Source organism: Nicotiana sylvestris, chromosome 8 (assembly GCF_000393655.2).
Source record: "Nicotiana sylvestris chromosome 8, ASM39365v2, whole genome shotgun sequence".
Classification (NCBI taxonomy): domain Eukaryota; kingdom Viridiplantae; phylum Streptophyta; class Magnoliopsida; order Solanales; family Solanaceae; genus Nicotiana; species Nicotiana sylvestris.
Genome location: NC_091064.1, coordinates 206,687,220 through 206,759,308, shown reverse-complemented (window position 1 = coordinate 206,759,308; position 72,089 = coordinate 206,687,220). Strand labels below are relative to the sequence as shown.

General features: G+C 38.3%; 2 protein-coding genes and 1 pseudogene across 2 annotated transcripts; 2 read left to right on the top strand and 1 right to left on the bottom strand.

Moving 5' to 3' along the window:
* The first annotated feature begins 25,349 nt into the window (after positions 1-25,349).
* Positions 25,350-31,270, top strand: LOC104218783 (spindle assembly checkpoint component MAD1). The gene is made up of 8 exons (XM_009769366.2): positions 25,350-25,574; positions 25,666-25,812; positions 27,072-27,169; positions 28,313-28,385; positions 28,460-28,520; positions 29,109-29,194; positions 29,297-29,386; positions 30,958-31,270. The coding sequence occupies exons 1-8, from the start codon at positions 25,452-25,454 to the stop codon at positions 31,018-31,020; spliced, it is 741 nt and encodes a 246-aa protein (XP_009767668.1). The 5' UTR covers positions 25,350-25,451; the 3' UTR covers positions 31,021-31,270.
* A 5,198-nt stretch (positions 31,271-36,468) lies between these two features.
* Positions 36,469-37,509, top strand: LOC104218784 (pectinesterase inhibitor 9). The gene has a single exon (XM_009769367.2). The coding sequence runs from the start codon at positions 36,533-36,535 to the stop codon at positions 37,163-37,165; it is 633 nt and encodes a 210-aa protein (XP_009767669.1). The 5' UTR covers positions 36,469-36,532; the 3' UTR covers positions 37,166-37,509.
* A 32,391-nt stretch (positions 37,510-69,900) lies between these two features.
* On the bottom strand, positions 69,901-70,628 carry LOC104244743 (14 kDa proline-rich protein DC2.15-like; annotated as a pseudogene).
* Between the last annotated feature and the right edge of the window lie 1,461 nt (positions 70,629-72,089).

Sequence of the window (72,089 nt, the reverse complement as noted above, 5' to 3'; positions counted from 1 at the left end):
AGTGAGAATATCAAAAACAACAACTGAATGAAGAAGTCAGTTAAAAGTCCTTTAAGCCAGTATTCATTTCATTTACTCCTCACGATAACCGAATTCATATTTGTACTGTTGCGGCGTGCAACCCGATCCATATAGTATATTGCTGTGGCGCGCATCCCGATCCATATATATATATATATATATATATATATATATATATACTGTTGCGGCGTGCAGCCCGATCCATATATATATATACATATATACTGCAGACCGATCCAAGAATAGTCGACTGCGCTCACTAGGAGTGTGCAGACTCCGGATGAGCTCCTTCAGCCCAAGCGCTATACTACTGCGGCGTGCAGTCCGACCCATATAATATACTACTGTGGCGTGCAGTCCGACCCATATAATATACTATTGCGGCGTGCAGTCCGATCCGTATAAATATATATACTGATGCGGCGTGCAGCCCGATCCATAGCATATCAAATACCCTCACCATGGGGTTCTCGACCCCTCTCAGTCAATATTGACTTGGCCTCTCGGGCACACTAAGATAAGACGGGGTTCTCAACCCACACGTTACTCTCATTAGAATTTAACAATTTCTAAAGCTAGTTCATATTATGTTTATCAGTTAAGAACATGACTGAGGGTATGATTTCGACAAGGAAAGTGAGGTCAACCAATACAAATGCCCCCTAAGGGTTCTACAGATCGGCACAAAGCCCCAAACATGGCAACTAGCCCATAATATAATGATATTGATTAAGTCTCAGTCAAAAGTACAGTAGAGTCATCAAACGAGATGGACCGAGTCCAAATCCCCAGTAGTATTAGACCCCACGCTCATCATACAGCGTGTGTCTCATCTCAACATAGCACCACGTTGTGCAAATCCGGGGTTTCAAACCTTCAGAACACCATTTATAACCATTACTCACCTCAAACAGGCCAAAATCCTAGCTCGCTACTCCCTTGACTCGCAAATCAACCTCGTCGAGCGTCGAACCTGATCAAAACCACAAGTAATACGATACAATAGGCTAAGGGAATACAACCCAATCGAAAAGACTCAAAAAATATCGAAAATCACGAAGTTGGCAAAACCCGAGCCCCGGGCCCACTTCTCGAAAAATCAGAAAATTGACATCACCGGATTCCTTATCTCGCCACGAGTTTATATCAAATTTACCGAAATCCGAGGTCAAATGCTCCCTCAAACCCCCAAATTTTTATTTCAAAAGTCAAGCCCTAATCCTTCCCTTTTTAATCAAATTTCCATGAATTTAGATGTTGAATCTACAATTAAATGACGTTTCTAGGCCATAGGACTCACCTCCAATCAATTCCCAGTCAAAACCCTCTTTAATACTCGTCAAAAGCTCCCAAGGTTACTCAACAATGGAGGAAATGGGACTTGGTTCGCGGGTGAAATGTTTATTAAAACCCTTCTGTCAGCCGAGATTTTACTCTATGCGATCGCATCCAAGCCTCTGCGATCGCATAGCTCAACTTTCCCAGGCCTCCAAAATGTCCTATGCGAACGCGACCCCTTAACTGCGATCGCATTGTTTCACCAATCAAACCTATGTGATCGCATACACTACTCCGCGATCGCATTGAACGAAGTACCCCTCAGAACCTCAGGTCCATTTAACACTACGCGATCGCGTTACTCCTCATGCAATCGCAATGAACAACCTCCTCAACATATGCGATCGCATACCCTATTCTACGATTGCATTGAGCAATTAGAACGGCCTTCCCCAAACCTTCTATGCAATCGCAATTGCACTTCTGCGATCGCAGAGAACAAAAATGTTCTGCAACACTCAGCTGAAATCTGCAACTTCAAAAACAAAGATTGGTCCGATTGACTATCCGAAATCACCCCGAGGCCCCCCGGACCTCAACCAAAAGTGTCAACCCATCCTAAAACATCATTCATACTTGTTACAATCATCAAAACACCACAAACAACACCAAAACCATCAAATTACATCGGATTCGAGCCTAAATTTCTTAAAATCTTCCGAAATACGCATTTGATCAAAAACCCGACCAAAACACCTACGAATGATCTGAAATTTTTCACACACATCCAAAATCACCTAACGAAGCTACTGCAACTCTCGAAATTCCATTCCAACCCCCGTATCAAAATCTCACCTACCAATCGGAATTCGCCAAAATACTAACTTCGCCAATTCAAGTCTAATTCTACTCCGGACCTCCAAAATCAATTCTGATCATACTTCTAAGCCACATATCAACCCCTGAAGCTAACCAAATCACCGGAAATTACATCCGAGCCCTCTAACTCAATAGTCAACATCCGGTTGACTTTTCCAAAACAAGCCTTCCTTAAAGAGACTAAGTGTCTCATTTCCTATCAAAACCAATCCGATTTAACTCTAACACACCGAATACCGATAAAGAAACATGAAGAATCATAAAATGGGGGAAACAGGGCAGTAACTCGCGTGACGACTGGCCGGGTCGTCACATCCTTCCCAACTAAAACAAACGCTGGTTCTCGAGCTGGTCAAGAAACATACCTGGAGCCTCAAACAGGTGAGGATATCTGCTCCGCATCTCCCGCTCGGTCTCCCAAGTAGCCTCCTCCACGGGCCGAACTCTCCACTGCACCTTCACCGAAGCGATATCCTTTGATCTCAATCTCCGAACCTGACGACCCAAAATAGCCACTAGCTCCACATCGTAGGTCAAATCATCATCCAACTGGACCATGCTGAAGTCTAAAACATGAGATGGGTCCCCAACATACTTTTGGAGCATAGAAACATGGAATACCGGATGCACACTCGACAGACTGGGTGGCAAAGCAAGCTCATAAGCCACCTCCCCAATCCCCCGAAGCACCTCAAAGGGCCCAATGAACCGCGCACTCAACTTGCCTTTCTTCCCAAACCTCATAATACCCTTCATGGGCGAAACCTTCAGCAAGACCTTCTCGCCAACCATATAGGACACATCTCGAACCTTCCGGTCCGCATAACTCTTCTAACGTGACTCAGTTGTACGAAGTCTTTCCTGAATTACCTTCACTTTCTCTAAGGCATCCTGAACCAAGTCTGTTCCCAACATCCTAGCCTTGCCAGGCTCGAACCAACCAACTGGAGATCTACACCGTCTCCCATACAAGGCCTCATATGGTGCTATCTGGATGTTGGACTGATAGCTATTGTTGTAGGCAAACTCTGCAAGCGGCAGAAACTCATCCCAAGAACCTCTGAAATCAATAACACAGGCACGCAACATGTCCTCCAGTATCTGAATGATGCGCTCGGATTGCCCGTCCGTCTGAGGATGAAACGCTGTGCTCAACTCTACCTGACTACCCAACTCTCTCTGCACGACTCTCCAAAACTACGAAGTAAGCTGAGTACCCCTATCTGAGATAATAGACACTGGAACCCCATGCAATCGGACAATCTCCCAAATAAAAATCCCTGCCAGTCGCTCCGAAGAATAGGTAGTACATACTGGAATGAAGTGCGCGGACTTGGTCAGCCTGTCCACAATCACCCAAATCGAATCAAACTTCTTCAAAGTCCAAGGAATACCACTCACAAAATCCACAGTAACTCTCTCCCACTTCCACTCAGGAATAATCATCCGTTGAAGTACGCCACTCGGTCTCTGATGCTCGTACTTTACCTACTGACAGTTGAGACACCGAGCCACATACCCTACTATATCCTTTTTCATCCTTCTCCACCAGTAGTGTTGCCTTAAATCTTGATACATCTTCGCGGCACCTGGATGGATGGAATACCGCGAGCTGTGGGCCTCCTCCAATATCAACTCCCGAAGCCCATCCACATTGGGCACGCAAATCTGGCCCTGCATCCTCAACACGCCATTACCATCAATGGTCACATCCCTGGCATCATCATGATAAACCCTGTCCTTAAGGACAAGCAAATGTGGATCATCATACTAGCGCTCTCCTATGCGGTCAAACAAGGAAGACCGAGAATTCACACAAGCCAACACCCGACTAGGCTCTGAAATGTCTAATCTCACTATCCGATTGGCCAAAGCCTGAACATCAACTGCAAAGGGCCTCTCCCCAACTGGAATGTACACCAAAATCCCCATGCTAACTGCCTTCCGGCTCAACGCATCGGCCACCATATTAGACTTCCCGGGGTGATACAAAATGGTAATATCATAATCCTTGAGCAACTCAAGCCACCTCCGCCTCAAATTAAGATCCTTTTGTTTGAACAAATGTTGAAGATTGCGATGATCGGTGAATACCTCACAAGATACGCCATATAAATAGTGCCTCCAAATCTTCAAAACATGAACTATGGCAGCCAACTCTAAGTCATGAACAAGGTAGTTCTTCTCGTAGGGCTTCAACTGACGAGAAGCATATGCAATCACTCTACCCTCCTGCATCAACACACAGCCAATCCCAACTCTCGAAGCGTCACAATAGATGGTATAAGAACCTGAAGCTGATGGTAACACCAATACCGGAGCTGTGGTCAAAGCTGTCTTGAGCTTCTGAAAGATCTTCTCGCACTTGTCCAACCATACAAACGGAGCACCCTTCTGTGTCAACTTGGTCAATGGCGAGGCAATAGATGAAAAACCCTGAACGAACCGGCGATAATAACCCGCCAAACCGAGGAAACTACGAATCTCTATGGCTGAGGTCGGCCTAGGCCAACTCTATACCGCCTCTATCTTCTTCGGGTCGACCTTAATACCCTCGCTAGACATCACGTGACCTAAGAAAGCCACTGACCCAAGCCAAAACTCACACTTGGAGAACTTTGCATAAAGCTTCTCCTCCTTCAATCTCTGTAATACCACTCGCAAATGCTGTGCATGCTCCTCCTGGCTACGCGAGTACTCCAATATATCATCAATAAAAACAATCACGAACGAATCCAGATATGGCCTAAATACACTGTTCATCAAATGCATGAACACGGCTGGGGCATTAGTCAGCCCAAAGAACATAACAAGAAACTCGTAGTGCCCATATCTAGTCCTGAAAGCAGTCTTCATAATATCTGAATCCCTGATCTTCAACTGGTGATAGCCTGAACGAAGATCAATCTTGGAGAATACCCTTGCCCCCTGAAGCTGGTCAAATAAATCATCGATACGGGGTAGGGGATACTTGTTCTTCACTGTTACTTTGTTCAATTGCCTGTAGTCAATGCACATTCTCATTGTGCCATCCTTCTTTTTCACAAATAGAACCGGTGTACCCCATGGTGACACACTAGGCCGAATAAACCCCTTATCTAGGAGTTCCTGAAGCTGATCCTTTAGTTCTTTCAACTCTGCCAGTGCCATACGATATGGAGGAATGGAAATGGGCTGAGTGCCCGACACCAGGTCAATACCAAAATCAATGTCCATGTCCGGTGGCATGGTCGGCAGGTCTGCAGGAAACACATCAGGAAACTCCCTCACAACTGGAACCGAATCAATGCTAGGAGTCTCAGCTCCAACATCCCTCACAAGAGCCAAATATGATAGATAACCTTTACCAACTATACGCTGGCCCTTTAGAAAAGAAATCACCCTGCTAGGCATATAGTCAGTCACGCCACGCCACTCGATCCTCGGAACACCCGGTATAGCCAAAGTGACTGTCTTAGCATAACAGTCAAGAATAGCATGACACGAAGATAGCCAATCCATGCCCAGAATAACATCAAAGTCCACCATGCTCAACAACAATAAATCAACTCGGGTCTCCAGACCCCCAATAGTCAGCAAACACGACCGATATACATGGTCTACAACAATGGTATCACCCACCAGGGTAGATACATGAACAGGTAAGGCAAGACATCCTCGGGTCGTACCCAAATGATGAGCAAAATATGAAGACACATAGGAATAGGTGGAACCGAGATCGAATAATGCAAAGGCATCTCTGTGGCAGACTGAAACAATACCTGTAATGACAACATCAGAAGCAATGGCGTCGAGTCTACCTGGGAGTGCATAAAAACGGGCCTGACCGCCCCCTGATCGACCTCCCCCTCTACGGCGACCCCTGGCTGCCTGACCTCCACCCCTAGCTAGCTGGGCGGGTGGTGAAGTAACTGGAGCAGAAGTCGAGGGCAGACCCCTCTGCTGAGAGAAGCTAGCAGCACGGCGAGGACACTCTCTCCGCATATGTCCGAACTCTCCACACTCATAGCAACTCCCGGGTGCTGGGAATTGGGACTGAAGGGAACCCCTCGTGCCAGAGTGTCCAGCTGATGCACTCGACCTGGAAGAACCCTGAGCAGATGGAGCACGAGACGAACTTTGTGCGGGAAGAGCACCGAGAGAGGGCTGACTCAGCTGAGAACCTTGATAACCACGACCAGAAGATCCACCTCGGTACTCAAGTCAAGCTGACTGAGCGGGCCTGAAAGAACGACCCCGACCCTGCTGGAACTGGCCCCTCGAAAGAGCGCCACTGAAACTCTCCAGAACCTCGAGGCCTCTTGGCCTCCCTCTCCTCTCTCTCCTGACGGCGAGCCGTCTCAATATCGCGAGCAATATCAACTGCATCCTCAAAGGAAATACCCAGAACTCTCTCTCGAGTCATCAGAATACGAAGGTGATAATTAAGACCATCCATGAACCTCTTAATCCTCTCCCAATCAGTCGGAACTATCCATGAGGCATAACGAGCCAACTCAGAAAATCTTGCCTTATATTGAGACACAATCGTATCTCCCTGGCGAAGCCACTCAAATTGTCTACGCAACTCCTCCCTCTGAGACTACGGTATCCACTTTTCCAAGAAGAGAGTGGAGAACTTCTGCCAAGTCAAAGGTGTTGCACCTGCCGGCCTACGCCACTCATACGCCTCCCACCAAGTGAAGGTCGCTCCAGTAAACTGAAATGTAGTAAAAGCCACACCACTGGACTCAAGAATCCCTGCTGTCCGAAGCATACACTGACACTTGTTGAGAAAACCCTGGGCATCATCGCCCTGAGCACCACTGAAAGAAGGAGGCTGAAGTCTAATGAACCTCTCGAGACGGCGCTGCTCATAATCTGGCTTAACTAGAACCCTGTACTCCTGAACAGGTACCACTGGCTGAGCTGGAGGTGCCTCTGGAGTCTGTAATCTCTGCACTACCTGCTCAGGTGTGCGAGCAACGGGGGTCTGATTGCCTCCCCCGGCCTGTGAAGTAGCTACTGCTACTGTGGTGGCTGAAACCACCTGAGCCAAGCCCATACAAATTGTCAATATCTGGGCCAATGTCTCCTGGAGACCCGATATCACAATGGGCACAGCTGGTGCCTGCACTGGTGCTGCTGGAGCCTGGTCCTGAGTTGGGGCAACTAAAAGATCCACAGGTGCTGCCCCTGCTGCTCTGCCTCTACCACAACCACGTCCACGGCCTCTAGTAGCCTCAGTAGGTGGTACTGGTGGTCGTCCAGTAGCTCGAGTCCTCACCATCTGTGAGAGAATGAAATAAGGAGAAATTTAGTATTTGGATCAACAAGTTCGCACGACAAGAATTTCAAGAATGTGGAATTTTCCTAACAGGTTCTGCAGCCTCCCGAGGATAAGTACAGACGTCTCCGTACAGATCCGCGAGACTCTACTAAACCGGCTCAAGAATCGCGAGACCTAGTAACCTAGGTTCTGATACCAACTTGTCACGACCCCAATCCCCAGTCGTGATGGCGCCCAACACGATGCTAGGCAAGCCCGACCAATTCGTCACTCACAATCCCTTATGTAGAATTCATTACCAATTAATAGGATTTAATGCCAAATTAACATGACTATAACTCTGTAGCAATAGATAAACAATACGGAAAATCCATAAAATATCAATATAAATCCCACCGTTTTGGTGTCACGAGCCAAGAGCCTCTAATACAAGTCTGTGTAGCAACCTATACATAGGGTTGTCTAGAATGCGGAAAATAAAGGGGATAAGGGGAGAAATCGGGTCCTGCGGACGCCATGCAACTACCTCGATGACTTCGGAATAAGCTGAACAACAGTAGAAAGCTCAAACTATGCCTCCGGGATACCTGTATCTGCACACATGGTGCAGGGAGTAAAGTGAGTACTCCAACTCAGTGAGTAATAGCAATAAATAATGACTGACGGAAAGAAAACTCGTAAAACACTACGCAGTTCTATATTAAAAATGTGAGAATATCAAAAACAACAACTGAATGAATAAGTCAGTTAAAAGTCCTTTAAGCCAGTATTCGTTTCATTTACTCCTCACGATAACCGAATTCATATTTGTACTGTTGCGGCGTGCAGCCCGATCCATATAGTATACTGCTACGGCGCGCATCCCGATCCATATATATATATATTGCTGCGGCGTGCAGCCCGATCCAAGAATAGTCGATTGCGCTCACTGGGGGTGTGCAGACTCCGCAGGAGCTCCTTCAGCCCAAGCGCTATACTACTGCGGCGTGCAGTCCGACCCATATAATATACTACTACGGCGTGCAGTCCGACCCATATAATATACTACTGCGGTGTGCAGTCCGATCCGTATAAATATATATACTGATGCGGCGTGCAGCCTAATCCATAGCATATCAAATACCCTCACCATGGGGTTCTCGACCCCTCATAGTCAATATTGACTTGGCCTCTCGGGCACACTAAGATAAGACGGGGTTCTCAACCCACACGTTACTCTCATTAGAATTTAACAATTTCTAAAGCTGGTTCATATTATGTTTATCAGTTAAGAACATGACTGGGGGTATGATTTCAACAAAGAAAGTGAGGTCAACCAATACAAATGCCCCCTAAGGGTTCTACATATCGGCACAAGGCCCCAAACATGGCAACTAGCCCATAATATAATGATATTAATTAAGTCTCAGTCAAAAGTACAGTAGAGTCATCAAACGGGATGGACCGAGTCCAAATCCCCAGTAGTAACAGACCCCAGGATCATCATACAACATGTGTCTCATCTCAACATAGCACCACGTTGTGCAAATTCGGGTTTCAAACCTTCAGAACATCATTTATAACCATTACTCACCTCAAGCATGCCGAAATCCTAGCTCGCTACTCCCTTGACTCACAAATCAACCTCCTCGAGCGTCGAATCTGATCAAAACCACAAGTAATACATTACAATAGGCTAAGAGAATACAACCCAATCGAAAAGACTCGAAAAATATCGAAAATCACGAAGTTGGCAAAACCCGAGCCCCGGGCCCACTTCTCGAAAAATCAGAAAATTGACATCACCGGATTCCTTATCTCTCCACGAGTCTATACATATCAAATTTACCGAAATCCGAGGTCAAATGCTCCCTCAAACCCCCAAATTTCTATTTCAAAAGTTAAGCCCTAATCCTTCCCTTTTTAATCAAATTTCCATGAATTTAGATGTTGAATCTACAATTAAATGACGTTTCTAGGCCATAGGACTCACCTCCAATCGATTCCCAGTCAAAACCCTCTTTAATACTCGTCAAAAGCTCCCAAGTTTACTCAACAATGGAGGAAATGGGACTTGGTTCGCGGGTGAAATGTTTATTAAAACCCTTTTGTCAGCCCAGATTTTACTCTATGCTATCGCATCCAAGCCTCTGCGATCGCATAGCTCAACTTTCCCAGGCCTCCAAAATGTCCTATGCGAACGCGACCCCTTAACTGCGATCGCATTGTTTCACCAATCAAACCTATGTGATCGCATACACTACTCCGCGATCGCATTGAACGAAGTACCCCTCAGAACCTCAGGTCCATTTAACACTACGCGATCGCATTACTCCTCATGCGATCGCAATGAACAACCTCCTCAACCTATGTGATCGCATACCCTATTCTGCAATCGCATTGAGCAATCAGAACAACCTTCTCCAAACCTTCTATGTGATCGCAATTGCACTCCTGTGATCGCAGAGAACAAAAATGTTCTCCAACACTCAGCTGAAATCTGCAACTTCAAAAACCAAGATTGGTCCGATTGACCATCCAAAATCACCCTGAGGCCCCTGGGACCTCAACAAAAAGTGCCAAACCATCCTAAAACATCATTCATACTTGTTCCAATCATCAAAACACCACAAACAACACCAAATCCATCAAATTACATCGGATTCAAGCCTAAATTTCTTAAAAACTTCCGAAATACGCATTTGATCAAAAACCCGATCAAAACACCTCCGAATGATCTAAAATTTTGCACACACATCCAAAATCACCTAAAGAAGCTACTAAAACTCTAGGAATTCCATTCCGAACCCCGTATCAAAATCTCACCTACCAACCGAAATTCACCAAAATACTAACTTCGCCAATTCAAGCCTAATTCTACTTCGGACCTCTAAAATCAATTCCGATCACACTCCTAAGCCACATATCAACCCCCGAAGCTAACCGGATCACCGAAAATCACATCCGAGCCCTCTAACTCAATAGTCAACATCCGATTGACTTTTCCAAAATAAGCCTTCCTTAAAGTGACTAAGTGTCTCGTTTCCTATCTAAACCAATCCGATTTAACTCTAACACACCGAATACCGATAACGAAATATGAAGAAGCATAAAAAGGGGGAAACGGGGCAGTAACTCACGTGACGACGGGCCGGGTCGTCACAAGTTGTAAGCAAGCATATAGTGCTAGTGTTACTAGAAGCATTATCTATTGAAACCGACATAATTTTATCTCTAATGCAAAAATATCTGCAACTGTGTTAGCAATAAACTTACCTGTGTGGCATGAATTAATTATTCTATAAGCAATAATGCGCTTTTGCATTATCCACTCCTCATTTATCCAATGACTTGTAACAGTTAGATAATCACAGTCATTACCACTTCTACCAATATCAGTAGTAATAGCAATGCGACAATTTATATGAGTAAATAAATAGCGCAAATATTGTTCATATTCATGTTTATATTTATAAATATCACTCTTTACGGTTGCGCGAGGCCATCCTTTATAAATAGAATTAAAAACTCTTCTAATATAATGCACAAAATGATGGTTAGAAGGAAAACTATAGGGTAAGCACATAACAGTAACCATTTTTGCCAATTCTTCACGATCTTTATTTGGATCATAATATAAAATGCCACCAGTAACAATGTTAATTCCCGGTTGAACTAGATTTGAACCTGTACTAGGGCGTAGTATCTACACTTGTCCCCTCTTGCACAACTTTCATTTGTAAAAATCTAGCTTTATCTCTGGGGTGTTTCAATATGTGTCTAGTCAAACTACCCGTACCGCTACGGTCTCTAGTAAATTTATGAACTATGAGACCCACAAGTTTTACACTTAGCCTTATTTTGTTCTCTTAATTGAATAAAAAAGTGCCAAACAAGAGATGTTTCAGGCCGTTTAACAGGTTGTCTATTAAAAGTAGGGGTTACTACAGGAGGGTCAGGCGGGGCATCACTTGGGTTATTAACAAGACTAGTAGGTGTATTATCTAAATCCGGTTGCATTTCATCTAAATCATCATTTTCCTCATCATTTTCAAAGATAGTTTGATTAGGATATTCATAACTTCTTCATTTAATTGTTGACCTGGTGCAACATCATGGCAAAATTGACTATCAAAAAATTGAAAACAAGGGTTATCACTATCAAGAATAACAGGTGGAGGAGGACGGGTAACAGGTCTGGGTCGGGGAGCCGGGGAAAGAGTAGTAGCTTGGCTACTAGATTCACCAATTTTAGATTTTCCCTTACCTTTACCACCAAATATTTTCTTCAAAGAAAAGTCCATATTAATTATAATTATACTAAATAAAACTAACAAAACTATAATATTAAAACTTAAGAGTTGGAACGAGTTTACCGAATTGACGAACAACTTCTTGAAAATTGAATATTGTTGAAGACTTGAATACTTCAATTCACCAACTTCACAATTTTTTACGAAATTGCAATAATAAAGTAAGCAGTTATAGAAGAAAATTAGAGAGAGATTGATGAATTTGTAAGTAAAAATGAAAGAATGGGAGGGGGGGTATTTATAGTTGAGAATTGGGAAAAAGTGTAATTATAAAAAGTTTGGGGTTAAAATAAAGTTTGGGGGCCAAATGACTATTTTTTAAAGTGGCAAACGGTTGAATTTTGATGGCCAACGGCTAGATTTTAAAAATCTGACCGTTGATCATTTAAAAAAAAAATTAAAAAAAATAGTCGTTGGGGCCCGTTTGGCCCGTTGGGCCCGGTTGAACCGGCCTAGGCCCGCATGTCGGTCCCGGGCTTAATGGTCCCGGGCTCATGGGCTATTTGTGTTGGACCGGCCCGCTACGGGCTTATTCACCACTAGAGACCAGGCCCGCTTGAATCGACCCGTTTGGCTTGGAGTCCTAGGCCGAGGTCGGACCACAATACAGCCTTAGATTTACCTTTGACCAACCTGGTACCAAGTGGACTTAATGTGAAAGCAATTGTTTGCAACAAATTCTCACAGAAAAATAAAATTGCAGTCACAAACAACTATAAAGAAAAAAAGGATTTTATTGATAAGATTACGGGTTACAACTGTTTATCCCTTGATTTTTCCATTCGATTTGTTATCCGTAATTCAAGGGTCGTAGTGACATATTTCTCGAACGTAGGATAATATGCATCTCCTTGATGTATTTTATAATCAAGAACATATAGTAACACTCCATTTGGGTCTTGAATATTGCTAAAACTTTGAGGAAGACATATTTGACATGCCTTTGATCTCTTAATTAATATTTTAAGAGTTTATAGAATATCAGAGATCATATATTTGATCTCTTTGTGCATATTTCAGGAGTTTATGGAATTACTGAGATCTCTTTGAAGGATATATGCAGCCTTATTTATAGGCATAAATTAGGTTTGGGTGGAGTAGCCCCCAAGTAACCCTAATAAACTCATAATATTTCAAAAGTCATCTTGAATTCTGATTTATTTTGACCTGTTAAATTTTAGTGTCTACGGCCAGCCTTAGGAGACTTTTGATCAGCAAACAAACTGTCTCTAAAAAGAAACTTTGATTATATGAATCCACACATCTTCAATTAAATGAAAAAAGAAAGAAAGAATTTGTCTATAATATTACTAATACTAAAGGTAGAGGTTCTAATATACTAAAGGTCCTTCATTTAGAGGCTGAGAACTTGGTGATGTTGTAATGTAAACACTCTTTATACAGTCAAAATGATAAAAGAAAACTATGACTTGATCTAAAACTATTTGTGATGTGGAAATGTAGATAGTCTCCTACAGTAATTGTGGTCATCACCTGTTTTTAAAATGAATTCTGCGTTCTGAGGTCTTAAAAACCTCTTTTTGTCTTACCTTGATTTGCGTGCGCAGTCCGGGCGCGTAGCCGGAAAGCTAATATGTAAAAATCTGTGAAAAATGGTAAATTTTGATTATAAAATGAATTAAGTTGACTTCGGTCAACATTTTGGGTAAACGGACACAAACCCATGATTTGACGGCCTCGGAGGGTCCGTAGAAAAATATGGGACTTGGGCATATGCCCGGAATCGAATTCCGAGGTCTCAAGCCCGAGAAATGAATTTTTTTAAAGAAAATTATTTTCTGAAATTATTTATGAGATTTGGAAATGAATTGTGATTAGAACTCGATGGTATTGGGTTCTTATTTTGGTTCTGGCGCCCGGTACAGGTCTTATATATGATTTAAAATAAGTCTGTGAAATTTGGTAAGAAACAGACTTGAAACGACGTGAATCGGATCATTTTTGAGAAAATTGGAAATTTGAAGTTCTTAAGAAAATTTCATGATTTTGATGCTAAATTTCTAGTTGTTGATGTTATCTTAGTGATTTGAATGCACGAGCAAGTCTGTATGATATTTTTAGATTGATGTGCATGTTTGATTGGGAGCCCCGAGGGCTCGGGTGAGTTTTGGATAGGCCACAGAGTGAAATTTTAACTTAGGGAATTGCTGGTATGCTTCAGGCCTGCAACTATCTCATAAATGCGAGCTCGCAAATGCGAGCAATGTATCGCAAATGCGAGAGGTGGCCTGGGCTGCCTTCTTTGCAAACACGAAGTTTCTGTCGCAAATGCGACATCTGCCTGGAATCCCCCTTAGTCGCAAATGCGACTTCGCAAATGCGATACTGCTTTTGCAAATGTGAACATAGTAGAGGTCGGGGTTCGCAATTGCTAACCCTGTTCGCATTTTCCATATCTGCAACCTGCAATTTTTATACTTAGCCGAAAAATTTCCATTTTTCACACACTTTCAAAACCAAAATACTCTTGGGCGATTGTAGAAGTAGTTGTGACATTTGAATATTGAGGAGCGTTGGCTCAAGTTGCACAATGAAATGTAAAAGTATAAGTGGAAGTTGATCCTTTTAGAGCATTGGCTCAAGTTGTGAAGTGAGTTGTGAAATAAATGTGAAAAGGGAAAGAGAAGAGGATTTTTGATGTTGTTCCCTCGCCGGGATTCGATTGTTGTACTGTTGTTCCCTTGCCGGGATTTTATTGTGACTTCATTTATTTTCTTGCCTTTATTTCTTGTGAGTATTGTTTTGGTAAAAGAGTGTTAAAGCATGAAGGGTGATGACGTGCACTTGTCCTTGATTTTCTTGAATCTTGCAGATAATTGAGTTATGTTGTCCTTTTCGTTTATTTACTGATTTTCTGTTGTTACTTGATTCTATTATGTGGTTATTGATTCCCTTGCCGGAATTTTGTTGTTCCCTTATTGTTCCCTTGTCAAGGCTCCATTGTGATTGGTGTTAAATATTATATTTGGATCGGGTTGCACGCCGCAACAATATTATATGTGAATCGGGTTGCACGCCGCAACAATATTATATTTGGATCGGGTTGCACGCCGCAACAATATTATATGTGGATCGGGTTGCACGCCGCAACAATATTATATGTGGATCGGGTTGCACGCCGCAATACTATTATATGTGGATCGGGTTGCATGCCGCAACAGTGATAAATGATATATGTGGATCGGGTTGTACGCCGCAACAATGATATGTGGGTTGGGTTGCACGCCGCAACAGTGATTAATGATATGAATCGGGTTGCACACCGCAACAGTGTTGTTATATATTAGGATCGGGTTGTGCGCCGCAACAATTGTTGATACAAAGTGGTTATAGATTGGATACAAGTTTCTTATTATTTTGCCGTGAATCCTAAGTTGTCCTTATGTCGTTACTCTTGATTTACTGTTGATATTGATTCACCCCTGCAGCATGTACCCCCCTCCCATCTTTACTTGTTTACTCCTGTTTTATTTTCCATTGTATATTATATAACTGTACAGGTTCATTTGGTAGTCTGGTCCTATCCTTGTCACTACTTCGCCGAGGTTATGCTAGGCACTTACCAGCACATGGGGTCGGTTGTGCTGATACTACACTCTGCACTATGTGTAGATCCTGGATTAGCTTTTGGATCGTAGCATTTGGGTGGCTATCTTCAGTCCACGCGGAGATCCTAGGTAGACCTGCAGGAGTCCACAAGCCCTAGCATCTCCTTTATCCTTTATTTCCTGTTTCATTTCTTTGATTCGGAAATAGTGTATCTTTATTTTCAGACTTCGTATTTAGCACTCTTAGATCGTCTTTGGTACTGTGACACCAGTTCTGGGTGATTAAGTCTTAAACAGTTGTATTAGATTCATATTTCAGATATTTTACTACATTTCTTCCGCTTAATGAAATTTTTGCTATTTTTTTACATTATTGCTTTATTAATGCTAAAAGGGTATAAAAATGGATAAAGGTAATTTGTTCCATAATTGGCTTGCCTATCTCACATTAGTATGCGCTATCACGACTCCCGAGGGTGGAAAATCCGGATCGTGACAGGTTGGTATTAGAGCTCTAGGTTACATGGATCTCACAGTTCATAGACAAGATTAGTAGAGTCTGAGGGATCGGTACGGAGACGTCTGTATTTATACTCCATAGGCTACAGAGTTAGGAAAAACTACACATCTATTCTTTCCTGTCGTGCGATTTTGTTCTCTCAATGCTAAATTGAAACCTCTACTCTTGTCCTTTCGCGAATGGAGAGGTCACGTACCGCTTCTTTAGCCGAACCGCAGCATAGACCGGTGTTAGATCAGCTACATCTTCGGAGGCTTTGCGGAGGTTGGATAGGTTTCACCAAGCTCTTCGCTACCACTTTCAGCGGCGCATCTTCTGAGGATCCCCAGGATTATCTAGACAGTTGTCATGAGGTTCTCAGGAACATGGGGATAGTGGAGACCAATGGGGTCGACCTTGTTACTTTTCGCTCGCCTGGATCCGCCAAGCCTTGTTGGAGAGATTATTATTTGGCTAGACCAGTTAGGTCATCAGCTTTGACTTGGGATCAGTTTCTCAGCTATTTCTGGAGAAGTTTCGTCCTGTCACTCAGAGAGAGATCTACCCGAGGTAGTTTGAGCGTCTCTAGCAGAGTTCTATGACTGTTACTCAGTGTGAGACTAGGTTTAATGATTTGACCCGTCATGCTCTTCTTATACTCCCACTGAGAGAGAGAGAGAGAGTGAGGAGGTTCATTGAGGGACTCATTCAGCCGGCTCATTCAGCTAGAGGTGGAGGTAGATGTATTAGAGGTGGAGGTAGAGGTGATAGAGGTGGAGGTAGAGGTATTAGAGGTAGATGTACAAATACTGTTCTGGTTTGTAGTAGAGATGCTTTGATTTTATTTGATCCAGGATCTACATACTCTTATGTGTCATCTTATTTTGCGTTGTATCTGGTCATGCCTAGTAATTGTTTAAGTGCTCCTATTTATGTGTCTACACCGGTGGGTGATTCTATTGTGGTAGACCGAATCCATCGTTCATGTATAGTTGTGATTGGAGGTCTTGAGACTTGTGTAGATTTGCTTCTTCTGGACATGGTTGATTTCGATATCATATTGGGGATGGACTGGTTTATCACCTTATCACGCTATCTTGGACTGTCATGCCAAGACTGTGACCTTAGCCTTGCCGGGTATACCTCGTTTAGAGTGGAGAGGGACTCCTGGTCATTTTACCCATAGTGTTATCTCTTATATGAAGTCTCATCGTATGGTCGAGAGGGGGGTGTTTGGCCCATTTGGCCTATATTCGTGATTCCAGTGCTGAAATTCCTTCTATTGATTTTGTGCCTATTGTTAGTGAGTTTCCTGAGGTATTCCTTTCAGACCTGCCGAGTATGCCACCCGACAGGGATATTGACTTTTGCATTGATTTGGCTCTGGGCACTCAGCCCATTTTTATCCCTGCCATATCATATGGCCCCGCCTGAGCTGAAGGAGCAGCTGCAAGACTTGCTTGAGAAGGGTTTCATTAGACCCAGTGTTTCGCCTTGGGGTGCGCCAGTGTTGTTTGTTAAGAAGAAAGACAGATCGATGAGAATGTGTATTGATTACCGGTAGTTGAACAAGGTTACAATCAAGAATAAGTATCCATTACCGAGGATTAATGATTTGTTTGATTAGCTTTAGGGTGCCAAGGTATTTTTGAAGATTGACTTGAGATCTGGCTACCATCAGTTGAGGATTAGGGCATCCGATGTCCCTAAGACAACTTTTCGCACTCGGTACGGGCATTATGATTCTTGGTGATGTCATTCGGGTTGACAAATGCCCCCGCAGCTTTTATGGATTTGATGAACCGAGTGTTCAGGCCTTATTTGGATTCATTCATGATAGTTTTCATTGATGATATTTTGATCTATTCCCGCAGCCGGGAGGAGCACGAGCAACATCTTAGAGTGGTTCTTCAGACCTTGAGGGATAGTTAGTTATATGGTAAGTTTTCTAAGTGTGAGTTCTGATTGAGTTCAGTTGCATTCCTGGGTCATGTTGTATCAGTAGAGGGTATTCAGGTTGATCCAAAGAAGATTGAGGCAGTCAAGAACTGGCTAGACCAGCATCAACTACAGAGATCCGGAGTTCTTGGGATTGGCAGTCTACTATCGTCGGTTTGTGGAGGAGTTTTCATCTATCGCAGCCCCGATAACCAGGTTGACCCAGAAGGGTGCCCAGTAAGGCAAGCTTTCAGAAGCTCAAGACAGCTCTGACATGGCACCGGTGTTGGTTTTGCCCACAGGTTCAGGGCCTTATACAGTTTATTGTGATGCATCTCGTATTGGACTTAGTGCGGTGTTGATACAGGATGACAAGGTCATTGCATATGCTTCACGGCAGTTAAAGATTCATGAGTAGAACTATCCAGTTTATCATTTGGAGTTGGCAGCCATTGTTCACGCGTTGAAGATTTGGAGGCATTATCTGTATGGCGTGGCATGTGAGGTGTTCACGGATCACGAGAGTCTGCAGTATTTGTTCAAGCAAAAGGAGTTGAATTTGAGGCAGAGAAGGTGGTTATAGTTGTTAAAGGACTATGATATCACCATCTTATATCATCCGGGAAAGGCCAATGTGGTGGACGATGCTTTGAGTAGGAAGTCAGCCAGTATGGGCAGTCTCGCTTATATTTCGGTCAGTGAGAGACCGCTTGCTTTGGATGTTCAGGCCTTGGCCAATCAGTTCGTGAGGTTGGATGTTTCTGAGCCCAGCCATGTGTTAGCTTGCATCATCGCTCGTTCTTCATTATTGGAGCGTATCCGAGATCGGTAGTATGTAGATCCTCATTTGTGTGTCCTCAGAGACACGGTGCAGCACGGAGGTGCCAAGCAGGTTACCTTAGGTGATGATGGAGTTTTGAGATTGCAGGGTCAAGTTTGTGTGCCTAATATGGATGGACTCCGAGAGTTGATTTTAGAGGATACCCATAGCTCTCGGTACTGTATTCATCCGGGCGCCACAAAGATGTATCAGGATTTGCGGCAGCATTATTGGTGGCGGAGAATGAAGGAGGATATCTTTGCATATGTGACTCGGTGTTTGAGTTGTCAGCAGGTTAAGTATGAGCATCAGAGGTTTGGTGTTTTGTTCTAGAAGATTGAGATTCCTGAGTGGAAGTGGGAGCGGATCACTATGGACTTCATTGTTGGACTCCTATGGACTTAGAGGAAGTTCGATGCAGGGTGGGTTATTGTTGATAGGCTGACCAAGTCAGTGCATTTCATTCATGTGGTGATCTCCTATTCTTCCGAGAGGTTAGCTGGGATCTATATTCGGGAGATTGTTCGTCTTCATGGTGTGACCGTGTCTATCATTTCGGACCGAGGTATGCAGTTTACCTCACATTTCTGGAGAGCGGTTCAGCGAGAGTTGGGCACACGGGTTGAGTTGAGCACAGTGTTTCATCCTCAGACAGACGGGCAGTCCGAGCGGACTATTTAGATTTTGGAGGATATGCTCTGAGCTTGTGTCGTTGACTTTGGAGGCTCGTGGGATCGGTTTTTTCCTTCAGCAGAGTTTGCCTACAACAACATCTACCAGTCGAGTATTCAGATGGCTCCTTATGAGGCTTTATATGGTAGGTGGTATCGGTCTCCGGTTGGATGGTTTGAGCCGGGAGAGGCTCAGTTGTTGGGTACGGATCTGGTTCAGGATGCTTTGGACAAGGTCAAGATTATTCAGGATAGGCTTCGTACAGCTCAGTCCAGGAAAAAGAGTTGTGCCGACCGCAAGGTTCGTGATTTGGCATTCATGGTCGGTGAGCGGGTATTGCTTTGAGTGTCGCCTATGAAGGGCATGATAAGATTTGGGAAGAAGGGCAATCTTAGCCCTAGGTTCATTGGCCCGTTTGAGATTCTTGACCGAGTGGGAGAGGTGGCTTATAGACTTGCGTTGCCATCGAGCTTATCAGCCGTGCATCCAGTGTTTCATGTGTCCATGCTTCGGAAATATAACGAAGATCTATCCCACGTGTTAGATTTCAGCACTGTCCAGTTGGACAAGGACTTGTCTTATGAGTAGGAGCCGGTAGCTATTCTAGACCGGCAGGTTCGTCAGTTGAGATCGAAGAGTTTTATTTCTGTTCGTGTTCAGTGGAGAGGTCATCCTGCTGAGGCATCAACCTGGGAGTCCGAGTCCGATATGCGGAGCCGTTATCCCTATCCTTTTCCTCGACTCAGTACTTCTTTCTTCTGTCTGTTCGAGGACGAACGGTTGTTTTAAAGGTGGAGAATGTGATGACCTTACCTATTTTTAAAATGAATTCTACGTTCCGAGACCTTAAACCCTCTTTTTGTCTTATCTTGATTTGTGTGCACAGTCCGGGCGCGTAGCCGAAAAGCTAATATGTGAAAATTTATGAAAAATGGTAAATTTTGATTATAAAATGAATTAAGTTGACTTCGGTCAATATTTTGGGTAAACGGACCCAGACCCATGATTTGACGGTCTCGGAGGGTCCGTAGGAAAATATGGGAGTTGGGCATATGCCCGTAATCAAATTATGGGGTCCCAAGCCCGAGAAATGAATTTTTTAAAGAAAATTATTTTTCGAAATTATTTATGAGATTTGGAAATGAATTGTGATTAGAACTCGATGGTATCGGGTTCTTATTTTGGTTCTGGTGCCCGGTACAGGTCTTATATATGATTTAAAATAAGTCTGTGAAATTTGGTAAGAAACAGACTTGAAACGACGTGAATCAGATCATTTTTTGAGAAAATTGGAAATTTGAAGTTCTTAAGAAAATTTCATGATTTTGATGCTAAATTCCTAGTTGTTGATGTTATCTTAGTGATTTGAATGCACGAGCAAGTCTGTATGATATTTTTAGATTGATGTGCATGTTTGATTGGGAGCCTCGAGGGCTCGGGTGAGTTTTGGATAGGCCACAGAGTGAAATTTTAACTTAGGGAATTGCTGGTATGCTTCAGGCCTGCAGGCTTCGCATTCCTGTCTCGCAAATACGAGCAATGTATCGCAAATGCGAGAGGTGGCCTGGTCTACCTTCTTCGCAAATGCGAAGTTTTTGTCGCAAATGTGACACCTGCATGGAATCCCCCTTAGTCGCAAATGTGAGACCTCAGTCGCAAATGCGACACTGCTTTTGCAAATGCGAACATAGTAGAGGTCGGGGTTCGCAATTGCGAACCCTGTTCGTAATTCCCATATCTGCAACCTGCAATTTTTATACTTAGCCGAAAAACTCTCATTTTTCACTCTTTCAAAACCAAAACACTCTTGGGCGATTTTTCAAAGATAACTCTTCTACCAAATCGATTGTAAGTCAATTGTAACTTGTTTTCTTCAATCATTAACATCTTTTAACATGATTTCAACTCAAAACCAATGATTTTCATGGGGGAAATTGAGTGTTTTGGGTAGAACCTAGGGTTTTTTCAAAAATTGGGGATTTGGACCTCGATTTGAGGTCTGATTTCAAAACAAATCATATATTTGGGTTCGTGGGAGAATGGATAATCGGGTTTTGGTTTGAACCTCGAGTTTTAACTATGTGGGCCCGGGGGCGATTTTTGACTTTTTGGGTAAAACTTGAGAAAACTCATTTTCATGCATTAGAATTGATTTATTTAGCGTTATTTGATGTAATTAAGTAACTTATGGCTAGATTCGAGCAAATTGGTGGTGGAATCAAGAGGTAAAGCGATAGTTGAGACGTGAATTGTGTTTGTGGCATCGAAGTAAGTGTTTGGTCTAACCTTAGCTTGAGGGATTAGGAGTCGAGCCCTATTTTCTATGTGGTATTTGTCGAGTATGACGTATAGGCATGGTAACGAGTATCTATACGTTGGTTCAAGCATGCCCGTGAGTCTTATATTGCGATTATTATGGCTTCGTTGTATTATTCATGCTTTGATGATGATTTCTATTGTTGGGCAAAGTTTGGGGAAGCAATTGTGACATTTGAACATTGAGGAGCGTTGGCTCAAGTTGTACAATAAAATGTGAAAGTATAAGTGGAAATTGAACGTTTTAGAGCATTGGCTCAAGTTGTGAAGTGAGTTGTGAAGTAAATGTGAAAAGGGAAAGAGAAGAAGATTTTTGATGTTGTTCCCACGCCGGGATTCGATTGTTGTACTATTGTTCCCTTGCCGGGATTTTATTGTGACTTCATTTATTTTCTTGCCTTTATTTCTTGTGAGTATTGTTTTAGTAAGAGAGTGTTAAAGCACGAAGGGTGATGTCGTGCACTTGTCCTTGATTTTCCTGAATCTTGCAGATAATTGAGTTATGTTGTCCATTACGTTTATTTACTGATTTTCTGTTGTTACTTGATTCTATTATGTGGTTATTGATTCCCTTGCTAGGATTTTGTTGTTCCCTTATTGTTCCCTTGTCGGGGCTCCATTATGATTGGTGTTAAATATTATATTTGGACGGGTTGCACGCCGCAATAATATTATATGTGAATCGGGTTGCACGCCGCAACAATATTATATTTGGATCGGGTTGCACGCTGCAACAATATTATATGTGGATCGGGTTGCACGCCGCAACAATATTATATGTGAATCGGGTTGCCACGCCACAATAATATTATATGTGGATCGGGTTGCACGACGCAACAATGATAAATGATATATGTGGATCGGATTACATGCCGCAACAATGATATATGTGGGTCAGGTTGCACGCCGCAACAGTGATAAATGATATGGATCAGGTTGTACGCCGCAACAGTATTGTTATATATTGGGATCGGGTTGAGTGTCGCAACAATTGTTGATACAAAGTGGTTATAGATTGGATACAAGTTTCTTATGGTTTTGCCGTGAATTCTAAGCTGTCCTTATGTCGTTACTCTTGATTTACTGTTGATATTGATACACCCTGCAGCATGTACCCTCTCCCATCTTTGACAACCGTCACAAATTGTCAAAATAACCCCCACAAAATGAGCATTTTTTTGTAGTGCCTGCAGCATGTACCCCCTCCCATCTTTACTTGTTTACTCCTATTTTATTTTTCGATGTATATTATATAACTGCACAGGTTCATTTGGTAGTCTGGTCCGAGCCTCGTCACTACTTCACCGAGGTTAGGCTAGACACTTACCAGCACACGGGGTCGATTATGCTGATACTACACTCTGCACTATGTGCAGATCCCGGAGCAGCTCTTGGAACGTAGCATTTGGGTGGCTACCTTCAGTCCACGCGGAGATCCTAGGTAGACCTGCAGGCGTCCGTATGACGTCTCCTCTATCCTTTATTTCCTATTTCATTTCTTTGATTCGGAAACAATGTATCTTTATTTTCAGACATTGTATTTAGCACTCTTAGATCGTTTGTGGTACTGTGACACCAGTTCTGGGTGATTAAGGCTTAAATAGTTGTATTAGATTCATATTTCAGATATTTTACTATATTTCTTCCGCTTATCTAAATTTTCGCTGTTTTTTCACATTATTGCTTTATAAATGCTAAAAGGGTATAAAAATGGATAAAGATAATCTGTTCAATAATTGGCTTGCCTAGCTCACATTAGTAGGCGCCATCATGACACCCGAGGGTGAAAAATTCGGATAGTGACAATAATAAAAAAGATAAACAAAACTATGTAATACTTCCTACAATAATTATTGTACTCCAAAACGTGTATAGTAATTCTATTGGGCCTCAGCGGGAAAATGCACTTAAAATAGTACGGTCTAGCCAGTTGTCGGACTGGTCATTCAAAAATAGCCAGCGTTTTCTAAGTCATTGAAAAATAGCCACTATTTTGCTGCAACAGAGACCGGTCCAGCATAATATACTGGAGTTCGGTGCACCTGTGTATTAACTTCCAGCATATTATGCCGGACCAATATACTTTGCTGGTTCCAGTATAATATACTAAAGACTGGAGCACCGGTGTTCCAAACTCCAGTATATTATGCTGGACCGGTATATTATACTGGAACTCCAGTATATTATGCTGGAGTATTTTTCCGGATTTTGAACAATGTTTTCGTTCAGATTTATCTTTACATGAAAAGTGGCTAAATTTCGATTACTTTTGAAACTGTGGCTATTTTTGAATGACCACTTGTACATCTAGCTATTTTTGAATTTCTCCCGAAAATGCAAGCATCAACTGGAATAAGTTGGGCCATAAATTGGAGTTGGAGACATGTACAACAACAACAACAACCCAATAAAATTTTACTAGTGGGGTCTGGGGAGGGTAAAGTATACGCAAACCTTACCCCTACTCTAGAGGGGGTAGAGAGACTGTTTCCGGGAGACCCTCAGCTCAGATACAATAAATCTGTGACAACAAAACCCAAAAAATAATCAGCAACGTGAGAGACAACAAATAAATGAAAAAGGAGTAACACAAATATTATGTAAAGGTGTGAAATACAACACAAATCGCTAGCAGTGCTAGACAAAAAGTTGGAGACATGTACATTAATCACAAATCAATTCTAAACTAATTCAATTCTTTCATACGAATGAAAGTTCTAAATCCATTATTTTAAAGGAAAATACCAGTTATGTCCATTTATAAGTAGCTTAATATTACAAAAATTAGTCAATTCATAAAATTTTACTAACATTGGCCAAATATTATCAATATTAGCCAATTAGCTATTTGTAGACAAAAAAAAGGTCAAAATTTTGCTTTCTTTTGAGTGTGTGTTGTTAAATAGATTGGGTACATCTTAAGGAGCTTGATTCTAGATTTGGGATGATTTGGTGGAGTTTTGAGGTGGTTTGAATTGAAAATTCAAAGTAGAAGATGAACATAAAAAAAATAGTATGTATATTATACTATGTATTACATATGTATCAAATGTGCATCACATGTATACCCGTGTGTGAGATACATGCGTTGATACATGTGTCGCAGAATTTTTTTTGAATTTAACTACGGATTTTGATACAAATCACTCCAAATCACCTCCAATCTTCCTCAAAATTTGTATATTAACTCATCTATATGTTTTCAATGAATCTCAACAATACCCATTGATTCCCCTTTTAATCAACTTATTTGCCACCTCATTCATGAAATTTCATTTTCGTCTTGCATCTAATGTTGCTAATCACGCTTTAAAATATGAAAAAAGATCTTTGCGTGTGATTCTTGGAGAGAAAGAAACTTATTTATTTGGTTTTTCGATTTTTATATGTGCTTAGCTAGTTTTAGTAAGTTTAAGATTAATGACTAGAGGTTAACAAGTTAAAACTTATTTGGGACATTTACGTAAGATTCCGTTATTTTGAATAATATTGCAACTATTGTTATGTTGACGTTAGCCATAATTTTACGGACTATATAGGGTCAAGTAGATTTTCTCAAATTGTTTGACAGAATTTGACTCGGCACAACATATAAAAAAGAAAAAAAAAACATTTAAAATTTATTATTTTAAATATATCATGTTATTTGTATAATTGTAAAAACTTCTCATCCACTTGATATTGGTTACTTACCGCTCCTTACAAATTATCAATTAATATTATCGAATATAATTAAAGATAATTATTTTTTAATGAATCTGATTTTATAAATATCTTTTACTCATAAATAAATTGTAGATAAGAGATTTTTGGTGCGCATTTCAAACGGATAAAGCAGCAGGAAACGAACCAACCGCTGGAACCAGACATTTGAAAGCTCAATCAATAACGGCCATCAATGGCCGCAATATTCAGCATCAGCTTTGCTAGTTCCGCCATTGGAGCTCACTTCCACAGGACCAAATTCAATAAACCCAAGACTTTTGTAAATCCAATTCGTTGCACGGGTAGACTAGAATGGGTATATCCTCTTTTCCCCTCTTTATATGTATCTATCATAGTAGTAATTTGCTAAGTGTTTGATAAATGGTGAACTTGAATTATGATTACAGGACCCAGAAGGCGTATTGGGTGCGGCCCAAACAGGTCACATAGCTAGACTCGAGTTCAAGAGACGCCTTGAGCAAGATGCTGCTGCCAGAGAAGAATTTGAACGTCAAGTCCGTGAAGAAAGAGAGCGTCGCAGAGTTCTTCGCGAGGTAATTTCAGTTGAATTCATGTTACCATCTTATCATAGACTGCAATTACCTTATTTGTAACGTGTGTGTAAATATTTTTATACCGTCAATCAGTGGCGGAGCCAACTTAGGCTAAAGGATGTTAATTGACACCACTTTGCCGAAAAATTACACTGTTTAGCTAGGTCAAGAATTTAGTTTTATGTATACATACTAATTACCAGTGTTGTGAAGAGCGTGAAGCTAGGAAAAGCGACCCCCATTTCGCTTTAAGCGAGAAGCGAGGTCGCTTTTTTTAAGTGAAGCGGAATTTAGAAAAAATATTAAAATAAGAGGAAGGGCAGTATACCATTCTGTTAAAAACTGAGCAGCATAAAAACAATGAAAGAAAACTGGGCAACATTTCAGCGAAGAGGAGAAGACATAGAAAGAATAACTGATGGTTAAAAAAAAGTCGCCAACATTTCGATGCTATTTGGACGCTGAAACAGTGAAAGAAAAAGAAAAAGAAGACGAAGAAGAAGGGGGAGGAGGAGCAAGAAATCATCACATACCTGTTGCTGCTGAATCTCTGCTGAAGTTGAAAAGGGAACCCTAGTCACTGTTGCTGCTGGTCGTGTTTTAATAAAAGAACACTGAACACCCTTCTTTTTCAATTAAATAGGCTGGCAGCTTTTTAAAACAAAGAAGCGCGTGCTTCGCTCGATTCGCTTCGCTTCGTCGCTTCTCGCTTTTTAGTGGGAAGCACAAGCTTTTGTCTGCCTGAGTCGCTTCATACAGCAGAAGCGGGTAAGGGGTCGCTTCGGTTCGCTTCTCGCTTTAAGCGAGGAAGCGAGCGCTTTTCACAACCCTGCTAATTACTATATGTTGAATCTCCTTTAACTTCTTTGTATGTTTATTTTTTTATTTTTTGACACCTCTTAATAGTGAAATTCCTGGCTTCGCCACTGCTGTCAATATATAGAACTTATATTGTTATTTATATTAGGCCAGCAACACACCCCTCAATGCATGGAATGATTCTTTTTCTTGTGCCAAGTACGTGGAGATGTTTTCTTTTGATAGAGAGTTGAATCTAAGATGTACTTGATACCATGTTAAAATTGATGTGAGCACTTTATATGAAGCTGCTAGAGAAGGAACATTTTATTTCCTTGTGTTAGGTCTGCAACAATTTGTGCAGTAGTTAGTAAGACATACTTTGAATCTCTTTCCATGTTATGTTATGGATGGATATTTAATGTGTATCTTTGTCTTCTCTTTTCTTTTCGTGATCATAGTCACGAGTGATTCCGGATACAGTAGAAGAGCTTGTGGAGTTTTTTCTTGACACTGAAGCTCAAGAGATTGAGTTTGAGATTGCCCGACTGAGACCACGGTGAGTTTTCCAGTGTCGTCAGAGCATAGGTGGGAGTAGCATTTTACTGCTCTTGTGGCAAAGCATGCAGAAAATGCCTATCGTTTTTTTTTTAATCTTGGCTGCATTAGTTCAGGTTCAGCTCTTTTAGGTTATTCTACAGTCAAGTATTCGAAGTTTCCACCTTATTCTTTTTATCATTTTAAGTCTGTGATCAAGAAAATGCATATGTATTTTAGGCTTTGTTTAATTTTGTAACTCTTCCAGTAGAAGAAAGCTATAAATAATTGAGCTTAATGTAGTGATTGAACGTGAGGATTCATATAGCCAACCCCAACTTGCAGGATTGAGACGTTGTCAACGTCATTGTTGTCCAGAAGAAGAAAGCTTTATGTTACCATTTTTTCAGTGCTTCAGGCAATTCTGTTAATTCTAACTGTTTATTCAAACACCTACTTGACACTTTGATGCAGTTATTTTAACCTTCTGAGTACTCCTTCTTGTGCTACCTTTGATTGGACGCGATATTCAAGTTGTTAATTGAATTGTTCATTATTTAAGTAGTAGAAGTAATAGTGGAAAAGTTAGTTTGACTGAGAAAGTTCTTAAATTTGATTAGTTCAATAAATTTGAAATCTTGGAACCAAGGTAATTTGTTGAAAGTAATATTTTTATAGGAATTGTATCAAACATTTCGGCACTTCCCAATATGGAAACCAATTTAATATAAGTTGGGCAGAGGAAGTGCTAGCTTTTCTTTGCTCAATCTTATGCAGCAATCAGCCAACAGCCAAAACGTGCATTTCTACTTGGAAAAGGATTGTTGTATCTTGTTCCCTACACTGTAATGAGTGTAACAAATGCCTATTTAGGTGGACTGATTATCTGAGATTATGACAAATGGGTTGCATAGCTGTAATTCAAATAATTGCCGCTTAAGAGAACAAGAGTATTTCTTTATTATCTTCCATTTTCTTGACCTTTATGTTGTTATCAAAATTTGAGAAAGTATTGGCACTTGACCTAATTTAAGGTATGCCAACATTTTCCCTTTGGAGAGTTAGCATAAGAGCTTTATAACATCAAATTGCCTGGATATCTTGTCCGGCCATTCTCTAGTTTTTTATTCTTCGCCCAAAGTTTCTGACATATATAACTTTTCAGATTGAACAAAGAGTTTTTTGACCATCTGCAAGTCGAAGTGGGAAAGCTGCGGTTTTCTATGACCAAAACTCAGGTTTATTGACAGTTTGCTCGATTTAATGAGACTGCTATGTCCGTGAAATGATACGAATTATACTATTTTTGCAGGAAGTGGAAGACAGATTAATTGAACTGGAAGCACTGCAAAAGGCCCTGCAGGAAGCAACGGGTACGATAAGTTGACTATTTACTCTTTTGTTAGGGATTTCCAGACTATTTTACATGGAAAAGAGTATGGGTATCTGAGCAGATCCAGAAGTTGGATTCGTCATCATATAATTCTTAAGTTTCGGAGATACGTAATGTGCGAGTGATAAGATAACTAACAAGTGTGTAGTATAATATACATATTTATTTTAGTAATTGGACTTAAAAGTCATTGAACTTGAACAAGTATAAATATATTATGGTTAAACATAATATTTGTTCTATCAGTATAGCTTGCACAATTACAAGGTTTTCTTATCCCTCTTGTGAAATATATAGACATACATAAAATCCGAGAAACGAAATAAAAGAACCTAGACAACCTATGCTTCTCGGCGACAGTTGTAGTCATCGCACTTAGGTGAATTGACCAAGTCTGGTGTATGGCATTACACCCAAATCATGTTGGATTAACATGGGTGAATCAGGGGGTATTGAATGATCCGTGTTACATAAGTATACGCCCAGATACAGTTGATGATGAAGTCTCAACAATCAGTTATCTTGTAGAGTGCTTCTGACATTTTGCCGTACTATGTTTTTCCTGCAGAAGCCTATGATAAAATGCAAGCAGATATTGTAGCAACAAAGAAGAACTTAACCGAGATTTTGACTTCAAAGGATGTCAAGGCTACTGTATGTGATAGTCTGTAAATTCTGCTCCGGTGTGTGTGTGTGTGGTTTGTATATTTTCTTAATTTTGTTGCTGAATTTAGATTGTTCCATTTTTTTGTGCAGTTATTGGATTTGGTTGAGAGAAATGAGCTGAACAGACCCTTGTTGACCCTTCTCGATGAAAACATTGCAACTGCACATAGTGTTAACCAGGTGAGACAAGCAAATTCCATACAATGCAGATAGAGGTTCTGTCGGAGTGATGATGCATATTAGTGACAATACTGGTGCAACATCACATGCGACAACTTAAAATTAAGTAGAGAAATGTGATTTGAAAAGGAAAAGAGGTACCTTTAGGAAATAAGCATCAATAACTGACATAGAAATCCATGCAATTTTCTAAAATTTCGGTGTACTCCAGGGTTATGGCTTTCTCCTAATAGTAATATCACAATCCAACGAAAAATAATTTGCTGAAAGCACACCTTTGTGTGGGTTGAGACTTGTTGGGTAGAAACGGTAAGCAGCTGCATCTAGAGGCTAGTGAATTGCCATTATAGCTTACCATGTTCCTGAGTGTAACGACCTATTGAAGTGTTACTTGCCAATCTTTGGTTGACAAAGAGGCAATGGAATCTCCATTCCTATCATTTCTTTGGTAGTTCATCTTTGATCCGAGTAATTATGATAAAGTTGATCTTTTTTCTTCGCTCAACTCTTTTCTGGCGTTTGATAGTTTCTCTGTCATATCTTTTTGGATGATTTCTGGTGAAATCTCCCTCATTTTACAAATTACAGATATACAAAATAATAACAAACCCGTAATCCTAGAAGTGGGGTTTGTAATATTCGAGTTTGAACTAAAAATACAATTTCACTGGAGTTACGTGGAGTGCAATTTGTGTGTTCTGCTTACTTAGCTAAACAATGAACCCTACTTCCCCTGAGTTGTTCATGAAAAATGAAGTTACTGCAGAATTTTAGGAGTAATGTTTATCTAGTTCGGAGACTGGTCCTTAATGCAGTCATTGGCAAAATAATTGATGTGCAAACCCGAGTACTCTAGTGAAAGCTGTTGTCTTGATGAGCAAGGATTTTAGCTCTTTGAGCTCATCTCATGCATGAAACACACAACAGCAATTACAAGTTAGGATAGGGTTAAGACCTATGAAGTAAAAAAGATGTGAAACAATACAAGGAAAGTTTACAAGACTTTTGGAGTATGAAACCTGGAGATAAGAGCTTGCACGTACCATAAATCAAAACTACTGTACCTACATAACCTGTAAAGAAAAGAAAAAAAAGGAGCATTATAATTGGGTTATTTGGAAAAGTGTACTACTACACTTCAATTATCTAAAAGATTGATTGATAAGGTTGATAGTGTGCTGAAACATTTTGATTCATGTAAAGTTTTGCTGAATTATCTTACTGGAAAAAATTTGTGGGGAATCTTGGGCCGACATCCTCGCTAGCACTCCCGCCCAGGGGCGAAGCTACATTCTCCTAAGGGTGGTCAATTGATCACTCTTCGTCGAAAAATTACACTATATATATTGGTAAAATGTTAATTTTTAGAGGTATATAACATATATTGAATACCCTTTGTCGGTAATTTTTTGCACTTATTTCCAGTTTGATACTTGGTAATGGCTACATATCAAAACCATCACCGTAAATTTTGAATGCATCATTTTGTATTAGAAAGTATTGATCAATATGTGCAAAAGCTTTGACTACGATTGTCTTAACTTTGAACTAATCTTTCTTTGGAAATGCAGAAACAAGCAGCAGAATACATGGAAAAGCTGCGAGGACTTGTTCTGAAGTACTTAACAGTATAGGTTTTCGTTTTAAAAATATCAACTGCTCGTCTCATTTTTATACCGAGTAATGGTGAGAATTTCTGGTTGTTTATATTCTACTAATGGTATTATAGTACAAAATTTTGTAGGAATATGATCCCTTGTAATAAGAAAAAGAAAGTATCCCCGTCTATTTTGAAAATCAAAGTGGAAAGAATGTGTAAACCATGTAATTGAAAATGCATGTTTATGAAGGTACTATTAAAAATAAAACTCCCTTAGACTGCAATTCAGATGTAAAATGAGTAGAACTGTAGAAGTGGTTATCTTATGTTTACTCGACTCTAAGTTGTACTCCCTCCGGTCCACAATTGGTGACCAATTTGTTTTTTTATTTTGATCCAAAAGAAGTATTCATTTATATAATCAAAAAAGTTCAATTTGTTTTTTCAAAATTACCCTTATGTACGTATCCTTAAAAAGTCATTTACTCCTTACATTTGAGAATAGAAGTAAGTGCTACTATAACGATGCTGCAACATTTGATTAAGGGTAATTTAGTCACACTAATTATTTTTGTCTAGAATTTAGTATTTTTTTAATAGGTGTGCCCGAAGCAAATTGGTCACTTATTGTGAACCGGAGGGAGTAAAAAGGAAGGATATTTTAGGAAGAGATGCGAGGAATCTCAATGAAAGTCTAGGCAAGAAAACTAATGGGACTGATCTTTAGACTTTTGTCCTTTTGTTGTAAGTTGTAATTGTAGACATGTGATTTTTTACCCTCTCAAAGATTTTATATATTTTAGTCTTTAGATATTTAGTTTAGGTCTAATATCGTTACTTTACCTAATTTTAACTATTTTACTTTATTTTGTCACAAAAATAAAAATTACAAAAATATTTTCTTTTATTTAGGTTATTGATATTTTATTTTGTTACTTTTAGTTTATCTACTTTATATAAAATTTAAAAATACAAAAAACTAGTTACAGTTTATTTTCAAGGATATTAGTGTTTTGGGTAGTAATATTATTTTAATTTTGCAAAAATTTTAATCTAATTCCATATTTATCTTTTAGTATGAAATTTGAAAAATATCAAAATAGTTTAACAATATAGTATTGTTTATTTTAATTAATTAGGATTAGTTTTATATTTTTTATATTAATATGAAAAAACATTTGGCTTGTTAAGCTTTTCTTATCCAAAATTTGGCCCAATTCGGTGTATACCATATATACCGAATTAAAACCCTCACGCCCCATCAGCTCCTTCTTCTTCAAAAAAAGAAAGTTAAACAACACAGGACAAACCCGAGAATAGACCAAAGACCACCCTCCAGCTGCCGCTGCCCCCCTCGCCTCCGCCACAACCCGCCAGAAACCTATCAGAGACAGCAACAACCGTCACTCCTCTTCACCACCCCATCTCCTGTCGTCACCCTCCACCAAGAGAACATTAGCTAACCTCCATAACAGCCGTCACTCTCTCCAGCAAACACATACCAAGAGACCAAGACCTCACAATCGATCCCTTCATCCCTGGAACGCATACACACAGCCACCACTGTCGCCATTGCTGCTTTCTCACTCCAGCAGCACCCCCACGAACGACCTCACCAAGAGATGTCACACCCCTTTTTTCAAACTTCACTAACCCTCTTTTTAAGTTTGGAATGAATTAGTTCACGAGGATGTCGGGCTTAAATTAAAGAGGTTGGACTCCAAAAATGAATGTTTTGTTTGGCTAATTTTATTGCTTCAATCGCTAGGAGCATGTCTAGCCGATCGCTTAGGTAGGCAAACATTTAGGATGTTTGGTTTTAGCTTCTTTTGATGTGAGAGGTCGCCCCTAGTTAAATTTATCTGAAAAATGGCCGGAAGGATTTGTATATATTTTATTCTGGGATATACCCGAAGTATTTGTACTTGGAGATCGATAGTAGAACTCGGTAGTATTTTATTTTTATTTCTATTTTTCTTTTATTAAAAGTCAATTTGATCAAGTATGCAATCTTACTAGTTACGAAACTTGGGGGAGTGTCTAACACCTTCTCCCCGAGTTAAATGAACTCCCTTATCCGAATCTATGGTGTAGATTTAATTTTGGAGTCTAAAGTATTTAAAAGGAAAATTATTTTAAAACGGTGACCCAGCACACCGAAATCAAATATCAGATGGCGACTGAGTTAATCTTTTTGAACACTAATTTATTTAAGAGTGTTAGTGAAGTTTGAAAAAAGGGGCGTGACAGTAACTGTCACCTAGGTACTGTGAGCTAGTTATGTTCCCAAAGCTGGATCTATGTCTTCATCCAACCCTAACAAAATGAAAATTTAGAGAGGAAATTTGTCTGCTGTCTATTATGGTTTTCAGTTGCAGGTAAAGTCTGTAATGCTGTGAAGTGAACATTTAATAGTCATTTGTTGGCTTCATAAACAGAGGTGAAAATTACCCTATGCAGCATATAAAAAAGTTAAAATAGGTACCCTGGATGCTTATTTTGTGCCTATCCTGCCTACTATTTTGCCATTCGGTACCCTGGAATTCATTATCCCGACTAATTTGGATTGGCGCTGGTTAGACTGTCATTTGATTGTCAAGATACTTCTCTCATGAGTTGTGTTCCTAGATAGGTAGTACATAGTTCTCTACAATGTCCCAAAACATCGCATACTGTTCAGTACTCATGAAGTATATAATACTGAAGGGGCAGGATAGTCACGTGCATAAAGTATCCCGTATTCATTCGAAGGGCCGCACCCGAGGGTGGGATATAGACATCCTAATCTAATATAAGTATTAGTGACTGCTTCCATAGCTCGAACCCGTAACCTATAGGTCATACGGAGATAACTTTACCGTTGCTCAAAGATTGACATTTATAAATAGTTTTTCTCCGTCTTACTATTAATTGTACCAGTCTACCAGAGCTGGCTGCCAGAACTTATGTACAAAATCATCCTTTAAACTATGTAATGATTCCTCTTTGTATAATGTTGCCTGTAAAAACCATAAAATAATGTTTAGTAGGTGACATTCCACATGAATAACAATAACAGAGTTACTATTCTTTTCAACAATTAGTACATTTGTAGACACAAGGCACAGATCAGAACAAAAAAATGTATCAAATTTTGTCTTTTCTGCTCTTAATTTAAGAGCAATCGAGAACCATCCAGGAAGGAGTCCGGAACCCAATTGCTATTTTTTTGGACTCAAAGTACATTAATAAGTGTAAAAAAGAATAAGTGTAAAAAAGAAGAAGTTATCTTTCTATATATAACGTCCAAATACAAGACGCTATACCTTAATGGTAACTTTTGCCGTTAAGGTATAACGTCTTGTATTTGAACGCTATATAGCCTGACGATTTGACCGACATATATAACGTTCTGAATTAACACGCTTTACACATAGCGTACAAAAAAAAGTGCTATACCAGATGAATTTTCTCCGTGTGCATTTTGTCAGCTTGAATGGAAAAGAAAAGGCAAGTGAGAAAGATAATATAGAGTTTTGTAGAGCCCAATTACCACATTATATGATTTTCAAACAAGAGCTTCCAAAGAGTTCAACTAGGAAAATTCAGAAGTCTGTACTTAGAGATATAGCTAAAAGTATGGGGAAAACTGGCAGCTTTAAGATGAGCAAAATGTAAAGATGAGTTAACTCGGCCTGGTTGTGTCAATGACTAGGTTCTTTTTATACACTTACTAATATACTTTGAGTCCAAAAAAATAATAATTGGATTCCGGACTCATCCAGGAAGTAATCAGCTTTTCTATTTTTCTTACACAATGTTTTCTAGTCACATACTGGTCAAAGCTTCTCTTTGTATCTCTTGCATTAAAACGTCGCCTAATAGGAAATTAATTTCATAATTTACTATACTATATCTTCTCTAATTTACTAGACTATGATACTTATCTGCTGTGCTGTAACACTAATCTCACTAGGTAATGTTGGTTCTTAAGCTTCTTTCTGACAAGTAGACAAGCCACACGTTCGTGTGTTAGACATGTACTACGTTACCATAAAGTTTGTACATATCTATCTAATTGGTGATAAGCTTGAGGCGACCAAAAAAAAAAAAAAAATCGTAAACTTTAGACCACATTCCAAGTTGCAAGTTGCAACCAAAACGAGCACAAATGGCAGATTTTTGTGAGAAATTTAGGAAAGGTTGGAAATTGCATAGAAAAGAGACAAAAGCAAAAGGGGCATGTGAAAACTACCTTACATCCAAAAGAACTAATTTATCCTTTTATTTTAGTCTAAAGTAAGCGTTTATTTATATAGTAAAAAATTTTAATTTAATTTTTTAAAATTATCCTTATGTACATATCCCTAAAAAGTTTTTTACTTCTCATATTAAATTATGTTACAATATTAATTAAGGGTAGTTTAGTCACACTAACTATTTTATCTAAAATTTAGTATTTTCCTAATGGGTGTGCAAAAGATAAATTATTCACTTATTGTGGACCGCAGGGAATATTACTAACTTTCTAAACATGTTAGGCGTATACTCCCTCCGATCCACAATAAGTGACTAATTTGCTTTTTTATTTTGGTCCAAAATAAGTGTCCATTTATATAATTAAGAAAAAAAATCAATTTTTTTTCCCAAAATTACTCTTATGTATGTATCCCTAAAAAGTCATTTACTCCTCACATTTGAGAAGAGAAGTAAGTGCTACTATAACTATGGTGCAACATTTAATGAAGGGTAATTTAGTCACACTAACTATTTTCATCTAGAATTTAATATTTTCTTAATTGGTATGCCCAAAGCAAATTAATCACTTATTGTGGACCGAAGCGAGTAGTAACTAGCACAACCAATTTTACTATTAAGTAGGGTGGTAAAATGGATGGTATTTTTCGTACTTAATTAGGATTTTATTATTTCTAGTTCCAAAGAATGGAGAAACTTCTGATAAAAAATATTTTTTTTCTTTAATACTCTCTTGTATCAAGTTATGTGAACCTGTTTCATTAGGCACGAAATTTAAGAAAAAATAAAGACGTTATGAATTTGTGATCCTAAATAAGTTAAAAATGGTCCAGAGTATTTGTATGGTTATAAAAACTTCTCATCAGTGGTAGATTGAAAGTTTAAGCTAAATTATTTTCAAATTTAGAAAGAGTTCATTCTTTTTGAAACGGACCAAAAAGAAAATAGGGAGGGAGGGAGAAATTTTATTTTGTGTTGTCAGTTGTATGAGACTCCTTTTTGTCTTACAAATTTGTGAACCACAATCTTACATTTCTAGGTCCACAAAACTGTTAGATAAAAAAGTTGTCTCATACAACTAGTATCAGTTGTACGAGACACAAAATAAAATTTCCGGTACAGGGAGTTGGTCCTAAGCCACACGAATCCAAATAAGTGCAGCCAGTAAATTTCGGATACCAAATAAAGGAAAAAAATAAAAAGATAAATCTAGCAACCCTTTTAAATTCTATATAAAGTTTCACCATGCTCTGGTACACTACACTGAAAGTAGAGTCATTTCAAGTTCAAACAAAAAAGAAAAAAAAGACATGGGCAACCTTAGTCTTCACTTGCTGATAGTATTCTTCTCTTTCCAATGTTTTCTTGCTTATACCATGGCTGCATCTGCTATGCACTCAAATCCTGATGCCATAAAATTCATTAGAGTTTCATGTAAAGCCACACTTTACCCTGTTTTATGTGTCCAATGTCTCTCTGCTTATGCTAACACTGTCAAACAAAGTGAGCAGCAACTGGCTCGTGCTGCTTTATCAGTTAGCTTAAGTAAAGCAAAATCCACCACCATATTTGTTTCTAAGTTAACCAAAATTAGAGGCCTAAAGCCAAGAGAAAAACAAGCCGTAAAGGACTGCTTTGATACAATGAGTGATAGTGTTGATCAGATCAATAAATCTATTCCAGAACTTGGGCAAACTGGTCATTTTGCTGCTGGACAGGACTTTATGTGGCATGTTAGTAATGTGCAAACTTGGGTTAGTGCTGCAATGACAGATGAGAACACTTGTCTTGATGGATTTTCAGGACCTGGAATGAATGGAAATGTGAAAGCTGTTTTAAGATCAAGAATCCTTCATCTTGCACAAGTTACTAGTAATGCACTTGCTTTGGTTAATCGCTTTGCGGATAGACACCGACCTAGTGCTACCGCAAATACCCCTTGACGGGACTGGAGAAATTCTTGGTAGGGAGCGCTTAATACCTTTCAATACGAAGTTATGGAGTTTCAGTGAGGTAGCTGGTTTTGCTGTGTAAAGATTATGTTTACTGTATGCTTTTTTAATTTTGCATAAGCATGAATTTCTGGTTTTGTGTAGTAGGTTTTTGTGAGAAGTTCAATTTTATAGCTGCAATGAAGATAGTGCAGCTTAGTTTGCTGGTCTTTATGTAAATGTAAAAATATCTTCTTGCTTGTTCCAGCTCTCTTTTTGTACTCTGTTGCATTTTTGTATAATAGTACTACCTAATGCTGAACAAGGATCAATCTTGCTTTTTCTCATTTCCTCAACTCTTAGCCTCTCTTTTTGTGGGGTTTCATCTTCTTCCTTGAAAAGATGCTTAAAGCTTTAGGTATGGGTGGAGCTAGGGTGGCGGAAGGGAGTCATCTGAATCGCTTTAGTCGGAAATTCCACCGTATATATAAGGCCATATCTTACAAATATATATTATTAAATCCCCTTGGTTGTTGAATATATATAGTAGAAATTGAATCGCTTGATTGTTGAAAATCTTTGTTTCGCCGTCCTGGAGGGCATACCGTAAAATGATTCATCAGTGCCATTGGGACAAGTTTTGTGCTCAAATTTAGTAGGCTTAGTGGTTGATGGCTGGATCCTGATTGGCCTCTCTTAGTTTTTTAAAAGATGGGACAACAATTATTGAAAAAATTTTTCAATGATTTTATCAAGGCTTTAAATAGTTAATTTATAAAACAGAATTTACAGAAATTTAGAAGAATAAATATTTAAATTCAAAAATCAAAACTATCTCAACTAACTTATTCTATTAAATTTAAATTTAAACAAAGACTCCTCATTCGATTAAGCTACTTATTATTCTGGTAAATCAAATATCAACATTAACAAATGCAAAATTCAACACTGCTCTTTACTTTTGTTGCTCTAATAGGTTGATCCTTCTGCTTTGGCAATTTGTACTTGTACATAGTTTTTTTGAACTTGCATCCATTGCAATATGACTTGTTCTTTCTTTTTCTTTTTCTTTTTGGTTTTGCGCATAAAAAACACCTCTCGTGTCCTAGTCTTACCTGAAATCTCTTTTAAAAAGATTTGATTCTGGACAATAATAGGATTTTCAGGGATTGTTCGTAAGGATTGTTCTTGCATAACAACATTCAATAAATCATAGGTTTTAAGATATGATTTTTTTTTCACTAAGCAAATCCGATAGTTTTCGTCGGTGAAAGTTTGTAGGGCATTCAAAGAGAGACTCCTGCTTTCCATGTTTGAAAATGAGTTTAAAAATAAATATTGGTTAAAAATAATTTAAAAATGGTTCTTTGGAAGAACTCACAAATCACGTAAGACCAATGAGGCTCTTGATACCACTGTTGGTTTTTTAAAAGATGGAGCTACAAAAAGATTTAAAGTATTGATTGAAAAAGTATCTCACTAATTTTATTAAGCATAACAAGGCTTTAAATAACCAATTTAAAAACAAAATCTGCAGAAAATTTAGGAGAATAAATATTCAAATTCAAAAATCAAAACTATCTCAATTAACTTATCCTGTTAAATTTAAACTTAAATAAAGACTTTTCATTTGATTAAACTACTTATTATTAATCAAATATTAATAGTAACAAATGTAAAATCCAATAGACTCCAACAAGGGAAGCCCAGGGTTGCAGAAGTTCAGGAACAAGACCTGATTTTGACGTCTGCTCTCACTCTATAATTGGCATAATCTTCTGAATAATTTGAATTGTAATGAATGAGAGTTGTTCATTTGGAGAAGAATTAGATGTATAGCCTTTTGGCTAAGTTTTTTTTGGCCAAAAGTACTTTTCGCCAAAAACTACTCAAGTATTTTTCAAATTAATTAGTCAAACACAAATTACTTCTCACCAAAAATACTTTTTGAGAAAAACACTTCTCAAAATAAGCTGATTTTAGAAGTTTGGCCAAAAGAGCTAGTAATCTACTCCGATGAAATTGAGTCGTCACTCACAATATTTTTTGTCGCAAAACGACAAAAAGATACTCCCTCCTTTTCATAATAAATGTCTTTTTTGTCTTTTTATTTTAGTCTAAAATAAATATTCTTTTATATAATTAAGAAAGAAGTAATTTTATTTTCTCAAAATTTTTCACTTATTTACATATCCCAATATGTTAAGGTATTATATGCAAAATTTAATTAAGAATAATTTAATGAATACATATTTTTTTCTTTATGCGTTCATATTTTCTTAAGGAACATAACAAAGATAAAAAATTACTTATTAATTTTTAGTTTGATGATTTTATGGAACGGCTTCTAAGGTGATAGAGATCTCCAAGGGTACCGTCGGTATTATCGCGCCGCAGTCCCCGGGCATATGGTTGCCTTTTATTGAAATTTCTCTTTAATAAATTATTTATAGTGAGACACCTTTTGATTTCAGTTACCTGCCCTTGACCAAAACAAATTACACGAGGACCCAGTGTCCTTTTTTTGTTAGGGTTCCCTTATATTATTAATTTTTGTTTTGTTTGAATGCATGCATGAATAGTGGGGGAAAATAATATTAAGAGGAAGGGTTTTGATTAATAGCTTATTTGGATGCTTGTTACATGTTGTTTCATAATGTATTGTATCGTATTGTATTATGTTGTATTATGTTGTATTGTACTCTATTGTTTAATAAATATAATGTTTGGATAGATTGTATCGTTTACCGTCGTTTCATGATATCACACACCAACAATATAAAGAATAAACTTGCAACATTACTGAGAAAAAATATGATACAAAGTAGAATTATTATATAAAAAAAACAGGATAAAGAATAAAATAAGATTATTTAATAATAAGGAAGAGCAAGATGAGAGAAAAAAAGTAAGGTAACGAGATCACCACACCAAATATGTCGTTTCATAAAGTGATACTTTTCGTCGTTCCGTAACGACGAATTTAACGATACAATACAATAAAATTTAAATATCAATCAAAACAAATATTGTATTTAAAGTAACAATACGATACACTATAACGGGTAACAACCATCCAAACAAGCGGTAAAGTAGAGTTAAACTCATTAGAATATTAAAACCTTTCAATATTTTCCCCTTACTGTTCTTTATATTCTTTTGGACTGCTGTTTAACTCTTAGGAGTAATAGCTAAACTAGACTTATTTTTCTTGCTATTGATAGGCATAGTACGTACGATGACTGATGAACTGTGACATAGTCCCAAACAGGTTTGGGTTAATTTAATTTTACTTGCTACAAAAAATGCGGAATCCAATTTTTACTATTCCTAGAATCTTGATACAAATTTACTTTACAATTTTTATTATTTTACAATACCAAATGTAAAATAAAGATTCCACACACTTCTAAAAGTTTGGTAATTGATAGTTAAAGTTACATTTTAGTGAAGGGAAAATAAGGAGTAATTCTTTCTAGGAGAAACACATGAGCTTTGGAATCTTTGCCCATGAAAGCAGATAAGTGATAGTACACCCCACAAATCACAATTTGATACTGCGGCTCTGTGAGCACGTGAAGCCCAACTGGCCACGATAAACCTGACGGCCAAGGGCCCATTAAGATTCTCGTTATTGTGGGCCCATCGTATCAAGGGGTTAGCCCGCACCAAAAACTATTTATATTTAATAGCCGAAAAAGTATATACAATTTGTATAATTTTTATATATAACATACAAAATATATATATACAAAAAATATACAAATTTTATACATTTTTTGACAATTGTTTTTACAGCGGCTATACAGTGTCATTTTCTTTATCAACTAAGAGAGCCATGTTGAGAAAAAGTGAAAACACATGAAATAAATACAGTCAAACTTCTCTATAATAACTTTATTTATTTCGATATTTTCTGATTGCTATAGTGAAGTGTTAGTTACAAATTTACATAATTTTCAAACCTTCAAATTATATGTTAGAGTTGGAGTTACATTTTGATCTGTTGAATTACATTATTTTGACCCAATACTTCGACCGATCATTTCGAGTTTAATTTGCTAGATCAAATCAACAAACTGATCATAAATCAATTCGTTTAAACTCGGTTGGATTGGATGTGTAATTTAAAAATGGTGATAAATGATATGTGTGATATTACATATAGGACATTATCAAGAAATATCCACGCCTGTTCGGGCTTGGCGCCTTTAGAAACGTTTTTGATAGTGGATAAGTTGTAATTCATTATTTTACTAAAAGAGATTAATTTAACCTTATTTCCTTTAGACACAATTCTTACAGCACAAGGGGGGAGGAAAGAAAAGGAGCAGAAAAGAAAACAAGGGTCGAGTAATGATTGTGATTTGGGCCAAATATATATGGTGGCTGTGTTGGTGATCTAGTCGAGGCCCAAGTGTTATTTTAGATACATCCTGGGAATCTTTACACAAATAGCCGATCATATTTATTGTTTATTTTTTCTAGCCATATACATTAATTATTATACATAATTATATAAATACTAATTTTTATGTACGTGCGTTACACGTAGATTTTCAGTCAATTATATAAAGAAACAATAAATTAAATTTAGTAAAAAATATATATAAGAAAAACAAAGATCTGTTTAAAGCAGTTAACATGAAAAAATTGCTGCAATCATAGAAATATTAATTATACAACATAATACTTGAATGCGATCGTTTGAAGATGTAAAAATAATTAAATTAGTAAAGTTAGATAAACTTTGTGTTTGTAATGCAAATATTTGCAATGTGGTCGTATATCACCTAATACTTCTATCTTTTTTGTAAATGGTGCTTTCGGTGTTTAATCTCCTCTCTCACTTCACATATATCTCTTAATACTCATTATAAAGATATATAAGATGAAAAGTATTTTCTTCCTCCAATTTTTTATATTAAAAATTAATTTTTTTCTAACTCTAAAAAATAGGCATTTGTTCATGTTATTTCTCAAAATATGTCAATTAACCAGCGATCTATAAAAAAAACAAACGTTAATGTCATTTAATTATTAAGGCAACATCACTTTACCCTTTCGATATCCATATGTTATGTGCGAATTCTTATTACTAAAAAGAGTTGATTTGATGCCGCTGTTGAATATATCAAAGACGATACTCTCTGCTAACTAACTTTACTTCTTAGTTATTTATATGAACAAAATTGGTAAAGAAAACTTCTATGCCCATCTGAAAATATTTGGTAAATGGATCATAAGAACTTGCTTCATGTTGTGACTTTTTTCTATTGCAGACTGTTTTCTCTTTCTTCTTCTTATTTTATGTTTTTCCTTTTCTCCCGCTTATGATATTAAGATTTAATTTTTAGTAAGTTATTCTCTATTAATATCACGAATAATTAATATTATTATTATTATTATTATTATTACACTTTTAAATATCCGTTCTCACTTTTTCACGAAATATAATCTTCAGTGACCTTGTGATAACCGGTTCTTTTATTTATCACCTGACTAACACTTACAACTTTAGTTTACATAGCTATCAAATAGCCCCTCTCTAATTATATGTTTCTATCCTCATATATACAATTCTCTCCTATACAATCCTTATTTATAGAGTGTTTCGATCCAATCTCTGTCCTTACTTGAGTGTTTTTTCCCCAGTACTTCATACGGGTTGTGCTTGCAGTCCTGCTTTATCTGACGGCATAGATGCCCAGGTCTTAGCACCTTTTGTTCCCAGAATGCTAAGTTTCTTGCTTTCCATATGTTGTATACCACAACTGCTATTGTAGCAAGCACAAATGCTCTGCACATTTTCCCTTTAACTTGCCTAGTCATCCTTCTGCCTAGTCCTCGAAACTCTACGCCAATATTCAACCATCTCAGAATATCTTCCAAATATTTTTTCGATAGTTGACATTCAAAGAATAAATGTTCAATTGTTTCCTCTTCATTACCACATATCACACATAAATTGTCTTGGCTAACTCTCATATGCTTCAGTTTATCTTTTGTCAGGAATCGTTTGTGTGCTGCTAGCATGTTGCGGAAGCCAAATGTATATAGTGTGAATAAGTCACAACTACTATACCAAAAATTATGACAGCCACCAAATAATAAATAAGACAATAAAGCAACAATAAAGGGAACACCAGAATTTACGAGGTTCGGCTAATTTAGCTTACTCCTCGGACACAACCAATATTTTATTTCACTCCAAAAATACAAGTGAAATAATACTAAAGAGAGAAGATACAAATGCCTTAAACAGATGAGAAGGCAAATGAGAGGTGTGTTTAAAACCTAAACATTAAGCCTTCTTTTATAGGGGGAAAATCCCCCCAACTTTTGTTTTCCCACCGATGTGGGACAAACATTTTGTCAAATTCAACAAATCTCCACCTTGGCAAAATTCCACATCTTCAATTTTCTCTCAATAACAAATTTTGGTTGTGTCTTCATCTTCAATCTTCAGTGTTCAACAATGTTGATCAAATCCAAACAATGTTGAAACTTGATCGCAGTCACCACCTTTGTCAGCATATCAGCAGGATTCTCCGTAGTATGAATTTTCTTCACTGTGACTCCACCTTCTTCTATGATTTCTCGTACAAAATGATATCGAACATCAATGTGCTTCGTCCTTGCATGATAAACTTGGTTCTTCGCTAATTGAATAGCACTTTGACTATCACAAAAAATTGTGATACCTTTTTGTTCAACACCAAGCTCCTTTAGCAATCCTTGAAGCCAAATTGCCTCTTTCACAGCCTCTGTAATAGCCATGTACTCTGCCTCTGTTGTAGACAAAGCAACTGTTGACTGCAAAGTAGACTTCCAACTAACTGGTGCCTTTGCAAAAGTAAACACATAACCAGTAGTTGATCTTCGTTTGTCCAGATCACCCGCAAAATCTGAGTCACAATATCCAACTACAGACTGATTGTCTTCCTGCTCAAAAACTAACCCGACATCTACAGTATTATGAATATACCGTAGAATCCACTTCACAGCTTGCCAATGCTCCTTCCCTGGATTGTGCATATATCTGCTAATAACTCCAACAGCTTGTGAAATGTCAGGCCTTGTGCAAACCATTGCATACATCAAGCTACCAACAACATTTGCGTATGGTACCTTTGACATATACTCTCGTTCAGCTTCATCCATTGGCGACATAGTAGTACTTAGCTTAAAATGGGGAGCAAGTGGAGTACTAACTGGCTTAGTCTTGTCATCTATGCCAAAACGTTGTAGTACTCTCTTCAAATATTCTTTCTGAGATAAACAGAGTTTCTTTGAACGTCTATCTCTAATTATCTCCATGCCAAGAATTTTCTTTGCCTCACCCAGATCCTTCATCTCGAACTCCTTCTTCAGTTGAATCTTCAACTTATCAATTTCTTCCGAATTCTTGGAAGCTATCAACATATCATCAACATATAGGAGAAGATATACAAAGGAACCATCTTTAAGCTTGTGCAAATACACACAATGATCGTATTTGCTTCTCTTGTACCCTTGCCGTAACATAAACTCGTCAAATCGCTTGTACCATTGTCTAGAAGATTGTTTCAATCCGTACAACGATTTTTCAAGTTTGCACACCATATTTTCTTTTCCAGCAACTTTGAATCCTTCTGGCTGAGTCATGTAGATTTCCTCCTCCAAGTTTCCATGTAAAAACGCAGTTTTTACATCCATCTGAACTAGTTCCAAATCCAATTGTGCTACCAAAGCCAACATAATTCTAATGGAGGAATGTTTTACAACTGGAGAAAACACTTCATTGTAATCAATTCCCTCCTTTTGAGCATATCCTTTGGCCACCAATCTTGCTTTGTAGCGAACATCTACTTGGTTAGGAAATCCTTCTTTCTTTGCAAATACCCATTTGCACCCAATTGCTTTCTTTCCCTTCGGGAGATTGGCCAATCTCCATGTATGATTCTGATGAAGGGACTGTATTTCATCATTCATGGCAATCCTCCACTTATCTTCTTCTGAACTTTGGACAACATCTTTATAAGTGGTAGGAACATCATCAGCTACAATTGAGGTTGCACAAGCAACTGTCTCTATGAGACGAACAGGTTTCGTTATTGTTCTTTTTGGCCTGCTGGTTGCTATTGATTCAAGTTGTTGTTGAGGTTCCTGAGTTGGAATCTCCTCTACTGGCTCTCCTTCCAGAGGGTAATCTTTCATTTGTTTCCTCCTCTGCTTCTTGTGTAGGAAAAATAAATTTTCCCTCAAACTCCACCTGCTTAGAAGCACCTTTATTTTGTTTGGTATCTTCTGTTACCTTATTTACCATAGCAGATTCATCAAAGGTAACATCCCTGCTGAATATTACTTTCTTTGTCATAGGACACCATAAGCGATATCCTTTGACTCCAGAAGTAATTCCCATAAAAATAGCCTTCTTTGCCCTTGGATCCAATTTTGACTCTGTCACATGATAATATGCAGTTGAGCCAAACACGTGCAAAGAGTTATAATCTACAGCAGGTTTTCCATACCATTTTTCAAATGGTGTTTTGCCATCAATAGCAGCAGATGGTAGACGATTAATGAGGTGGCATGCATATGTAATTGCCTCAGCCCAAAATTCTTTGCCCAAGCCAGCATTGGACAACATACACCGTACCTTCTCCAGCAAGGTCCGGTTCATACGTTCTGCCACTCCATTTTGTTGTGGTGTATGTCTAACAGTGAAGTGTCGGACGATGCCATCATTTTCACAGACCTTATTGAAATGATCATTTTTGTATTCACCTCCATTGTCTGTGCGAATACACTTGATCCTCCTGCCTGTCTGATTCTCCACCATCGTCTTCCATTTGAGAAAAATTCCCAACACTTCATCTTTGCTCTTCATTGTATACACCCATACTCTTCGGGAAAAATCATCAACAAAGGTTACAAAATAGTGCTTCCCACCCAATGAAGGTGTTTTGGAAGGACCCCAAACATCAGAGTGTACATAATCCAAAATGCCTTTAGTATTATGGATCGCTGTACCAAATTTAACCCTTGTCTGTTTCCCTTTAACACAATGCTCACAAAACTCCAAGTTGCAAGCCTTGACTCCTTTTAACAATCCTTGATCTGATAGAGTTTTCAAGGATTTTCCTCCAGCATGTCCCAAGCGCATGTGCCATAGCTTGGTTGCTTCTGCCTCTTTGTCGTCACTGGATGTCACTGTCGCTGTCCCAATAACTGTACTGCCACAATAGCGGTACATATTATTATTCTTCCGATTAGCCTTCATTACCACTAGTGCACCGGAACATACTCTCATCACTCCATTTTCTGCAATGATTTTAAACCCTTTTGATTCCAGGGCTCCCACAGAGATGAGATTCTTCTTCAAATCCGGTACATATCGAACATCTGTTAATGTTCTGATCATTCCATCATGGTTCCTTAATCGTATTGAACCAATGCCATATGAGGTAAGAGGGCTGTTATCCGCTGTGTGGACGACTCCATATTCTCCTTCTTGAAATTCCACGAACCAGTCCCTGTTGGGACACATATGATAGCTACAAGCCGAGTCCATCAACCATATGTCTGATGATGTTGATGACTCTGTTGTAACTAATGAGAAGTCTGAATCATCACAATCAGCTACATTTGAATCCATAATAGCCTTTCCATTGTTATGTTTGGCCTTATTCTTCAACTTCGGACAGTCTTTCTTCCAGTGCCCTTTTTCTCGACAAAAGGCACATTCATCTTTGCTGGGTCTGGATCTTGACTTGGATCTTCCCTTCTTTGTCCTCGTTTGATTTTGAGGACGACCCCTCACAAATAGTGCTTCTCCTTCTCCGCCCTTCTGTTTTTCTCGCTTTCTTTGTTCATAGCTGTACAAAGCCGAACAAACTTCTCTGAGAGAAATTTCGTCATTTCCATGGAGTAGAGTAGTTTCAAGGTGCTCGTACTCATCAGGAAGTGACGCCAACAACATTAAGGCCAAGTCACCATCATCATAAGTTGTATCCATATTTTGCAAATCTGTGACCAACTTATTGAAACTGGTGATATGTTCATTCATCGTGGTACCAGGAACATAGGTGAAGTGAAACAGTCTCTTCTTCATGTACAATTTATTTTGACTGTTTTTCTTCAAAAATTTATCCTCCAGTGCTTTCCATAATTTACTTGCAGAAGTTTCCTTTGTGTATGGATATTTCTGCTCTCTAGCAAGGTAGGATCGAATAGTACCGCAAGCAACACGGTTGATAATTCTCCAATCTTCTTCTCCAATAACATCTGGTTTCTTTTCTTCAATGGCCAGATCTAGCCCTTGTTGAAAAAGGACATCTAGAACCTCGCCTTGCCACATCCCAAAATGTCCGGACCCGTCAAATATTTCGACCGCAAATTTCGCATTTGACACAATTCTTGTCATAAGCGAAGATGCCAATGATGACGTATTGTTGACACTTGATGTAGATTCTTCTTGTTTATTGTCTCCCATCTTTGACACAAATATTATTTAATAGCTGACGACACAAATCAAGATTATTTCCTTTCTGGTGTGGAAGATCAGACTAAGCTGCAACCACAGAGCATACTCAGACAGAACCTTGACTCAGTTACCAAGATAAATCTTTTCTGATGTGGAAGATCAGACTATGCTGCAACCACAGAGCATACTTAGACAGTACCTTGGCTCTGATACCAATTGTTGCGGAAGCCAAATGTATATAGTGTGAATAAGTCACAACTACTATACCAAAAATTATGACAGCCACCAAATAATAAATAAGACAATAAAGCAACAATAAAGGGAACACCAGAATTTACGAGGTTCGGCTAATTTAGCTTACTCCTCGGACACAACCAATATTTTATTTCACTCCAAAAATACAAGTGAAATAATACTAAAGAGTGAAGATACAAATGCCTTAAACAGATGAGAAGGCAAATGAGAGGTGTGTTTAAAACCTAAACATTAAGCCTTCTTTTATAGGGGGAAAATCCCCCCAACTTTTGTTTTCCCACCGATGTGGGACAAACATTTTGTCAAATTCAACATAGCCAACAAATGAAGCTGTGTTTAGGCATGTTCATTCTATTCCATACCCACCCTCTCCAAGGCAAGTCCTCCATAGCCCCTTTTTTCAGCTATAGACACTACTTAGTGTATATTCCCCAGCTGCAGTTAGCCAATGATTTTGTATATAATCTGATGCAAATTTATCTCTAGTTGTACATATTTTCTTTCAATACCAGCTGCAATTTCACTCCCTTTTAAGTAGATGTGATCCACCCATCTTACTCCCTTTTAACCTGGTTCCTTTTTATTCTATAACGTCTTTGACAACATTAATGTCACTTCTAGTTGTCTAATTTTCATTGGCCTTGTAGCTATTGGTTAGTTCTTTTTTACTCTATGGCATCTTTGAAAATATTAGTATCCCATGAGATTTACTTCTATTCTATATCTTTGCAAAATAAATGTTTAGAAAGCGGTCTATCTAGACTACGGTATCCTATTATTTTTAACTTTTTTAGTTTATAAATGGAACTTCTTTGTAGAGCTGTTAATTAAGTTTTTAAGGCGAAATTAATAGCAATGTTTGGTTGGTCATAAAAGGATTTAAACTTAAACTTGTGAAGAAGAGTTCTAATTTCATTGCAATTTTGTTTGTCAAAGGTGAATGAGATATGAATCCTTATAAGAAATAATTTTGAGAAGTTAAATGATATCCAAGTTTCCTTTAAAATAAATTTTTAGTTGATTTTAAAATTAAAATATTAGGAAAAATTGTAATAATAAGTAGTCTAATTTGACATTCCTATATAAAAGTCGAAGAAAGATAAATCTTCTAATTTCATGTGGTACAGTTTCTCGTGATCTCATTCAGAATACAATACCAAATTCAATTAGCCTGAATTGTCAACACGTTCATATAAACAATAATTATATTAAGAAGTAAGCAAAAACCAAAAGATTAACATCTTGTTATCATTGAGCGATATGGAAAGAATTAACAGCGACTTTTTGCTTGATCACCAAAGTCAAAGTAAAATTGAAACCCTATCATTGAATACACATAAAAATGATATCTATAGAATACAAAATATTTTTCATTAAAACATCAAAAACCAACTTTAGAAACAGAACTATATCAAACGTGTCAATATCCTCGTAGGAAATAAAGCAGATCTCTAAAAAGTATCAACGTATCTAAAAAGAACACATAATTCTTCAAAATCACCAACAAACATACTATTAATGCATTGAGAAAATAGAAACAGTTGAATTTAGGCAAAAAAATTACCTAATAATTGATTACTCAAACAGTTTTGGGCAAATGCTACGTGGGCTAGGGGAGAAAGCTTTTGTGGTGTTGATATCTTATGCAATTAAAATTAAGGAAAATTTTCATAAAGCACTATCTTTTAGTAGTAATTAGTCATCTATAGATACCATTTGCTATATTACGGATTATAAATACATTTTCTGTGGTTATAAGATGTATTTGATGTATTTAAGCTATTGTATTCATGAATATAGTAGCAAAAATAGGCGTGAATCAGGAAAGTTCAGCTAATCAGTGGTTGTATTCGACTGTATTCATGAAGTGAAACACAACATTACAGCTAGACATATTATTGTATTTGAATGTATTCACGGCGTGAAATAGAGGATTATAATGTTTTTAAAATGGAAAGTGAATCAATTAACATAATAGACTCCTAATATAATTCAATAAACTCAATTATAACACACAATTTTTTTATTTTCAATTATAAAAAAAGATTCTCAACAGAAAAATACCCCAAAATATAGCAATCTTCAGAGAAATTATATAATACATATGAATACATAAATTATATTAATTAAAAAAACATATGAATACATTCATGACATATAGCGAGACAATGAATACAATGAAATACATAGAATAGAGCGGTATACATTGAAATACAATGAGAAAAAAAGACAGTGAATACAATGAAATACATAAAATACAACGAGATACATTGAATTACAATGAAAAAAAAAGACAATGAATACAAATAAATACATGAAAATACAGCGTGATATGTTGAAAATACATTGAAATATATTAACAGAAAATCAAGTTGCTCAGCCCCAAAATCCATCGTCTTTGTTTAAGAACAAACCCTAATTTCCGGCGAATCCGCCGTCGAGCAAAAACCCTGAATCTCACTTCCCACGCATCCTGTACATTGCTTCTGACACATGTTTGAACCAACGATAACCATTTTTGAATGATTTCTTGACTTTTCCTTCCATGGAATATATCTTATATTTGGCCACCCTCTTCTTCCTTTTAAGCTCCGGCGTTGAATACCATGGTTGATTCTCTGGTAATTGATAGTTACTGGATTTTGAGGTTGGGTATTTGTGAGAAGGCATCATATCCGTTGACGTTGTCGTCGCCAAGAGAAGTGGTGGTCGGTCAATGAATTCAGTATTATTAGGAAGAGAGAATGACATGTATCAAATTAGAGAGAGAAATAAAATAGTGTAACTGAATAACGTATTTAGTGACTTAGGGCTAGGAGGTACCAAAATTAGATATTTTGCTATAAACCTTAAAAGGTATCTATAGAATATAGTTTTTTTAAATGATATTTATTTAAAATAAATAAGGTGTTAACCTTTGCTATAGGAGGTAAAAATTCCTAAAATTAATAATGATTTAGTTGAGATCAATTATCTATAACGAAGGAGTCCTTAACTAAATTGAATTCTAAAAACTATCACCCAAGTGCATAGCTTTTTAGCATTTAAATTTTTCAGTTGAATTCAAAGTCCCGAATATTAAAAGAATCTTTAAATATTACAATTTTATCCAGTACATTATTTGTTTCTTTAAAAGATAAAATTTAGCCTTTTGAGGTTTAAAAGTCCGTCAATATTTTGGGTATATTTTAGTCGTTTAATATTTAGCCTAAAATATCCGTACTTTTATAATAATATAGATAGATAGATAGATAGATATATAGGTAGATAATACAAAGATTATACATATATTATATCTCCATCGGCTATTTTTAGTTGAAGCGATTGGGTGTAGAAATTGCATGGGGCGTCCTATTTAGTCGCCTCATTTTAACTTATACCGTTTTGTTTTTTCGTTTGCATCCGTACCCATTTTTTTTGTTAAAAGTGTTTTAAAAAGACGATTTTGGCCTTCTTTAATAAAAGACTACTAACAAACTGCAGGACAAAAACTTAAGCATGTTTAGGCTGAAGTTTTAGCAAATGAACTAAAAAAGTTTAGCTTGTTTAGACCGAAGTTTCGGATAAAACTGTAGATTGTCTTACAAAACTTTAGCATATTTTGGTATGAACTTTTAGCAAATGAACTAAATAACTTCAGCATGTTTTGTATGAAGTTTTAGCAAATGAACTAAATAACTTTAGCATGCATTAGCAAAAACTCATTAGAAAATTACATACTGCAAGACAAAGACTTAAGCATGTTTAATCTAAAGTTTTAGCAAATTAACTAAATAACTTAAGCATGTTTAGTCTGAAGTTTTAGCAAATGAACTAAAAAACTTAAGCATGTTTAGTATGAAGTTTTATCAAATGAACTAAAAAACTTAAGCATGTTTAGTCTGAAATTTTAGCAAATGAACTAAATAACTTAAGCATGTTTAGTCTGAAGTTTTAGCAAATGAACTAAATAACTTCACCATGTATTAGCGTGAAGTTTTAGCTTCAATGTAAAACAACTTCAGCGGCTACTGTAATTGGCTGAAGTTTTACACCATCTCGCATGCTAATGAATAACTCCTGATATTGTAAAACAACGTCATCTCCAAAACTTAGCATGCTAATGCTAATGCTTCAATATAAAACAACTTTAGCATGCATTTCATGAATGAGGTTGCAGATCACGTGATTTATTAGGGGTATAATTGTTATATTATTATGGATTTTTTGTTAACTGGCTACCAAATTAATAATTTTTAAAAATAGAGTATAAATTAAAAGGTGGCATAAATATGGGACACGACTGCAAATTCCCCGATTGGGTGGATTGCTATTTGGATTAGTTCTTCAAAACAAAAACATTACTGAAAAACCAAGATGCCAACTAATTTAGCGGCCCAATTTCTTTAATTTCAGCTAATCCGTTGGTTATGAGCCAAGATATTGGCCGAAATTGCCACTCGTTTAAGAACTAAGAACTTGTGATTTTCTTTTTCGTCGTCCTCCTTCAATACATCAAACTCTTTTGTTAATTTTCGATTTAATTGGACCAAAGTATATGTAACTAGTAATGAAAAATATAATCTTATTCAATCAATTACATGTAGTAGTACTTCTCCAATTTGTATGTTGTGGTTAAATAATAACAAAGTCTATTATGAAGTACATCCTTTGTTTTTTTTTTGGGGGGAGGGGGGAGGGTTACAAATAGAAATCACTGGTACACTTTGGTGTAAGTTCCAGGGTATGGAAAAATCCTTGGTGGGGAGCTATTTCCCCCCGAATGGGACCCTACGCGAAGCGAATTCGGATATAGTCAGGCTCCAATACGGGTACCGAACAGTGACGGAGCCAGAATTTTCAAGATATCACATTTAAATAATTAGATACATTGAAAAATCAAGGGGAGTCAACGTATAGTAAATATACATGAAATAAAAAAATTATCTAGCAATATAGTATAATTTTATAGCGAAAGGGTATCGCTTGACATTCCTTGGTTATCGGATACCGAGTGGGAAACCAAAAAAAGTTCAGGAATTTACTTAAAAAGGTTTCAAGGCTTTCGATTGTGTTTTTGAATTTCATGAGCTGTGTTTTGACGAGAATACAGAGAATTCCCATTTCTGAATATACACACCATGAAATAAAACATACCATCACATTAATTACCAATGCAACTAATAGCAGATTACATAAATTCAAGATTTAAATATTGATAACATCTGGCAGACAAGGCTTAGACTTATTAGAAACACACATAAAGCAGAGTATTTAAACATTGGGCCTTCAAGTGTAGAAAGTCCTCAAATTTCATCTCCAACTTCATTGCCGAATACTGAAATTAACGGTGCTTAGATTTCAGATAAGCCTCTTGAACACCTGCACCATAATTTTTAGCAGTAATAGGAGCATCTTGAACAAAGCTGCTACTATAACGATTTTTTATCATTTTAGAAGCCTCTTGAATGCCACTATTACGACTCTTAACAGTGATAACGCCCTGACGAATTGATGTGGCCGTAGTAACACATAGGAGCACGACAAAGATGACTATTGTTATATTTTTACCCATAGAAACTATTTTGTTAATTCTGTGCTAAGATATGGATAATTATGCATTTGCACTTAAAAAATATAGGCAATTAGAGCCGATTGTGGAATTGTTTCTATGTGCCTTTTGCAATGGATAATCCATTCACTTCTTGACGATCCATGCATCTTCAATCAACAATAGCTATAGTTCTCCTATGCAATTTTGAGAGAAAAGATTCCTTAGTAGAATAGTCTGTATGTGCCTTCTTGTAAATAAAATCCAATCACCACAAGACAATTGAATGTATGTATTATATGGAGATTTAAATATTAATGCAATTAGTCCCAATTCTTTTATGTGCCATAAGCGGTTAGGTGTTTGTCCTGATTTTCTTACCATATTTGATTTTAGGACGGACAACATATTTACCATAATTAATTTTTCCTTTTACGTAAAGGAAAATATAATTCTTTCATATTTGGCCAGTCCCTTTTCTAGGAGGAAAATGTTTGGATTCTATAAATTGAAAACCCTTCCTTCTCATTTAGTAGCATTCACAATGTAGCCACAAGGTGTTTTAGAGTCTTTCTGCGTGCCACTCGTGTTTGACTTTTTGTGAGGTTGTTTTCTCGATATTTTGTACTCTCTTTTATATAGTGGACTACTCGTCTGCGCCGTGGATGTAGGTCAATTGACCAAACTGTATGAGTCAAAGTCTGATCAGACAAGAATCGGCGTGAGAAGGGATGGTGAAAAGTTACTTGGAACTGTCATATTCATACCACGATGTAACGACACGCACCTCGGCCACGTCCGAGGTCATGTATTTAGGATATCTGGGAGGCGAATTGGATATCACGACATTTCAAGGGGTTAGCCCGTAATATAGTCAAATTACTTAAGTACTATGGTTAATGACCGTTGGGTAAGAGAGAAGATCTAGTATATAAACTAAGTGAGAAGAAGAAGTAAGGGGAGACAGAACAAATGAATACACAGACATACTCCCTAAAAAGAGGAGGGGTTTTCATCTCTTTCTCTCTCTCCATAAAGGAGAAAGAAGGAAGGAAGCTCAGATCTTCAACATATATCGTTAGTCTCGCCACACCATATGTACGGGGTTCTACATTATTAAAGATCGGTGACTTTTTTCATCTATGTATTCCTCATTGTCGTTCAACATTATGGAAATCGTCATCCGCTTCTTATATAATGTGATTTAATCAATATTACAATCAAATCTTATGTGTACTATGTTTTCTTACTCCCTTCTTCTATCTTAGATCTAGAGTAAAGTATCATTGGCTGATATTTACCTAAAATCTTCTTATTTAATTAGTTTAGCAAAAAGCTCAACACTTTTTGGTCAAACAATTTGGCGCCATCTGTGAGGATTTCTTAGCCAAAAATTTAGTTTCTTCTAGATCTAAAGCCAGCCAGAATATCACTTCCCAGTTGTCATGACCTCACCATCTCCGTATAAATACCAACTTGAAAAAGTGGTAGACAAGATTTTGAAATAACCAAACCAATCAGAGTCAGATCTTTGCATGAAATCGAAATTATGTCTGATATCTACACAAAATTCGTGTCTCGCTGTAGCGACGGGTTTGGTACGTCTTACGAGTACACAAAATGGTATTACGGCCACTAAGCACTTAGCACGTTCGCAATCCTATTCTATATATTAAAGTTGCATATCGATCTATGCCTCCTCCTCTTAGGGAAGGGCGATAACCTAATGTGATTCTTTGAAATAACTAGCTTATCCTACCTTATTTTTGCACCCATATGCACAGTAAGTAATTTATGTATGGAGTATAACTTATGTTTCCTTTATTTTTGCGCACACCAAATACGGAATCGGACCAGGACCCGAGCGCGAGATCCCAACGGGTAAAGTATGTTCAGCCCATAAGCCTAGATGCAACTAGCGACGAGGCCAAACGCGAAGCTACCGAATCTGAAGAAGGAATTCACGCCCTTCATCGACTTATCACGTCAAGGTAACAAGCAATTTCGTTTGAGCTTAACTTGTCATTTTTCTTTTTTGGATCGAGATAGGAATACGAGCATTCTCATAGGTGCGCGAACAATGAACAAGCGCTACCAAACACATCAGGACAACATTCCGCACCATACTGTCCCGCAAGCAACGGTCGAGCCAGACCCTCCACACCATGCCATATTACAAATAACGACAAACACTCAGAACGAGACGGTATTATTAAGGAAATTTCCATAGACCTGGGACGGGGCGGTGAGTCCATGGAACAGTCTCTCCAACACAGGCAGAACATAAGCACAAAAAATAAAACTTGCACGGCTGCCCGCCATGGCAATCCTTTGCCGGTTCAGCCGATTAGATATTACAAATCACGCCCGAACTGCATTTGAAATTAATCAAATTCCAGGGTGTCCAGAAGCACAAGCGACAAAATTCATCGCCCATCCCACCAAAGAAGGGACTAGATAAACCGGGACTCACCCCGACGTATGGTACTCTCCAATACAAGCAAAATTGAACAAACCACGACTCACCCCGATGTACAGTACTCTCCAATGAAAGCAAAATTGAACAAATCGGGACTCACCCCGACGCACGCATAAATAATGCAGCAACGTGTAATGTTCTCCAATAAAAGTAATGCACCATGCAAATCTCACAATCCCACCAAGCTTGCATATCACCAAATGAAAGGAAAGTTCGACCTTTCTCGAACTCACAATGGGTTACTATTTCGACATTGCTCGAATTTACACCCTTACAGCCATCGACCTTCGCCAAGAAAAAGGAAAGTTCGACTTTGCTCGAACTCACAACGGTTACGATTTTGACCTCGATCGAATTTACACCCTTACAGCCATTGGCCTTCACCAAGCGAAAGGAAAGTTCGACCTTGCTCGAACTCACAACGGGTTACGATTTCGACTTTGTTCAAATTTACACCCTTATGGCCATTGACCTCGCTCAAATGTACATGCGCAATAGCTGCGCCTTACAAAAGGCCAAAAAGGGACCCACAAGAAATAGATGAAAACAAATAAAAAAAGAACAAAAAAAAACTAAGTACAAAGGCTGCAACAAATTTTCACTCGGTGTCATCTCCACCGCCATTTTCCCCAGCATCGTCGTTATTAGAAGGAAGCCCATCTTCGATCTCAGCACCCTCACCGGCCTCCGGTGTCGCAGGGTCATAACCGCAGGCAAGACGAGCCTCGCGTGCCTTCGCCCGAGCATCTTCAAAAGCAGCCTCAGAAACGTTCCCCACCTCCCACAAGCCCTTATATATATCTCGTTGGGCCTCGGCATGAACCCATAGCTCATACAAGCGGCGGGGGACAGCGGCAAGGGCAGATTCTTAAGGGCGGGCCTGAGCTAACAACTGCGCCTACTCAACCTTGAGAGCCGTAACTCTATCTTCTAAGATCGAAGCATCTCGATCAAGTTCATCGATCCGCTTCTCGAGCCGTGCCTCCCTCACTGTGGCTGTCGCCCTCTCGTCTGCTCAGACCTAAGGACGCGTACTGCTAGAAAATAAGCTTTTAGTGACAATTATTTACTGACGATTAGTTAATTACCACTAATCTATTTCTTAAACTTAGGTATTTATCGGTAAATGAATATTTTCCAGGAATAAGTTATTTTCTCTGGCAATTGAGACAAATTGTCAGTATAATCTATGCAACACATTAGGAAGCCGCTTTCATTATTTCATCTTACCTCCAATTTTTTAGATTCCCTCATTTACTTTTTTTTCCCATCAAAATCAAACTTTTCCCTCTTTAAAATATTGATTTCACAGATTATCTTTTTCACCCCTCACATTTATCTCCACATATCACCTATTTCTCGTCGTGGTGAAGGCCATTAGCAATCATGGATGCTAACTACCTCTCATATGCACCTTTTCTCTGTCCTTCCTTTCTCACAAACCACATTAGTAGACAGTAATGCCTCTTCTTCCACTCTCAAGGAAGTTAGGTCCGTTGGCTGTCCTTTTTTATTATAGAGGAAGAAGCAGACGAGGGACGTGATGGAGAAAGCCGGGAAGGTATTTTATAAATTATTATTTTTCCATCACTATGTACTTTCTATTGAAATGGGAGGACCTTTAGTTTTTGATATTTTAATTTCTAGAATTCCAAAGATGTTGATAATTGCTATATTATTGGGGATTTTGCTCAAAATGCTGCTTAATTTGGGTGAGAATTATTGAAGTAGATCTTCCTAGAACTTGAATTGTTCTATACATAGTGCTTTTTTCTTTTCTTCTTTGTTATTACTATCCTTTCAATGTTCAATTTTAATATGAGAATTTATAAGTATATATCTTGGTTGTTGATTCCAATGGTCTCAAAATATCAGTCAAGATTTGTGGGTTTCTTTGAAAAATGCATATTTTATTTTATTCATGTATTTACCAATAAGATGTTTCAGAAGGAGATAGCCAAGGAACTTCTTATTATCATGTCCTTTTTCTTGTTTACAACCTTTCATATTATCACACTAAAAAATTCATTTATGTTAAGTTTGGCAAATGTTTTTGTCCCACATCGGTGGGAAAAAAAGAGTTGGGGGAATTTTCCCCCTATAAAAGAAGGCTTAATGTTTAGGATTTAAAAACACCTCTCATTTGCCTTCTCATCTGTTTAAGGCATTTGTATCTTCTCTCTTTAGTATTATTTCACTTGTATTTTTGGAGTGGAATAAAATATTGGTTGTGTCCGAGGAGTAGGCAAAATTAGCCGAACCTCGTAAATTCTGGTGTTCCCTTTATTGTTGCTTTATTGTCTTATTTATTATTTGGTGGTTGTCATAATTTTTGGTATAGTAGTTGTGACTTATTCACACTATATACATTTGGCTTCCGCAACAATTGGTATCAGAGCCAAGGTACTGTCTAAGTATGCTCTGTGGTTGCAGCATAGTCTGATCTTCCACATCAGAAAAGATTTATCTTGGTAACTGAGTCAAGGTTCTATCTGAGTATGCTCTGTGGTTGCAGCTTAGTCTGATCTTCTACATTAGAAAGGAAATAATCTTGATTTATGTCGTCAGCTATTAAATAATATTTGTGTCAAATATGGGAGACAATAAACAAGAAGAATCTACATCAAGTGTCAACAATACGTCATCATTGACATCTTCGCTTATGACAAGAATTGTGTCAAATGCGAAATTTGCGGTCGAAATATTTGACGGGTCCGGACATTTTGGGATGTGGCAAGGCGAGGTTCTAGATGTCCTTTTTCAACAAGGGCTAGATCTGGCCATTGAAGAAAAGAAACCAGATGTTATTGGAGAAGAAGATTGGAGAATTATCAACCGTGTTGCTTGCGGTACCATTCGATCCTACCTTGCTAGAGAGCAGAAATATCCATACACAAAGGAAACTTCTGCAAGTAAATTATGGAAAGCACTGGAGGATAAATTTTTGAAGAAAAACAGTCAAAATAAATTGTACATGAAGAAGAGACTGTTTCACTTCACCTATGTTCCTGGTACCACGATGAATGAACATATCACCAGTTTCAATAAGTTGGTCACAAATTTGCAAAATATGGATACAACTTATGATGATGGTGACTTGGCCTTGATGTTGTTGACGTCACTTCCTGATGAGTACGGGCACCTTGAAACTACTCTACTCCATGGAAATGACGAAGTTTCTCTCAGAGAAGTTTGTTCGGCTTTGTACAGCTATGAACAAAGAAAGCGAGAAAAACAGAAGGGCGGAGAAGGAGAAACACTATTTGTGAGGGGTCGTCCTCAAAATCAAACGAGGACAAAGAAGGGAAGATCCAAGTCAAGATCCAGACCCAGCAAAGATGAATGTGCCTTTTGTCGAGAAAAAGGGCACTGGAAGAAAGACTGTCCGAAGTTGAAGAATAAGGCCAAACATAACAATGGAAAGGCCATTATGGATTCAAATGTAGCTGATTGTGATGATTCAGACTTCTCATTAGTTACAACAGAGTCATCAACATCATCAGACATATGGTTGATGGACTCGGCTTGTAGCCATCATATGTGTCCCAACAGGGACTGGTTTGTGGAATTTCAAGAAGGAGAATATGGAGTCATCCACACAGCGGATAACAACCCTCTTACCTCATATGGCATTGGTTCAATACGATTAAGGAACCATGATGGAATGATCAGAACATTAACAGATGTTCGATATGTACCGGATTTGAAGAAGAATCTCATCTCTGTGGGAGCCCTTGAATCAAAAGGGTTCAAAATCATTGCAGAAAATGGAGTGATGAGAGTATGCTCCGGTGCACTAGTGGTAATGAAGGCTAATCGGAAGAATAATAATATGTACCGCTATCATGACAGTACAGTTATTGGGACAACAACAGTGACATCCAGTGACGACAAAGAGGCAGAAACAACCAAGCTATGACACATGCGCTTGGGACATGCTGGAGGAAAATCCTTGAAAACTCTATCAGATCAAGGATTGTTAAAAGGAGTAAAGGCTTACAACTTGGAGTTTTGTGAGCATTGTGTCAAAGGGAAACAGACAAGGGTTAAATTTGGTACAGCGATCCATAATACTAAAGGCATTTTGGATTATGTACACTCTGATGTTTGGGGTCCTTCCAAAACACCTTCATTGGGTGGGAAGCACTATTTTGTAACCTTTGTTGATGATTTTTCTCGAAGAGTGTGGGTGTATACAATGAAAAACAAAGATGAAGTGCTGGGAATTTTTCTCAAATGGAAGACGATGGTGGAGAATCAAACAGGCAGGAGGATCAAGTGTATTCGCACAGACAATGGAGGTGAATACAAAAATGATCATTTCAATAAGGTCTGTGAAAATGATGGCATCGTCCGACACTTCACTGTTAGACATACACCACAACAGAATGGAGTGGCAGAACGTATGAACCGGACCTTGCTGGAGAAGGTACGGTGTATGTTGTCCAATGCTGGCTTGGGCAAAGAATTTTGGGCTGAGGCAATTACATATGCATGCCACCTCATTAATCGTCTACCATCTGCTGCTATTGATGGCAAGACACCATTTGAAAAATGGTATGGAAAGCCTGCTGTAGATTATGACTCTTTGCACGTGTTTGGCTCAACTGCATATTATCATGTGACAGAGTCAAAATTGGATCCAAGGGCAAAGAAGGCTATTTTTATGGGAATTACTTCTGGAGTCAAAGGATATCGCTTATGGTGTCCTATGACAAAGAAAGTAATATTCAGCAGGGATGTTACCTTTGATGAATCTGCTATGGTAAATAAGGTAACAGAAGATACCAAACAAAATGAAGGTGCTTCTAAGCAGGTGGAGTTTGAGGGAAAATTTATTTTTCCTACACAAGAAGCAGAGGAGGAAACAAATGAAGATTACCCTCTGGAAGGAGAGCCAGTAGAGGAGATTCCAACTCAGGAACCTCAACAACAACTTGAATCAATAGCAACCAGCAGGCCAAAAAGAACAATAACGAAACCTGTTCGTTTCATAGAGACGGTTGCTTGTGCAACCTCAATTGTAGCTGATGATGTTCCTACCACTTATAAAGACGCTGTCCAAAGTTCAGAAGAAGATAAGTGGAGGATTTCCATGAATGATGAAATACAGTCCCTTCATCAGAATAATACATGGAGATTGACCAATCTCCCGAAGGGAAAGAAAGCAATTGGGTGCAAATGGGTATTTGCAAAGAAGGAAGGATTTCCTAACCAAGTAGATGTTCGCTACAAAACAAGATTGGTGGCCAAAGGATATTCTCAAAAGGAGGGAATTGATTACAATGAAGTATTTTCTCCAGTTGTAAAACATTCCTCCATTAGAATTATGTTGGCTTTGGTAGCACAATTGGATTTGGAACTAGTTCAGATGGATGTAAAAACTGCATTTTTACATGGAAACTTGGAGGAGGAAATCTACATGACTCAGCCAGAAGGATTCAAAGTTGCTGGAAAAGAAAATATGGTGTGCAAACTTGAAAAATCATTGTACGGATTGAAACAATCTTCTAGACAATGGTACAAGCGATTTGACGAGTTTATGTTGCGGCAAGGGTACAAGAGAAGCAAATACGATCATTGTGTGTATTTGCGCAAGCTTAAAGATGGTTCCTTTGTATATCTTCTCCTATATGTTGATGATATGTTGATAGCTTCCAAGAATTCGGAAGAAATTGATAAGTTGAAGATTCAACTGAAGAAGGAGTTCGAGATGAAGGATTTGGGTGAGGCAAAGAAAATTCTTGGCATGGAGATAATTAGAGATAGACGTTCAAAGAAACTCTGTTTATCTCAAAAGGAATATTTGAAGAGAGTACTTCAACGTTTTGGCATAGATGACAAGACTAAGCCAGTTAGTACTCCACTTGCTTCCCATTTTAAGCTAAGTACTACTATGTCGCCAATGGATGAAGTTGAACGAGAGTATATGTCAAAGGTACCATACGCAAATGCTGTTGGTAGCTTGATGTATGCAATGGTTTGCACAAGGCCTGACATTTCACAAGCTGTTGGAGTTATTAGCAGATATATGCACAATCCAGGGAAGGAGCATTGGCAAGCTGTGAAGTGGATTCTACGGTATATTCATAATACTGTAGATGTCGGGTTAGTTTTTGAGCAGGAAGACAATCAGTTTGTAGTTGGATATTGTGACTCAGATTTTGCGGGTGATATGGACAAACGAAGATCAACTACTGGTTATGTGTTTACTTTTGCAAAGGCACCAGTTAGTTGGAAGTCTACTTTGCAGTCAACAGTTGCTTTGTCTACAACAGAGGCAGAGTACATGGCTATTACAGAGGCTGTGAAAGAGGCAATTTGGCTTCAAGGATTGCTAAAGGAGCTTGGTGTTGAACAAAAAGGTATCACAATTTTTTGTGATAGTCAAAGTGCTATTCAATTAGCGAAGAACCAAGTTTATCATGCAAGGACGAAGCACATTGATGTTCGGTATCATTTCGTACGAGAAATCATAGAAGAAGGTGGAGTCACAGTGAAGAAAATTCATACTACGGAGAATCCTGCTGATATGCTGACAAAGGTGGTGACTGCGATCAAGTTTCAACATTGTTTGGATTTGATCAACATTGTTGAAAACTGAAGATTGAAGATGAAGACACAATCAAAATTTGTTATTGAGAGAAAATTGAAGATGTGAAATTTTGCCAAGGTGGAGATTTGTTAAGTTTGGCAAATGTTTTTGTCCCACATCGATGGGAAAAGAAGAGTTGGGGGGATTTTCCCCCTATAAAAGAAGGCTTAATGTTTAGGATTTAAACACACCTCTCATTTGCCTTCTCATCTGTTTAAGGCATTTGTATCTTCTCTCTTTAGTATTATTTCACTTGTATTTTTGGAGTGAAATAAAATATTGGTTGTGTCCGAGGAGTAGGCAAAATTAGCCGAACCTCGTAAATTCTGGTGTTCCCTTTATTGTTGCTTTATTGTCTTATTTATTATTTGGTGGCTGTCATAATTTTTGGTATAGTAGTTGTGACTTATTCACACTATATACATTTGGCTTCCGCAACAATTGGTATCAGAGCCAAGGTACTGTCTAAGTATGCTCTGTGGTTGCAGCATAGTCTGATCTTCCACATCAGAAAAGATTTATCTTGGTAACTGAGTCAAGGTTCTGTCTGAGTATGCTCTGTGGTTGCAGCTTAGTCTGATCTTCTACATCAGAAAGGAAATAATCTTGATTTGTGTCGTCAGCTATTAAATAATATTTGTGTCAAATATGGGAGACAATAAACAAGAAGAATCTACATCAAGTGTGATTGATTATTTGGTCCATTTAAGTACATAGCAATTCGGGTGAGATGAAATCTTTTCCATCATCTATAGACAAACTTGGGATTCCATGGATACTCTTGATAGATAATTTATTGTTTTAACATTGTTACGTGGCTTATTTAGTTTTTAAATAGACTTTATGCAAGTTTTACTATTTTCTTGTATCTTTTCTTGACAAGCCAGTTAAGATAACCCAAAATCTGTCGAAATGCACCCGATGATTACAAGTACTAGGTTTCTCTATGTGACATGATCCTTATTCTCACCTATAATATGTATTTTTTTTCTTTTTATTCAATTTCTTTTAAGAGGTAAATGAGTAGTTGAGACATAGGAGAAAATTCTTGAGATCTCAGGTTCGAATTCTACTACAACACTCAACATATGTCATCCCATAGGCTGTAAAGCTGGTCCGCATGCCATCTTTATCAAACAATAAGAGAAAAGAGAAAAACAAAAATTGAAAGCTCTGATTTTTCAAATTCTGTTAGCATTAAGCTTATGATAGAATGTAACATTTATCTTGATTATGTGTATTAGTGATTATCTTAGAGCCATTTAAAGTTTATTTCTTCAAACAGTCTTTAATTGTTCAAATGAATCTTTTATCTGCTTGATGAGATATGAATCATAAATACTTCTCTAGGTGATTGTGAATATCATATCTGGAATATACAAAGCCTTATTCGGCTTAAGCACAGTGATTGGAAGCAGAATAGTGGATTGCATCTGCAAATAGATCTGTGAAAATGTTAAAGCTAAGCTTGCAGAGGGACTGCCCTTGGGTTTTCAGAATGCGGGAATTCTTACTTGGCCAGTCATGTTTGCTTCTCTAAGTATGAGTTTCTGTGTCCTAATCTTTTGCTTATTTCATTTGTTCAATTTCAAGTCTTAATTGATATGATTTTCCTCAATATAACTCCTTATTTACCGTTCTACTTATTCCAACATAGTTTTCATAACTATGAGAAAGAGAGGGACTCATCAAGAAGCAGCGCAAAGGATAGGGAGAAAGTGCATTATAAGGATTGGGACTAGGATAAATGCAAAGATCGGTACATTGAGAAGGATCATGGTTGTCATCACAGAGATAATCACATGAATCAAAGTGACAGAAGGGAGAGAGAGAGAGAGGACAAAGATAGAGATGAAAAAGAACGTCATCATACTTGAGATTTTGACCAGTAAGAGCTACAACACTTCTCTATGTTGTCATTTATATTATTTATTTTGTTTAAATTTGGTGTTATGCTCCTGTTATGAGTGAGATTCATACTCTAGGAGCATGTTTTATATTCTTTACGTATCGTTGTGGACTAGTAGTACAAGCTAGTTCTATTTTAGTATGTGTATTTGGATATGAGATTTGCATTTGATTGTAATTCTCAATCATATAACGACCAAGGATCTATCGGAAATAACCTCTTTTAACTCACACAAGGTAGAGGAAAGGTTTGCGTATATCTTAAACTCCACATACCTCAGTTGTAGGATTATATTGGGCACATTATTGTTGTTGTTATCTTAATCATACAATGGGATGTTGTCTGCATACCATAATGGCTGAAATACAATTGGTCCCAACAACAAAGAGAAATGAGGATTTATGTTCTGCATTTGGGAAGAGCAGAGACAGATTTATCAGAATTTGGTCTTTTTGATATATATGTAACCATGTGCCAAGTTACTTCTGTAAAATTGTTATGGTTTAAATTTCTTTGGTGGAGTGGTTCTAGGCAGTGGATGTTAGCAGTGGTTCTAGGCAGTGGATGTTAGCAGAGAAATATCAATCAAGTGCTTTTATTAAATTTAATGTGGGATATGGGAACATTATCGAAACAAATCTCATGGTATATACACAAAATTCAGTATTTTCACTTTGTTATTCACCTGTATGACTCTCATGATTTACATTTGGTTTCTTTGTTATGGATTTTGTATATTGTGCGTTTATGCAAGAGACTAAATTTAAGTCTTGGCTTCTGTTTGGATAATGGCAGGTGAAAGCTCAGATCACTTCTATAGAGAGTGATGAGAGTAGGTAAAGACTTCTGGGATCTTCGTGACGAAGTAGCTCTATTAGCAAATCACATGGCTCTTAATTTTACGGGTACTGCAAATAGCTTGTTTGTAAAAGGTGTATAATTTTTGAATATTACTTTTAAGTTATCACTCAAAAATATAGGACTATATTTTATTACTTAAGTCATGTTAATATTTACTTTATTATATCATTTTAGGTCATGCACCATGATATTCAAAATTTGACAAGTGGAAGACTTCAGTTTGATCAAGAGTTTGAAGAAATTTTTATACGCTGTATATTGTGTAGTGTAGTAGCTATTTGATACACTAGTTTTTAGGCACAAAATGACACTAGCTATTGGATCCAAATAATTTATTTATTTTCTGTTGTGTTGACACTTTCGATATTATGGATTAATAGTTATTTTTGTTTGTTGTGAATTTGATGAAATTTATCATGTTTTTAGTATTAATAATATTATTATTATTGAATATAAATAGGAATGATTGACAGTAAGAATATTGGGAAAACTCTCTTAACTTTGCAATAAGGAAACTTATTAAAAGATATCTTTTACCGGCCCTTATAATTACTATCAGAAAGTCTTCTTTTATTGGTAATATAATGGGTTTTATCGGCAAAATATAGGCTGCTAATTGTATGGTCTATGAAATATTAGAAGGATTTTAGTGGCCATTTAATTTCCAGTATACGTTGGTCGCTATAATTTATACACCTTTAGCGGCAATAGTTGGACTCTTTACCAACACTTGGTGTGATGGCCGGTAAAGTCTTTGCCGACGCTGGATACGCCGGTTATTATCTAATTGCCGGTAAAAGTTTTAGCGGCAATAAAATTGCCGCTAAAGACCAAAATAATTGCCACTAAAAGCTTGTTTTGTTGTAGTGCGCGGATAGTGTATTCCAGCGCCGCCCGCCCTCGCCAAAGCCGACACTCGAGCCCCCTTGACTTTCTCCAACTCGGCCACTTTCTTTTCTAGCTCAACCTTTTTCTCCATCCATTCTGCGCTTAGGTCGGTGACTCTAGTGGCATTCTGTTCAAGCTCAACTCCCAAAGACAGCACCTTCGCCTGAAGGTCTTCGCACTCTGCCGCAACCTCCTTGCCCAATTTGAGCTCCTCGTCTTTTGCATGGAGCAACTGTTCTAGCTCACTGCATCTGCGGATAGACCGCATCAATTCCTCATCCCTTTTCTCCAACTCCTCCCTAACGGATTGAGTGCTACCGCCCGCCCTAAGTTGCGCGTGCATCTCACGGCACTTGGTGCGATACCAGCGATACTTCGCGGCCATTTTCAGAAAGACCTCGTCCCTGGTCTCGGCCCTGCGAGCACTCTCGATCTCAGCATGTAAGTCTAAATAAAAAGAAAAAGAGGGGAGAAATCAGCGAAAGCAAAATAGCACAAAACAAAGAAAAAGGCGAAAGGAAACTCACCCTCAAGGCCATCCCGACCACACCACGTGACAAAGCAGAATCATTGATCTCCGAAAGAGACTCACTTTCAGTGGCAGAACATGGAAGGTCAAACTGAGGCACTAGCTCCACCGTGTCCTCCAACAGGTTAAAATTCGATGGAATATCGAGTATACGAGAAGGACCCTCCGCCCTCACATTGACCCTGGTAAAGCCTTCCTCGAACATCCTCATGTCCTCAAGATCGATGTCGGAATCCGACTCATAATCATCCACCACCATGCCCTTTAACCTCTTATTTGCCGAAGAGGGGGCGTGGCCCTGCCGAGATGACGATGGACCGCTCGAAACAATCGTGGCGGCCCTCGGACTCTATCCCCCTACCACAATGGTCTCTTCCATGATCAAAATAGGCATCACCTCCGCACCCAGGATGGTGTCACCGCCAGCTTCAGATAGCGCTGAAGTAGGGTCGCCCCTCGAGGACGTCTAAAACAAAGACGCCCTCTCCGACAACCTCTACCTCTTTGAGGTGCTTCTTCGTCACTGTTGCGAGAAGGTTCTTCCGTTGAACGGACTATGAGAACAAGAGTGTTTGATCGGGGAGCATCATCGAAACGAACAGGTCCAGCCGCTGGCATGATCTGCCGAGAAACCGAACTTTGGGTGCCCTCACCCGCAGTTGCCCTTGGAACGGGACGAGCAGAGGAAGCCGGCTAGCGGAAAGCAAGCGTAGGAGCCCTTGCCCTTCTCACTCCTCTCCAACCTACCAATGAGAAGAGATTCGATCAAGTAAAGATAAGGTAAAAGAAAATACGGAGCAAAGGACAAAGTAACAGGCCACAACGAGCCGACTCTCCAACAAGAGGCTTGCGCCCAAACTTCTCATGGAAAGGTGCCCATTCGCGAATCCCCACCGTATGGGGAAGAATCGCGCCCACCCACTCGCGAATATCAGCAACTGGCGGAGGAGGTACTCTCTCGGCTACAAAAACAAAAATAAACCCTCAACGAGGTCATTAAAGGGAGACGACCGACGACCATCTTAAGAGAAAGTGCATAAAGTAAAAAGAAGAAGACCTACGGGCGAAATTCCATATCTCAAGAAACCCCGCCGGGTTCGACACGACGTGCTCTGCTCGGATGCAGAAGAAGCTCTTCCAAAAGCAGCGATTTGCCTTGTCGTCCATTTTTACCACCATACTCTTGGTTCCGCGGTGACGCATGTGAATCATCGTACCCCGGAGAAAAAAAGGGGTGAAGAGGTGAAGCATGTGTCGTAGATAAATTCCTCGGCCGGCCAACTCCGCGTACTTGATAAGCATAAGGAAAAGCTTGTACGCGTACGGAGAGAGTTGAGCCGGATACACCTCATAGAAGCGGCAGAAATCCACCACCAAGGAATGAAGGGGAAATGTGTACCCGATGACAAAGGGATACGCATAAAATGCGCAGTAGCCCGGACGGTGTAAATGCACTATGTCCTGATCCGCCGGCACCAGTTTGATGTGATCAGGGATCTCCCATTTGGCTCTGAATGCCGTGAGCACTACAGCATCCATCGTAGATGGAACGGGATCCGTCTCGTCTCCAGTGGGGCTATTGAAATCGGTCCTCGCCTTCCCTGGGCGGGGGACCACCTCATCTACCGTCGGAAAACCCTCATCCTCCACCATCTCCACCCCTCCTTCGATTAGGGGTACATCATTTTCCAGCACCGGAGCACCAACAACTCTATGGGAGTTGAAAGAAACACCAACAACTCTATCGAAGTTGGACGAAACACTAGCCATCTTTTCTTTGATTAAAAGAAACAAAAGTGATGAGGGAAAAAAGGTAGTAGTCACAACAAATCCTCACAGAAGCAGAAATATGAGAAACTGGAGAAGAAGAAGAGCTGCAAGAATCTCTTGAGCGATTGAGAAGGGTAATATTCAAATGAAAGATTCTCCCATATTTATAGGCATATGAATGCCCTGAGCGGGAAACCCAAACGCCGCTATTTAGAAAATGGAAGTGGGCACGAGAAATGATGCAACTCATAGAAAGCGTGCGCCATAATGACGCATGAGAGGTATTAATGGAATTCTAAACTGACGTAACAGTTTGACACATCTCTCGAAACGTCAAGTCACTACCTCGCCATAAGGTACTCGCCTCTCGTATAAAGCGTTCAGATTTCCCTCAATTTTCAAATCAACAGAGTCCGCCCATCGAGCTTGCCAAGAGGTGACCCCAACGGGCGGAGGGACTAACTGTATGGGTCAAAATCTGACCATACAAGAATCGGCGTGAGAAGGGACGGTGAGAAGTTACTTGAAACTGTCGTATCCATACCACACTGTAACGACACACACCTCGGCCACGACCGAGGTCATGTATTTAGGATATCTGGGGGGCGAATTGGATATCACGACATTTCAAGGGTTAGTCCGTAATATAGTCAAATGACTTAAGTACTATGGTTAATGACCGTTAGGTAAGGGAGAAGATCTATTATATAAACTAAGTGAGAAGAAGAAGCAAGGGGAGACAGAACAAATGAATACACAGACATACTCCCTAAAAAGTGGAGAGATCTTCATCTCTTTCTCTCTCTCCATGACGGAGAAAAAAGCAAGGAAGCTCAGATCTTCAACATATATCGTTAGTCTCGCCACACCATATGTACGGGGTTCTACATTATTAAAGATTAGTGACCTTTTTCATCTATGTATTCCTCATTGTCGTTCAACATTATGGAAATCGTCATCCTCTTCTTATATAATGTGATTTAATCAATATTACAATCAAATCTTATGTGTGCTATGTTTGCTTACTACCTTCTTCTATCTTAGATCTAGAGTAAAATATCGTTGACTGAGATTTACCTAAAATCTTCTTATTTAATTGGTTTAGCAAAAAGCTCAACACTTTTTGGTCAAACACGAACCACGTTATATGGTTGTGTCTCTTTTGATATATTTCTCTTTTGTTGTCTGATTTATCGTCGTTCAAGGTTGCTTTACTAGCTTCCGCATGACACTTGATTATTTCGATCCCAACATAGACATGATCATTCTCTGTACTGTTAAAAGAAACTATTATATGTAGATTCAAATGTCTGATCATAGTAGTAGTAACTGGCAGAGAAGAAGAAACTTTAGTCCATGCAACCCGTCTAGACTTGGACTGATCATATATTTATCAGCGGATCATTTTGGCCTAGCACAAGTTAGTCTATCTAAAAAGTTTGAGTCAATTTGGACGGCATATGTGACTGAAAATGACACATACAAACTCCTTAGTAGATGTCAAATTTATTACAAATGCAAATTAAATTGGATACAGCGGATAGAAAATAAGGCGGCCAGCCTTCCTTCTAACCTTTTAGAATACAATATATCTCCCTAAGCAATATGAACCATAAGCATACAAAATACCAATAACACTGAAGGAAACATTAATTATTGGAGGAAAATAGAAAACCAAATGGCTTATGCGCATTGGAAATCCTTGGGGGCATACTTTCCACAGTTGTTGAGCAACAAGCTGAGGGAAAGAGGGACATTGAGATTAATTCCCAACACATTGGCTTTAATGGCAGTGCAAAGGCAAACAGCAGCATCAAGATCAGCAAGTCCTTGAATTAAAGAGCAGCATTCAGTTTTGGCTGGGCTACTTCCAATAACAAGGTGCACCAAGTCATTCAACAAGTTGGCACACACATTTAGCTTAAGTGTGTCATTTGGGCACTTACCCTTTGATGATGGGGTTGATGGGGTAGAGGGGGTAGGGGTAGGCTTAGGGTGGGGCTTGGGCTTGGGGGTAGGGTGGGGTTTGGGGTGGTGGACATGGGACATCAGTGGAACTAACCATAGTGAAGAAGAGAATGTTCAAAGTGAGAAGAAGGGCAATGGAGGATGCAGCAAACTTAGCCATTTTTCAGTGTTAATTAGCACTCTCAACTATTGAATGTGGCTAATGAAGTGAAAATGCTGTTTGCTTGGTGTTTGAAAATGATAAAATGAGAGGGTATTTATAGATGGAAATATCCTGAATATATTTGCATTTAATACTTCTTTATGTCCTACTAATGAAGAAAATTGAGAGAGGCTCATGTGAATAGAGAATACCTACACAAGCTGGCAAAATGCAACTTGAGATGCTACTATTATTGGATTATAAACTTGTAGTTTTGTGTATTTCATTAGTTGTCTATTATCTTCTTCCTCAAAGATAAAATTATCCATTCTATATTTTCACATGGGACTTAGATTATTATTCTCTTTAATTAATTATATTATTTGAACAGTGTTCTTCAACATGCTTGACCTGGATCCCATCAAGATTAATTCTTTTGGTCAGTTTGGACTTTGGAAGCTAGTAGTAAAGAGCTATCTGTTTTGTTCTACTACTGTTTCTAGTGTAAATGTAACAAAAGAAGACATGGCAGAATTTACGCCTTAGGCTGAGGTTTGTACACTACCAAGAAGTTTCTTCCTTTGTATTGTATTATTTGACACTGCTAGGCTACTGTTCTTCTTAATCTGACAAAAGAAAAAAGATTAAGCCCTAAATCCTGGATAGCCAAGACTTCCATACAAGCTTTTGCTCATTCTTAGCATATATATATATATACGCATAGGCGGAGCCAAGATTTTAAGCTTATAAGTTCGGAATTCTAAACGTTTTAAGTTACTGAGTTCTAAATTAATAATTTATACATATTCAATGGATTTTTTAAAGACAAATACAAAGTTCGAACTAAAATTGATGGGTTCGACCGAACCCGCTAACAATACTCTAACTCCGCCCCTGCATATACGTACTTACGACAGAACTATTAACATTTTGACGTTAATTAAAAAACGATGATCAGATAAGAATCAATTCCTATTCTTTGGTGTCAAGTTCTCGTTCCAGATGGGAAAAAAAGAAAAAGAATTATTGCGGTTGATTTGTATAATTAAGCATCTTTCCCAGCAATAGCAATAGTTGTGTTTACCTCGAAAATACGAGTAACAATTAAATTTGATTTGTGGTTTTAAAGATATGTGATTTAGTTCAATACCAATTAACAATAAAGAATATGAAGTAGAAATAAAAGAAACAATTGAATCAAACCAATGTTACTCAGCAGTAGCGACCTCGAATCTTGAGACCTCGAGATAGACTTGGGCAATAAGAGCAATAAAGTAAGAAAAGTAGAGTAAGTAAGAGCAGTAGAGCCAAGGACAATTCTGATGAGTAGTAGGCAAAAGGCAGAAAATATATTATTTTCTCAATGATCAGATGATGTTACAAAATGATTGAGGTCCCCTTTATATAATAGGAGAACCTTAAATAAGGTATCTTTCTATTTACAACAATGAATATTCTTGATACAACTGTCTAACCGCTTAGTACGGAATCGTACGATCCTATTCCAGGATTTGCGCCATGATCTTGGGGACGTGGTATGAA

Bases quoted from the DNA above. Each gene is read 5' to 3' on its own strand.
- LOC104218783 (XM_009769366.2), top strand. From the start codon at position 25,452: ATGGCCGCAATATTCAGCATCAGCTTTGCTAGTTCCGCCATTGGAGCT. The intron at 25,813-27,071 runs GTAATTTCAGTT...TCGTGATCATAG, and splicing joins GTCGCAGAGTTCTTCGCGAG to TCACGAGTGATTCCGGATAC. The intron at 29,387-30,957 runs GTGAGACAAGCA...TTGGAAATGCAG, and splicing joins CTGCACATAGTGTTAACCAG to AAACAAGCAGCAGAATACAT.
- LOC104218784 (XM_009769367.2), top strand. From the start codon at position 36,533: ATGGGCAACCTTAGTCTTCACTTGCTGATAGTATTCTTCTCTTTCCAA.